The sequence below is a fragment of the Salarias fasciatus genome, chromosome 3, assembly GCF_902148845.1.
Source record: "Salarias fasciatus chromosome 3, fSalaFa1.1, whole genome shotgun sequence".
In the NCBI taxonomy this organism is placed as follows: Eukaryota; Metazoa; Chordata; class Actinopteri; order Blenniiformes; family Blenniidae; genus Salarias; species Salarias fasciatus.
The window spans coordinates 19,302,239-19,374,327 of NC_043747.1; the positions used below are offsets into that span (position 1 = coordinate 19,302,239).

A 72,089-nucleotide genomic window follows, 5' to 3' on the forward strand; every position below is an offset into this window, starting at 1 on the left:
TCCACAGCGCCAATCACCGTTGGAAACGGTTTTTATTGTGTGTGAATAAGGACAGCTGGTGAAAAAAAGACGGACTCTTCCGAAGAGGTAATTATTGTTTTGTTTTGTTTTTTTTTTTAGCCACAGAAACGCAAATAGCTTATTACAAACGGGAGACAAGGTGCCTGCTAATTTGTACCTGACAAGTTTGCCTTCTCCGTCGGTCACTTTCCTTCTCCCAACCGTCCAGGCTTTTTTTCTGGTGGTAGGATCCACTCCAGGACTCTTTCTCGGTCGTTTCTTTGGATTATCCGCCATGCCGCTTCCTCATTCTGCCTGAGCTGAGCCTGTTGCTATGAGATGCTCTGCGCGTCCTCCCCCTCCCTTCTTGTTGTGACGTAAAATGCGTAATTTCCTGCTCGCCAGCGCGGGAATGTCGCCGGTCGACACGCAAAGCAAGAAATATATATATTGAAAAATCCCGCGACATGTTAGAGGAGCTGATCGGCTTAATCTGCATTTTGTCATCTCCACTAGTAGTGGCTTGGCTAAAACAGACGTTCATAGACATTTAAAAGTTACGCACTATAGCTTTAACATGTTCATTTATTATGAAACTGAATGATCAATGAAATAAATGGACAGAATAAGTTATGAACAGAAAATATACACAGATGTATGTTAATGGATGTCTGTGCTTCACGATAAACTCACAATATATTATAAAGTTGTTTTAGAATTAAATCAGTATAAAAAATTAAGAAACAAAGTTTTCAGAGTTCATTAAAGGTGTGTGTTCTTTTTCCATCCACAGAGAAACCCAGGGCGACACTGACATCAGGCAACACAACCATCTCAGTCGGAGGCTCAGTGAGTCTTTCCTGCTCTGTGAGAGACTCTGATGGATGGAAATATGAGTTTTACAGAAGATCATCAACCAGCTGGGAGAAACTAGTTGAAACAAATGTTGGGGACAATGGAGTCGTCCAGGTATCTAAAGGAGGAATTTACTGGTGCAGAGGAGTGAGAGAAACATCAGGTTATCTCTCTGACATGAGTGATGTAGCCACCATTCTGATAACTTGTGAGTTCGGTATTTTTGTTCTCAATAAATTTGTTTTCTTGATCAGCATAGAAATCATGATGAAACTAACGTGTCTTTGTTTCCTCATATCTGGTGGAAACAGTCACCAACAAGTCTGTCATAACACGACAACCCAGCTGGTCTCAGATATTCCAGGGTGAGAAGATCACTCTGACATGTGAGGTCCAGGGAGGAGAGAAGACTGACTGGAGGTATTACTGGAGGAGAAATTCACGATCACTTCCAGAGGATGAAAAGTTGTTACAATTCACTGCTTCTGAGTCCCTCAATAGAAAGTATCTATGTAAGACCAGACACAGAGATGACTCTTATTCTTCAAGCACATGGAGTGAAACCTTCACAGTGTCAGTGTTACGTAAGTGATGTTTGTTAGTTTTTCTTGTGTTTGTTAGATTGATATTCAGACAATGAGATAACAAAATATAACAAAATGTAACTGGTCCGGCTGTCAGGTTCAAAAGTGTTTATCGTGATTATGTAATTAATTTAGGGTTGTCAAATGATAAATTTGTCAGTCATGATTAATCGCAGAACTGGGATTAGGGTGATCAATTGGCTCGAAGAAACAAAATAGGAGAGAAAACCTAAAACAGTTCTTACCCCTGAGCACCACAGGTGGATTTTGAGAATTAGATTCTTCTTTTGAAGCTTGAAAATGTTACAAATATCCTCCTGTGTCTGTCTGTTTTGGACTGTTCAACAATGAAAGAGCAGTGAAAATGAGGCTGCTGGAGAAAACACAACATGTCTCCTCAAGACACAGAGGATGATGGAGAATCCACTCTGGACCTCTTCACATCAGAGTCCAGAGTTGATCTGGATGAAAGACAGTTTTCACTGTGAGGACACATTCAGAAAAAGAGAGCAGCTCTCTGCTCCCACAGTGTGGAGAGACTGGTGAAGCTCAGCAGCTGGATGAACGTGAAGGAGGAAGAGTTATTTATGTCTCAGCAGATTGGAATGTTCTTCAGTCTTCAAATATTAACATTTCAGTGAAATAGTCAATTCTTTCTCTTCATAATATGAATGTTTTGGTGCTGCACTTCAGTTGCTTTCAAATTAATGGCCTTATTTCAGTTAATTTCATTGTTGTTTTTGATCATAATTAGTGCTGTCATGCGGTCAAAAAAATTAATTAATTACAGGATTTGTAATTAATTAATCTAATTAATTGCATTTTAATCTCATATCTGCTTTCGGTCCCCAAGTGAAGAATTCGAATTCAGGGACGTAACAGAATTGTAGTGCATTACTCATCAAATGAATACACCGAGAAGAGAAGATTTTAAATTCACATTTTTGTTGATGATGAATGAAAGCTAAGTCGGGACTTCTTATCCAAAATAAATTCTAAGCCCAATCAGGCCACTCAAAACTTTTGTTGTGTTTCATTAATGAAATTAAGAAGAAGAAAAAGTTTAAGTACATCCTGTCGTGATCGGTGTGCCGTTAGACCCAAACGCAGAGAGACGGAAACAGGATGATGTTTTCACAGGTTTATTCAGTGCAGAAAATGAACGACTGCAGCCTGGCAGCAGTGCCGCAGGTTGACTGGAGGTGAGGTTGTGGCGAGGTCGAGGAGAAATCCCTCACAGAGAATGGCTGAGCAGGGAAGAACTTCTGCAGCAGCGCAGCAGTCTGGTGAGGATAACGATCCAGTACGGACCAGGTGGCTGGGAGAGGTTTAAATAGGCAGGCAGAGTGGCAGTCCCCAGCTGACTGCAATGAGTAATCAGCAGGACCCAGGCAGACTGGGACTGCCCAAAGCCTGCCAGAACAGAATCCTGAAACATCCCAGCAAACCAATTCAGCCTGGTGCACGATTCAAAAATGCAGAACAAATACAGATAAAGAAATTCTGAAATAAAATAAGGCTGAGTCTCAAATAGCCACTGAAGCAAACGAAATTCAAATGAATTCAAAAGCTAACTCAATACAGCAATTCAAAATGAATACTACAAGTATAACATGCCTCTAAATAAGACAATAATTCCATTCACATTGAATTGCCACTCAAGTGTGCTATAAATAATCTTCCATCCATCCATCCATTTTCTACCGCTTATCCGGGGCCGGGTCGCGGGGGCAGCAGTCTCAGCAGGGATGCCCAGACTTCCCTGTCCCCAGACACTTCCTCCAGCTCCTCTGGGAGGATCCCAAGGCGTTCCCAGGCCAGCCGAGAGACATAGTCTCTCCAGCGTGTCCTGGGTCTTCCCCGGGGTCTCCTCCCAGTGGGACATGCCCGGAACACCTCCCCAGGGAGGCGTCCAGGAGGCATCCTAAACAGATGTCCGAGCCACCTCAGCTGGTTCCTCTCGATGTGGAGGAGTAGCGGCTCTACTCCGAGCTCCTCCCTGGTGACTGAGCTCCTCACCCTATCTCTAAGGGAGCGCCCAGCCACCCTACGGAGGAAGCTCATTTCGGCCGCTTGTATCCGGGATCTTGTCCTTTCGGTCATGACCCAAAGCTCATGACCATAGGTGAGGGTGGGAACGTAGATTGACCGGTAAATCGAGAGCTTCGCCTTTCGGCTCAGCTCCTTCTTCACCACGACGGACCGATACAACGACTGCATCACTGCAGCCGCTGCACCGATCCGCCTGTCAATCTCACGCTCCATCCATCCCCCACTCGTGAACAAGACCCCAAGATACTTGAACTCCTCCACTTGGGCTTGGGTCTCTCCACCAACCTGGAGGGGGCAAGCCACCTTCCTCCGGTCGAGGACCATGGCCTCGGATTTGGAGGTGCTGATCCTCATCCCTGCCGCTTCACACTCGGCTGCGAACCCTCCCCCTAGAACTGCCACCTTAACGTGGTGGGGGAGTTTGAGAGCCCGCATGATCCCAGGAGCTATGTTGCCGGGGGGCTTTATGCCCCCCGAGTAGGGTCTCCCATGGCAAACAGGTCCTGGGTGACGGGCCAGACTGAGAGCAGTTCAAAACCCCCTATGATTAGAAAAAGAACAAAGGTCGTTATGTCGCCCGGTATGGCGCAGCCGGGGCCCCACCCTGGAGCCAGGCCTGGGGTTGGGGCTCGTAAGCGAGCGCCTGGTGGCCGGGTCTTTGCCCACGGGGCCCGGCCGGGCTCAGCCCGAAGGGACGACGTGGGCCTGACCTCCGGTGGGCTCACCACCCACCGAGGGAACCGTAGGGGCCGAGTGCAGTGTGGATTGGGTGGCAGCCGACGGCAGGGTGCCCGGCGACCCGATCCCCGGACACAGAGACTGGCTCTAGGGACATGGAATGTCACCTCGTTGGCGGGGAAGGAGCCTGAGCTTGTGAGGGAGGTTGAGAGGTACCGGCTAGATATAGTCGGGCTCACCTCCACACATAGCCTGGGCTCTGGAACCCAACCTCTCGAGAAGGGCTGGACTCTCCACTTTTCTGGCGTTGCCCGCGGTGAGAGGCGGCGGGCTGGTGTGGGTTTGCTTATAGCCCCACAGCTCAGCCGCCATGTGTTGGAGTTCACCCCAGTGAACGAGAGGGTTGCATCCCTGCGCCTTCGGGTCGGGGATAGGTGCCTCACTGTTGTCTCGGCTTACGGGCCGAACAGCAGTGCAGAGTACCCGGCCTTCTTGGAGTCCCTGGGAGGGGTGCTGGACAGTGCTCCGACTGGGGACTCCATTGTTCTACTGGGGGACTTCAACGCCCACGTGGGCAGCGACAGTGAGACCTGGAAGGGGGTGATTGGATCGCACGGCCTCCCCGATCTGAACCCGAGTGGTGTTCTGTTATTGGACTTCTGTGCTAGTCACAGTTTGTCCATAACGAACACCATGTTCGAGCACAGGGGTGTCCATAAGTGCACTTGGCACCAGGACACCCTCGGTCGGAGGTCGATGATCGACTTTATTGTCGTGTCATCTGACCTCCGGCCGCGTGTTTTGGACACTCGGGTGAAGAGAGGGGCAGAGCTGTCGACCGATCACCACCTGGTGGTGAGTTGGATTCGCTGGCGGAGGAGGAAACCGGACAGACTTGGCAGACCCAAACGTGTTGTGAGGGTCTGCTGGGAACGTCTGGCGGAACCCTCTGTCAGCATGGCTTTCAACTCCCACCTCCGGGAGAGCTTCTCTCATGTCCCGAGGGAGGCTGGGGACATTGAGTCCGAGTGGACCATGTTCTCCACCTCCATTGTCGAAGCAGCTGCTCGGAGCTGTGGTCGTAAGGTCTCCGGTGCCTGTCGTGGCGGCAACCCCCGAACCCGGTGGTGGACACCGGAGGTGAGGGCTGCCGTCAAGCTGAAGAAGGAGTCCTGTCGAGCCTTGCTGGCTCATGGGACTCCCGAAGCAGCTGACGGGTACCGGCAGGCCAAGCAAACTGCAGCCCAAGCAGTTGTGGAGGCAAAAACTCGGGTCTGGGAGGAGTTCGGGGAGGCCATGGAGGAGGACTATCGGTCGGCCTCGAAGAAATTCTGGCAAACCGTCCGGCGCCTCAGGAGGGGAAAGCAGGTCTCCGCCAACACTGTTTACAGTGGAGGTGGGGAGCTGCTGACCTCAACTGGGGATATTGTTGGACGGTGGAAGGAATACTTTGAGGACCTCCTCAATCCCGTCGCCACGTCTTCCGTGGAGGAAGCAGAGGCTGAGGTCTCAGAGGTGGACTCGTCCATCACCCAAGCTGAAGTCACTGAGGTGGTTGGCAAGCTCCTCGGTGGCAAGGCACCGGGGGTGGACGAGATTCGGCCTGAGTACCTTAAGTCTCTGGATGTGCAGGGACTGTCTTGGTTGACACGTCTCTGCAACATCGCGTGGCGGTCGGGGACAGTGCCTCTGGACTGGCAGACCGGGGTGGTGGTCCCCCTGTTTAAAAAGGGGGACCGGAGGGTGTGCTCCAACTATAGGGGGATTACACTCCTCAGCCTCCCCGGGAAAGTCTATTCCAGGGTACTGGAGAGGAGGATCCGACCGATAGTCGAACCTCGGATCCAGGAGGAACAATGCGGTTTTCGTCCTGGTCGTGGAACAGTGGACCAGCTCTATACCCTCCATAGGGTGCTCGAGGGTTCGTGGGAGTTTGCCCAACCAGTCCACATGTGTTTTGTGGATTTGGAGAAGGCATTCGACCGTGTCCCTCGTGGTGTCTTGTGGGGGGTGCTCCGGGAATACGGAGTCCGGGGCCCCTTGTTAAGGGCCGTCCGGTCTTTGTATGACCGGAGTAGGAGTCTGGTCCGCATTGCCGGCAGTAAGTCGGACCTGTTCCCGGTGCATGTTGGACTCCGGCAGGGCTGCCCTTTGTCACCGGTTCTGTTCATAATCTTCATGGACAGAATTTCTAGGTGCAGCCAGGGGCCGGAGGGGGTCCGGTTCGGGAACCACAGGATTTCATCTCTGCTTTTTGCAGATGATGTTGTCCTGTTGGCTTCATCGAACCCGGACCTACAGCATAAATAATCTTGACATTATGAATTCTGTTTATACTTAAGTGTTACGGCGATTCTTTCGTCCCAAGGTCCAGTGTCCCAAGTAAACAATGAATCACCTTTTGAGGAGGAGGTCCCAACTCGCAGATTTCAATAACCACTCGCGGAGATATTTCTTAAACTCAAAGTTCCAGATTTATTAAACAGATCCAAAATGATCTCCGTGGTTGACTCAAATCAAAAAATAACAAAACAAATCAAATCTTTCTACGTTGTCTACTGTCTGCGCTTTCTGCGGTTGAAAAACTGTTTCTCTCCTTCCTCCTTCCACATTTCCACACCTCACCAGAACCCCTCACACCTGCACTTTTATCCTGATTGCAGGGAGGAGGACTTGACTGGGAGGAGGAGAGACACAGACTAAATTATCTACAAAATTATCTTCAAAACATCCATCCATCCATCCATCCATTTTCTTCTGCTTATCCGGGGCCGGGTCGCGGGGGCAACAGTCTCAGCAGGGATGCCCAAACTTCCCTGTCCCCAGACACTTCCTCCAGCTCCTCTGAGAGGATCCCAAGGCGTTCCCAGGCCAGCCGAGAGACGTAGTCTCTCCAGCGTGTCCTGAGTCTTCCCCATCCACCATGAATGGTGGATGTTTTAGTTTGAACCAAAACACTTCTCACAAGGCCATTCCTGTCTTGAAAAGTCTTTACAACACGTCCCACAGTCCATGAGTTCCTTGGCACTGTGTTGTCGACAACGATAATGATCTCCAGAAGCCAAATTTCTCTTTACGCTGTTCCACTTGCTTCCCCACAAATGAACCTGTTGGTTGAACCTTTTCCCGCATGTTTCACAAGGAAACGGCTTCTCAGTTGTGTGAGTTCTCATGTGCACCAACAAATGAGTCAGTTGCCTGATAACTTTGCCACATTTTTACAAATCATATTACTGACCTTTGACTTTCTGATATAATTGATGATTTTAAGGACCGTTTTATCCCACGTTTCTTCACAAAGAAGCTTTTCACATTCAGTCTGCTTCTCTGACACAATGTTGTTCACAATGTTTCTGTGAAACATGTTGAGTCTTTTCAACTTTGCATTTATTGTTGATTCTGAGTCAAGGTGTCTTTTCACATGATGGACTTCAGAATCTTGAGAGAGGAACTGCTCAGTCTCTGGTACTTCAGGTTCACGCAAGTCACTTCGATCCTCAACAGAAGGATTTATATGATTCGCAACAGAAGGAACCTTGAAAGTCTCACTTTCAAACTTCAGAATAAATCGTTCTCCATTCTGGCTGGTACCAAGTTCCTCGTAGTCCTCAATATGTGAAAATTCTAGTTATCCTTCCTCCTCTTGGATCTGCGGAGGTCCTGGTTCTTCTTCCCCCTCTTGGATCTGCGGAGGTCCTGGTTCTTCTTCCCCCTCTTGGATCTGCGGAGGTCCTGGTTCTTGAAGTAGATCGCTGTTGAGGGATTTTCTTTTGTATGATGATGTGCAGTCGAAAACCACTCTCAGCTTGTGCTTTCGCTTGTGGTAAACGCCGTGATGTGGGATATACCACACTCGTCCATCTTTTCTTTGAAGCTGCTGAGGGGAAACCTTTTCTGCATAACCTTTTTTCAGAATATCTCTCATAAAGTCCTTGTATTCTTCAGCGTATTCTTGGTCCTTCTTAAACTTCCTGATCAGGTGCAGTGTGCGTTCTTTCACCAATAGTTGTCTGCCATAACCAGGTTTTTATCTCTGAAAGGCAGTGGTAGGTGATAATGTCCATCTTTGAGCGATGCCGAGCTTGAAGCAATCTCCATAAACCGTTTATCCTCAACTAACATCTCATTTTTCTCATCATACATGCTTTCAGAGAAATCCTGGTTGTATTGTCTAATGAGGAGTTCTTTGAGCGCAACAAAGGAGATTTGGTTAGCCGACACTGTGACAGGTCCAGAATCTTCTGCCACACTGCATCCATTGAGTGGTCCAATCACCACCCATCCAAGTAAGGTCTGCATCGCATATGGTCCATTTCCTTGACTGTTAATTATATTTCAAGGTTCCATTGCCTGAGGAACATCAGTGCCAATCAGAAGATCAACGTCGGCTTTAATGTTCCTTAGCTTGATGTTGTTGAGGTAGGGCCAGTTTGTCAGATCAGCTTCTGTAATAATGTTTTCTTTTGATACAGGAATTTTGTCTTGAGTGTAAACTTTGGGTAATTGAAGGTAAACATGTCCCTCTATGTCTCCTACTTCCAGTCCTCGCACCTCGTAGGTCTTTGCAGGCTTCTCCTGTCCCATGGTCCGCAAAAGAATTTCTGTTTTGCGTCCTCTTATATTCAGTCGATTCATGAGTTTCTCTGTGCAGAATGTTGCTGTACTTCCAGGATCCAGGAATACATAAGTTTGAACGTACTTGCTTCCTTTTGCAACTTTGCCTCGGACTGGAACAATTGACAGTGCACAGTCTCTTTCGGCCCCAGTGGATCACCTGCTGAAACCAGAGCGCTGCTAACTGAAGTTTCTTCTTTTGCAGGAGTGGCTTTTGATAGACTTTCCTGCTTCGAGGGTTTTGTATTTTGGATATGAAGGACAGTAGGATGATTTCTTTGACAAATTTGACATATTGATCTTCTTTTGCAGTCTTTGCTTAAATGACCTTTTAGTAAACAACCAAAACAATATCCATGATTTCTCAAGAACTCAACCTTGGTATCTTGTAGCTGTGATTTGAACCATGAGCAGTCAGTAACAGCATGTTTTCCATAACAGAACTCACACGTAGAGATGATAGAACTTGATGTATTTTGAGATTCTGGTTTAGGAACTGTTAATTGCTTGACTGTGTGCTCGGTTGTTGTTTCTGTATTCACTCCCACAGATGTTGCAAAGCTGCTGTTTCTGTTTCTGATTGACTTTGGTTCAAGTTTGTTTTTTGTGATTGACCTTTGGTGTGTTACTTGTTCTTGTATGTCTCCAAACAAAGGATCCAAAAGCATTTTAGCTTGTTTTTCAATGTATTCCACAAGATGTTGAAACTTGACTCTTCTGCCAGTATTCTGCTGTGTTTCATAAGCTGTGGTTTGCCATTTTTCCCAAAGTTTGTATGGTAGTTTGGATGCGATCAGCCTTTGATTTGATGGAATGTCCAGTTCTTCCATATACTGTAAGTCTTGCATTACGTTACAGCATCCTCTCAAGTACATTGCATATGCATGCAGTGTTTTTCCATCTTCAGCTCTTATAGCTGTCCAGTTTAAGGCTTTGTCCAAGTAGGCATCACAAATCGTCATCTCATTACCAAAGTGTTCCTTCAAGAGTCGTTTTGCTTCAACATAACCTCGGTTTTCGTCCATGTGAACACAGCTGTGAACCAAGTCTCTCGGTAAACCAGAGGTGAATTGTTCCAGATAATAAAGTCTGTCTCGATTATTTTTGGTTTTGTCTTCAATTAAGTGTTCAAAAGCATGGGTGAAGGATTGATAAATTAGCGGGTTACCATCAAATGCTGGCATCTGTCTTGCAGGTAAGAGAGAGAGTTTCTGTTGTGAAACAATCAGCTCAGCAATGTCACTTTGTGTTTGCATCACCACATTCAAATCATCATTAGTCAGAGGATTGACTGTTTTATTCGATTCTTCGGTATGGACTTGGATGGTTCTCATTACATTTTGATTTTCAGATGTGTTCTCATCCTCATGCATGTTCCTGTGTATCAGTTGATGCTTGAGGGGACTCAACACTGTGTGGTGGAGTGGAGTTTTGGGGATTGCACCTAATTGAACAAATTCCACATCACATTCCACAGCTCCAGCTTTCTGCTGAGAGTCATGATATTCATTCATGCCATCATTTTGAACCTTGTCATACACATCACTACATTGAAGAACATTTATTTTGGCAGTTGATGCCGCAATCTCTGCTTCCAAGTCTATTTGTTCCAGCTTGGTCTTCAGCTTGGTTTCCTCTAGTTGCAGTTCATGTTTCTTCTTTAAAGCTGCTGCTCTTGCCATCACTGCAGCCTGCTCAGCTCTGGCTCTTTTTAACTCTGAGGAGAGTGAGGAGGATCTGGAGGTTCTTGATCCAGCAGAAGAACGTTTTGATTTGTGTGATACATTTGAAATACTATCCAGTGGTCCAACGTTTAATTGTGCAGTTTCTTTTTTCCACAGTTCAACCTCATTTATGAAATAATTCAGGTTGGTTATTCTGGGTTCAAACCAGTCATTATGGTCCTCTTCCTTTTCTTCTTCTGACAAGAACTCCTGCACAGATTTGTGAGCATTTTCAAATTCACACACAGCCGATTTAAATTTTTCCAAAGCATCATTGACTTCATCATGACTTCCAACATCATTCATCAAAGTCTTTATTTCATTGAGCTTCCTGGTACACGCTCCCAGCCTGCCTCTGCGTGAAGCGATGCATGCCTTTAATTGATCCTCAGCTTAAGCTGCGTTCTCAGCACCCACGGACATTGTCGCCAATTAATCACACAGGATCCAATATTTCCCACTTATTCCATCCAGGAACATCCTTCAGTCATTCATCCTTCTTGATTTTGTCTGACGATGCGGTCAGTTTGCGATCAGTTTGCAGTGCAGCCGTGCCTCCATTCATAAAGTTGATCAGCTGATTTCACTCACGGCCGCCGGCAGCTTCCTTCTTTGATAGACGGTGATTGGCTTGATTTGCTGACTTTCCCGTCTTCCTCGGAGTCTTCAGCGGAGTTTTTCAACTTGTTACGGCGATTCTTTCGTCCCAAGGTCTGGTGTCCCAAACAAACAATGAATCACCTTTTGAGGAGGAGGTCCCGACTCGCAGATTCCAACAAGCACTCGCGGAGATATTTCTTAAACTCAAAGTTCCAGATTTATTAAACAAACCAAAATGATCTCCGTGGTTGACTCAAATCAAAACATAACAAAACAAATCAAATCTTTCTACGTTGTCTACTTTCTGCGCTTTCTGTGGTTGAAAAACTGTTTCTCTCCTTCCTCCTTCCACATTTCCACACGTCACCAGAACCCCTCACACCTGCGCTTTTATCCTGATTGCAGGGAGGAGGGCCTGACTGAGAGGAGGAGAGACACAGACTAAAACCCCTTTCCCACTGGCCAAAAAACCCGTTTAAACCCGCTAAGTCGTGGCAGTGGGAAAAGGTTGGACCCGGGATTTCGACCCGGGTCGTTAACCCTGCAATCGACCCGGTAAATTCCCGGGTCAGCTTTCTACCGGCTTTTAGTGGGAGTAACTTACATGATGACGTCAACGCAGTGCGGCTAAGTTAGCGCGCTAGTTATTGTTTCTGGACACAGTGTGAGATATCCTTCGTCCAGACGACCCAGAAATGGCAAGATAGCGAGACCAAAGAGCTTCCCCTGATCCGTGGGGAAGAGGAGATTCATCTACAGGTAACAGGGACTGTTTTCCGCTGCATTGTTTACATTCGTTTTGCTCCGTCGCGCTGATGATGTCATCAACGTGGGACACCATCAGTGCAGAAAAATGCAGCGATGCGGCTCACCAGCAGGAGGTGAGACGCGGGTCAGCAGGCGGTGGGAAAGGCGTCTAAAAAGGCGATAGTTAGCGGGTCGCAGACACGGGACGACCCGCTAGTTGCAGTGGGAAAGGGGTATTAATTATCTACAAAATTATCTACAAAACAAACAATCCTTAATTTCTTTGACCATAGCTTAAATATATATCAAATACAGAAATGAAATTTACTTTCTTAATTGGCTCCAACAACCCCCAAAATGTTATTTGCCTTCATCCCCGCATGTCTGAGTAATCTCTTTCAGTCTGCTGCTCTCTACAGCAGCCCCTCCCTTCGGGTAGAAAACAGCTCATTTGAAACTCTTCAAACCTAAGTACCTCACAAAAGTTGAACTCCTCCCCACCACTCTTCTCAATAACAGGAAGGAAATGGACCCCAGCTGAGGCCGTTCAAAGTGCCAAATCTACACTTGGATTTAGGGATATCGTAGGTCAGGTCCAGTATGGAAACACTGGCCGAGGGCTCAACCCAGGAGTCCCTCAGTGGCACAAGGCAGCACCAGTGGAAAAAAGGAAGTTAGTGGTTGAAGAAATAAGAAGACAAGAAGAACAGGTTCGGACAGCTAAGGCGGTGTCGATGGCCAAACAAGGTCAATGGACTTCATGGGACAATGTGGAAAAGAGGAAAATTAGTTGGCGTGACATATGGCAAATGGAAGGTCCTCGATTGAGCTTCATAATAAGTGCTACCTATGACCTCCTGCCAACTCCTCAAAATCTGAAGCAATGGTTTGGGGAGGAAGCAAGTTGCAGTCTTTGCCAAGCCCCTGCGTCACTGAAACACATTTTGACAGCATGCTCAACTAGCCTCGCACAGGGACGTTATACTTGGCGCCATAACCAAGTCCTGAGGCAGGTCACGATTATCTTGGAACAGAGGAGGACCACCACAAATGCTCTCCCACAAACATCCAGTGGGAGGATGGAGTTAATGACTTTTGTCACAGCTGGGTCAGACCCAAAACACCACAGCACTTCAAAGGACACAAGCATTTTGCAAATCGCAAGGGATTGGAAGTTAGAAGTGGACCTTGACAAAAGGCTTGTGTTCCCTCCAGAGATCGTGGTCACAACACTCCGACCAGATATGGTGCTGTGGTCAATGTCTACAAGACGGGCATTTGTGATTGAACTAACTGTCCCATGGGAAGATGGTGTGGAAGAAGCGTATGAACGAAAGAAAACAAAATACGCAGAAGTAGCTTCACAAGCAGCACAGAATGGATGAAAAGTCAATGTCTTTCCTGTTGAAGTGGGTTGTAGGGGGTTTGTGTCAAAATCTATGACCTACCTTTTGAAGAAATTTGACATCAAAGGGTCATCTCTCCAACAAGCCATCAAATCCTTGTCTGCTGCTGCAGAAAACAGTAGCAATTGGCTTTGGATAAGAAGGAAAGATAACACCTGGGCTGCTAGATGAAACTGATGTGATAGAAGCGGAGGGGAGTGTACCTGGGATGCCAGGTATCACTGTAGAGCCCTCTGGAGATGTCGTGGGCTCATCAACGAAACATCAAGGAAGGAAGGTGCCCACCTGATGACCCCAGTGACGCATTTACCCATCAGAACATCTAATTCTAGGCCACGACCACGAGTAGTGACTCCACCTTGGGATTGAAAGATCAAGTCCTATTAGCTCTACTCCCACCCCACCCCCGCACAGACAACATGTGCACTCTCCTCTGACCAGCACGCAGCTGATTCGCATTTTCCACTGAGGAGACCCTTTTTATATCTCCGATTACAGAGATATACTTTAACCATCGTCTGAAAGCAACAATCAAGCAAGAGCAAGAGTCTGAAGGGTCTGCGCTTGGTGAGTTTCCAACAGGAAAAGACATTTTCGTGTATCTTTTCGTGTAGAGAAGCTAAAGCTATAGAGCTGAAGCTAACCCTTAGAGAAGCTAACGCATGACGTATTTATTTTGAAGCCCCGACTGGTTGAAGTACGCTGTCAGTCAAAGTCCACAGGGGGAGAGGCGGGACTTCAGGGAACCAGAGCATTTTCTCTTCCGGGTTTCAGAATTAACCTCCGAAAATCTTTTATTTAACACAAAATGACTTTTACTGAGCGCCAAAAATAAACTGTTACCATGTTAATGCCAATAATAGGGTTCGGACATGCGGAAAAAACATGATACAGGCCCTTTAAAGTTAGTTTGTGAAGCCGGAATGTCCCAGGGGCTCCAGAAGGCAACAAACATTTCTCCGAGCTGACGGATATGTTTACACAAACAGCAATACATTGCGGCGCTTACCAGCTGTTGTTTCTCCAGAGAGGAAAAGTGAGCCTGCTCCTGTGTCACGTGCAAGCAGGCTGCTGCACAGGTGTCTCCTCCACACCCAGCCGGCCGGGGACATTAACCAGGTGATTGGTTCCACCTGGTCTTTCTCCTCATTGATGGGGGATGGGAGGCGGAGCAGCTCACCGGTTGTTTTGACAGAATAAGAATTTTATAGTGAGCAGCAGACAAATGTCTTCTACACATCCTGATCGTGATTGCAAAGTTTGGATGAAAACAAATGCTGTGTTTTACTATAAATGTTCAGGGAGGTTCATGAAAAACAACTTTCTATGAGCCACATGTCACGGTTGCTCTGGCAGCTGTCCATGGTGCTGAATCGGGTGACAGTCCAGCAGTTACAAACATTCCAGGACTCAGCAAATCTCTATATTGTAATTTACACAGTGCTTCTCTTGAGACAAATATACACTTTATCTTCATGGCTTCCACTCCGCTTGTGGATGTGATCTACAGTTTTTTTTCTGTCAATAAATAGATAATATCACTGAAGAAACTCAGTGCAGGGGGGAAAGTATCATCAGTTGCAGAAACTTATGGCAGCTTTACCTGTAAATGAAGTTTAAAGGTAAAGTTTCTCGACGTTTCCTGAAGTTTACTGTAATAACAAACATCAATGGAAAATGCAGGCGTCCCATTTCCCTGTTTCCAAGACGATCCTGTTGAAAATATACATTACAGATGCAGACGTGGATGGAGACGTCACATACCTTTCTTTCCTTTTGCTTTACGTTTATTGGGGAATACTTGAGCATAGGTCACTTCATCAACTACTATTTTCTTCCTGCTCTCTAAGTGCTGTCAGAGGAGAATTTTTAGTTACTTTAGTGGAATGTTTAACTTATTGATGACTCTTCACTTTTAGAGTTGAAGACAAAGATTTGTGCTTTCTCCTGCTTCCATTCTTCAAACTGTCTCCTTCCTTGTTTCAGTCTCTATGAGGAGGATTCACAGTTATCAGGAGTTACCAGAGTCTCTGCTTCCATTAAAATAAGTTTCTAAATCAAACATTTTCATTGGAATTCTTCACGCTTTGTCTCCATAAACACAAGCAGGCTATGAAGATAAAATAACCCTTAGACTAATCCCATTGGGGGAAATCCAGTCATCACAGCAGCTCTACATTCAAGAAATATGAAACAAGAAGTAATAAAGATAAGCTTACACAGACTAAGTATTTATCATGTCAAAATTGAAGTAAAAGAGCATTAATTACAATGCAACATCATTGCAGTTTAGACAGTGCTTGTGCTGGAATCAGGCTGATCGTGAGCTGTAACTATTCGTGTATAAAAGACAAAAAAAAAGTTTTAAAAACCTCAAATTGTTCCAAAGTGAAAAAGTGACAAAACAGAAATGATAAAACAATAATAATCAGCAGAACAACAGTTGGAGACAACGTATAAAAAAGGCCTGTGTAGATTTCAAATTAAAATCCTCTGATAATCACAACAAAGTGTTGTGATAATTGATGTGAAACTGTGAAAGAAACGACAGAATCTATCAATCAACCAGACATTTTCACGTCAAATATGTGGAATGAAGCCTCTTCCTCCACACACCGTCCTTCACACAGTGTGTATTCTGTGGATGAGGAGCAGCTCCTTGTTTCAACCACCAGGCTTGATCTGGTTTCAGTCGCTTTTCCTGTTTTAATCAGAACCTGTTGATTCTCGGACTCTGCTGTGGTTTCCAGTCCTGAAGATGAGGCTCCACTGGCATCACTGACACTGATTTATGGCTTTTCCTTCCTCCGTCCTAAAATTCAGTTCAAGTTTGGAATTTTAAACAGTTTTTCACATATATTTTCACAGAGTGGAGAGACTTTCCTTTATTTCTTATTCTGCGTACTCACATCATTCATGAAGATCATCAAGCTGGTGGGATGTGACGTTGATGTAATCCTGAGCTGGTTCACCTGTATTGATATCATATAAATTTCCATCAGTACTGTTTGATCATGTTTCTCTGTTCAGCACTTCCTTTTCACTGAGGTCGCTGCAACAAGCTCAAGACTCAACCTGGACTTTATTTCATAGAAGGTTTGTGTCAGACTGACCGTTTGCAGGGTTTCCAGGGCGTCTGAGGGATTCATAAAGACAAACATCACCTAGAAGAAGTCAAAGAAATGCAGATCAGACACTTCAGCAAGCAGTTAAAGTCAGATCAGATGATATTAGGAGAGTATTAATTCTAAAAGTGAACCATGCAGGAGAGAGGAGTAAAGTTGACTTTCACTCTGGGCCACTGGCTGGTTTGTCGCAGAGCTTTGATTGACATACAAAGACTCAATACGTCTGAAAATGAAGCAAATTATTCAGGAACATGCAGCTTATTGCAATTAAAACCAGAGATGAGCGTCATACCAACCTGCTGCAGCATGACCCTGGAAAACAAATCAATTATATCAAACCATACTTGTGTAGACAGTCATTAATATTGTATAAAATCTGAGTCCATCATCATTTTTCAGGAGGTTATAAAGTTAAAATCAACTCACTCTTTTTGCAATTGTAGCACCACAGCAGGCAGAGGATGAAAATAAGCAAAACTCCACAAACCAGCCCAAAGATCAACCAGACATGGAATGAAGAGCTCTCAGATCTGGACACTGCAACAATGAATATTATGGAAGATTAAAACTCATGGTTGGAAGCGTTTATCAGGATAGTGACCATATTTGGTAACTTCCTGTTCTTTGAACTCATGCAATCTCAGTAAATAGCTCATAAAAAACATTGAAATATGTTCAGTTCAATGATCTCCAACACATTTTATTACATATAAAAGGCACAGAGACATGTTTAATCACACTCACTATGAAGAGATATAGTCTTAGAGTGTAATTAGTCTCAATGTTATCATATTATATACCATATTTTCAGTTTCCATCCATTTGGAAGCTCTTGATTTGTATCCCATCAAGAATTAACATCACATAAAGAATGTACAATTATATTTCAGAACATGTAAAAAGTTAGTCACCTTTCACAGCCATCCAGCTTTGTGCTGATTCTCTTCCATTGTACTGACACTTGTAGAAACCTTCATCTGATTCTGACACTGCAGAGATCTTCATCTCTCCTCGTCTCTCATTTCCAATGAATTTGTTGTTTTTGTAGAAAAACACATCAGAGGAAATATTTCCAGTCTTCATGACACAGAGGAGAGTTACAGACTCTCCCACAGGTACAGGATACACAGGGCTCACCAGGATAACGCCATCAGCTGGAAAACAAAGTTCAGTTCATTCATTAGAAGGTGAGATGATGAGGATGGAAAATACACACTAATAAGTTGGTGTTTTTCATCCATCTGTCCATCTTCTGTAGCGCTCCATCATACTGAATGTTCCAGGCTGCTGGAGTTAAATCTCAGCAGACTCTGGGTGAGGGCAGAGGACACGCTGGACAGTTCAACACTTCATCACAGGACAGAAAATCAAACACATTCACATCACACCAGCTGTGATTTTAATTCAATTTTTCTTTGTTTTTGAAATTACACTTTGAGCTGCAGTTTAGGGATCAAAAGTCCTTTACAAATACAATTCATATCAACAATTTCAAGAAACTCTTTCTGTTTGAAACAGTCCTGATCAGGTAAAAAAAAAAAATGGTTCAAATTTCCATCAAGGAGGGAAAAAGTCAACTCACAGTGTGTGGAGATATTGACGGCGTTGCTGAACTCTGTTCCAGACTCACACCAGTACACAGCTTTTCTTGGAGCCTCATTCTTAATATATGTTGATCCATTGATTGTAGCTGGAGGAAGAAAGCTCAACAGCGAGTCGTCAGTCAGAAACTGGATCAGCCTCCACTGGGAAGAGCTTCCTTCACATGTCAGTGAGAGAGATTCAGAGGTGAAGTGTTGGACTCTGTCAGGATTCACTGTGAGAGACGCTGATGGATGAACACCTGGACAAAACATCAAGGCTCAGTGAAGGATGGCATTTCTATTGTGGCCGCTGGAAGACAACAGTTCAAGTGTTCCAGAAAGACAAACTGACCTGAAGACCAGACAAATGTGGGACGACTGTATTGTGTGTAAATCAGCGGATCCCCTCGTCCAGCTGAACATGCATATCCTGCTGTGTGTGTCTGTCCATGAACTGTGAAGGAATTGTTTGCTGTCCCACTGCTGGTACCAGGTAGAGGCTCATAGGTGTAGGAATCCTGAGAGTTTGGAACAGCTTTGAACCAGTAGAAGCTCCACCCTGCTGACGGAGGCTCAGTGTGACAGATCAGAGTGACTGAAGCTCCAGGAATCAACCATGATGGAGACACAGAGAGCTTTGGTTCTGAAGGAGAGAGGTTATTTTTTCACATCAAAATGTAATAGATGTTGGCCTGGATAACATGATTCATTTCACATTAACGCATTCATTACCTAGAATGTGGTTAAAAACAGAACAAAAACAATTTCTGAACATTTCCTTACAAAATATATTGTTAAACTTCCATTTCTCCGCCTCAATTTCTTTCTGAACATTGCTGAAGTTTGAAGGGATAGACAACAGCAGATAAGAATTCTATAATCATATTTATTCATCCATAAACTACAACAGATGAAGTGTTTTCCACCTCTTTGGGAAGTCTGCTTCTCCCTACATCTTGCTCAGTCAGTCAGAAGCAGAGCGCCCTCATGGCTTCCCCTCAGCCGAGTCAGAATGAGCACCAGAGAGCCCCGAGCTCTTCACCGGTTCCAACTTCACACCTGTCATCAGGGTCCGCCTTATTGCTTAATTATATTGTCCTTCCTCTGGATCTCATTCACTCCTGTTCTTATCAGCTGGCTTCATCAGCAGGTGGGCTCCATCTCCTCTGCCCTCCAGCTGGTTGGTGCCAAATAGTCAGTTTCTTCCTGGTCTCTGCCCTAAATCTCACCCTCATAAGTTCCTTTACTGTAACACCAAACTAAACCTCCAAACAAAAGATCCCCAGGAAAGCATCTCAGTTGACCTGATCTTCATGCTCACAACCCTCTGCACTCATGGCTCTCACATTCAGAGAAGTCTACAGGTCTGCATCCACTGAAAACTAACCATGTGTGGAACTTCATGCTTAAAGCAGAACTATGCAACTTTTTTACCTCAATAAATGTGTTTCAGAGTCCCTGTGGGGGTAAACAAAGATTTGTCACAGTGATTCGCCTGTCCCTTCACTCTCCCCGGGGTCTGTGTTCTGAAAACAGCACTTGCAATTTCAGAGGAGCGGACCCGACAACATCTTGCGAGAACAACCCTGCTTTATGGCCCTCATACGGGATTACAAGGATAAAAGCTGTTGGAGTGCGATATCTGTCATTGTGTTGCAATAGACGATCTTTGCATGATGTGTTGATTGGTTCTAATTTCCGTTTGGCAACTGAAAAATAAAGAGGAGTGGCACCTCCTGTGGTAGAAGTGAGCGCGAGTGAGTTCGCTGCACTGAGCTGAAAGCAGCATGTCTCCGAGTGTGTTTGTTTTCCAAGAAGTTTGAGTGTACGAGGCAGGCATGTCTACGACAGAGGGAGCAACCGGAGGAAGCTCCAGGGCAGCGCGAGGAACTGCCGCTGCAGAAGATTTAACAAAAACGCGTAAAACAAACATGAAACTCTCGATAGCGTTAGCAACGCCACCCTTTGGTGCTCAGAGGTGGCAGAACCAAAAAGACAGAAAAAAAACTTTGTCTAAAGAGCGGGAAAAAAGGAAACGGGAGTGGGACGCCCTCTACACGTAGGGGCGGGGGTGGGGGTGGGGGGTGATGTGGAGGACGTTTACGACAGTGAGCTTTCACAGGAGACCAGTAGGGGGAGCGCTAAAGCAAATCTTGCATAGTTCTCCTTGAACCTGAAATTATATAACAAAGTAATTCAGATGGTTTTCTCTTCCGTTCATCGTCTGTACTGCTTGATCTGTCATGTTTGGAGTCAATCCAGCTGACGCACACACTTTACAGTGTATTAACTTGACCAGAAATGTGTCATATCTCATATGCAGAGGTGATGATCAAACAGAATCATTTTAAATTTTCAAATCCCTTCAAAGACACTTGGTCTGCAGTCAGCTCCAACCAGCTCATGTCAATCTACAGTAAAGTTACACTTTATTATCAAGATTTGAACTAAAACTAAAACTAAACCTCAGAATCTGAGCAGTATCTATTTCTTTGCTTTCCTTTAATATCTTGGATGGTGAAGAAGTGTCAATATGACTTGTCTAAAACACTAAAACCCAGACAAGACAATCCATTAAGACATTTAAATCTCTTTATGATTGAATCATTTAAATATCCATATCATTTTTAATGGGTGGACTGGCAGCCCAACAATGTCTTATTACCCGTTACATTATGTTATATTTTATCAGCTCATTTTCTGAGTATCAATCAAACAAACACAGGAAAAACCAACAAACATCACTTACGTAACACTGACACTGTGAAGACTTCACTCCATGTGGTTGAAGAATAGAAGTCAACTTTGCGTCTGGCCATACATTCATACTCTCCATTGAAGGACTCAGAAGCAGTGAATTGTAACAACTTTTCATCCTCTGTCAGTGATTGTGAATTTCTCCTCCAGGAATACCTCCAGTCAGTCTTCTCTCCTCCCTGGACCTCACATGTCAGAGTGATCTTCTCACCCTGGAATATCTGAGACCAGCTGGGTTGTCGTGTTATGACAGGCTTGTTGGTGACTGTTTCCACCAGATATGAGTAAACAAAGACAAACACACACATTAGTTTCATCAGGATTTCTATGCTGATCAAGAAAACTAATTTATTGAGAACAAAAATACTGAACTCACAAGTTATCCTAATGGTGGCTTCATCACTCATGTCAGAGACATAACCTGATGTTTCTCTCTCTCCTCTGCACCGGTAAATTCCTCCTTTAGATACCTGGACGACTCCATTGTCCCCAACATTTGTTTCAACTAGTTTCTCCCAGCTGGTTGATGATCTTCTGTAAAACTCATATTTCCATCCATCAGAGTCTCTCACAGAGCAGGAAAGACTCACTGAGCCTCCGACTGAGATGGTTGTGTTGCCTGATGTCAGTGTAGCCCTGGGTTTCTCTGTGGATGGAAAAACAACACACACCTTTAATGAACTCTCTGAAAACTTTGTTTTTCCATTCTTATGCTGATGTACTTCTAAAACAGCTGTTTGACTGACGATGATTTATTCAAAAGAGACGTTCACCACACAACAATGATTTTTCTCTTCACTTCAAGAAACCACATTTTGATTTGCTTGACAGATTGTGAAGATGGAAAACTTCAGTTCTTCATGATTGGACATGGCTTGTTTCCTCTCCCAGGGGTGAGTACTGGATTACAAACATTTAAAATTGGTTTCTTTTGCAGATGACAGGAGTATTTTTTGTTCAGGAGGCTGTAGAGGATTTTTTTTTTTTTTTTTTTTTTTTTGTAATTATTGTTCACAGGATCCATTGAGAACATTCACTGCAGAAATGTTTCATTCAAATGGTCTATTTGGATTAACTTGACTCGAAACATATCAAACCTCACACACAAATGTATTGAAACAGGAAAATCTTAAAAAGTATTATCCCTTTAAAGAGAGTTGGTCTTCAGTTAGCTCTGCCAAAAAACAATTCATTACTCATGTAAAGCTTCAGTAAAAATACACTTTAGTATAAACAGAACTCATAATGACAAAGCAGCATGCTCCAAAAACTTCTCACATAAAAAGGAAGTGAATAAAACTAAAACTAAACCTCAGAATCTGAGCAGTATCTATTTGATTCCTTTGCTTTAATATCTTGGATGGTGAAGAAGTTTTGATGCGACTTTTCTAAAACACCAAAACTAAACAAGACAATCTATTAAGACAGTTAAATCTCTGTATGATAGAATCATTTACATATTCATTTCATTCATGGGTGGACTGGCAGCCAAATAATGTCTTAATAGTAGTTACTAATATTTTTTCTTCCTCCTCCCTTCAGAACATGTAAAACAAGAACTGCTACAAACTTAGACGTTTTTTGTTTTTTTCTGGATGTCTTTCTTAGCTTTTCCTTCTTTGAGTAAATTTTTAAATGTATTTTTACATATCTGAAATAAAGCACTAAACCAATCAAAAACTAGTGGTGTCAACTGATTTAAAAGAAAAAAAATATTGCTAATCTGACAGTAATTCATCGCTATTAATCACATACTTTGAGAACTTTTCATCAACACAAAAATTCACTAATTTAATGCTCAATAATGTTTAATTCTGAATCTTTTAACTTAATTCTTAATTCTCAAAATTCACCTGTGCTGCACAGGGGTGGAAAAAATAATGTCCAAATGACAGTTGAATTAAAAATGAAAATCATAAAAAAAAAACACTAATTAGAAAAGAGATTCAGAACAGTTTGAAGTTTTCTCTCAAAATTGTTAACCCTCATCCTAGTTCTGCGATTAATCTTGATAGAAAAATTAATCATGTGATGGCCCTAAATTAATTATGAAATCAGAATCAACACTTTGGAAACTGACAGCCCCACCAGTTACATGAAGTTGTATTTTATTATCTTTGTCTGAATGTCAATCTAAAAAACACAAGAAAAACCAACAAACATCACTTACGTAACACTGACACTGTGAAGGCTTCACTCCATGTGGTTGAAGAAAGGAAGTTAACTCTGGCCATACATTCATACTCTCCATTGAGGGACTCAGAAGCAGTGAATTGGAACAACTTTTCATGCCCTGGAAGTGACTCTGAATTCCTCCTCCAGGAATACCTCCAGTCAGTCTTCTCTCCTCCCTGGACCTCACATGTCAGAGTGATCTTCTCACCCTGGAATATCTGAGACCAGCTGGGTTGTCGTGTTATGACAGGCTTGTTGGTGACTCCTGTAGAAGTAGCTGACACAACAATGACATTTTTAAAGATTCTTCTTTTTCAGTTGTTCATGTAAGAACAACAACGATGAAATAAATATCAATATTAGCAAAAGTGCTAAAAGAGAGGAGAGTGTGAATGAATCACCTGCAGCGCAGCCTCTGCAGAGCAGGACACAAAATACTGAAATAAAGATGAAACATGAAGACATTAGAGCTTCAGTGACTTTGACTGGTTGGTGTGTAACATTAACTTGAATCCCAATAATGAGAAAATCCAACAAGTGAAAGAAACTCAGCTCTTCTCACTGAAACCCGACTGCTGGTCTGTGTGAAGTGAAGAGAAGAAGTGTGTGAAATACTCACAGAAAAACCACAGATGAGAGAATAACCTGCCTCCCATTCTGACATGCAGCCTTTATCACAGGAAGTCTTTGTGTGAAGAAGAAAAGATCAGCATTAGAGACAAAAGAGGAACTGTCAGGAAACAGAAGTGACACTTCAGAGAAATGCTGCATTTTAACCTCCTTAAGTTCTTCTTTTTGCTTGTTTCCATCAGATTTTGATTTCAGATCACACAGTAAATAAACTGAAGTCCATCTGACTGAGGCGTCCTCAGTCCTAAAGCTCGATCAATTATTGGATGTTATTTACACCTGAAGTCTGTTTTGGTGATATAATTTCAATGGATTAAAATGTGGATTAACTTCAGAAAAATGTTCGATCAAGAAACATGAGATTACTGGAAGTGACCCAAAGTTTTTTAAAGAGTGATATTAAATCGACTTTCAAAATCACCATGGAACAAAAAAACTAACATTTGGATGGTTTCCTGTTGTAACTTAAGGAGAACATCAAGTATTTGACGGAGGGCCACATGCTGCCTCGTCAAATAAAGACATGAAATCATATCACTTCACTGCCGTCGACAATCAAGTCAACTAAAACTAGTTCTTCAGTGTTTTAAAACTGAATGCTTTGTGGTGAAGAGATCACCAGAAGCAGTTTGATTCAAGAAGGTTATTGACTTAGATGTTTGCATCATTTAGCAGCAAAAATATTGTTGCAAACCGTAAAGTCTGAAAAAAAAGTTGAATGCCATTTATCAGAATGAAGCTGGAGTTCGCAAACAACCATTCTGGAAAAGAAATAGAAACCATGATGAGGCGAGTGTGATTTCCTCTTTCTTCACCACAAGCACAAAACCAGTGTGAAACAGACATTTTGAAACACTAAATTTTTTTTGTTTTACTTTCACACCTTCTATCAGAAGCTTTATTGTTTTATTTTAACTGAAGTTTATTAGTAGAATCAGTAGTTTTACCACAGTCTCTTTTAAACATGTATCCGGACTTGTTGTTTGATTTATTACTTCCTGTCTCAGAACTGATCCTCCTGCTGAAAACGGACCACGTTTCATTCAAAACACTGTTGTACAATAACATTAATTCTTAAATCCTGGGTAAGAATGAAGCTTTTTCAACATTTGACATGAAAATGTTCAGAAATTTATAGTTTCACCAATAAAGTCATTTCCTAAAATAGTTCCAAAATACTTTTTGTTTAAAGGTTTCCTTTCTCAAAATCAGAAAAGCCAGAAGTTTGTAAGATCTGACACACACAAGGAAAACTAATCAAGATTTAATACAGTATCAATACTGACAATCAAAGTTCTCATCATACTCACTGATCTCAGTTCTGCTCAGCAGATGTTGGAAATCCACTGAACTCTTTCACCAATCTGTGGAAAATATCTACTTCTTAAAGATTTATTGTGAAAACTGAGAGTCTCTATCATGGAGAGTCCCATTAATGTGACTCAGAGGCGTCTGACTCGTCTTCTGAACGTTGAGCTGAGCTTCTGGTTTCATCAATTCTCTCACAGGAAGCCAAAAGAGACACGTTGAAAATGACAGATGAAGTTCCGCCTCCTCTGCCTGCAGCTTTCAGTGATAATATTCAGTCACTTTGCTCACAATCTGAACATTTGTGATCAGTTTTATTCTCTTTGTCGCAATTCTTTTTAAAATCAGCCTTATTGCTACAAACCTGCACATGACATATATATATATATATATATATATATATATATATATATATATATATATATATATATATATATATATATATATATATATATATTGGTGTTATTTTAGGAAATGTCACTGGCCCTCATTTATCAAACAGTGTGTTTCATATGGCCGAATGATCATTTGATAAATGAGAGTCTCTGTGTTTTCTCTGTTTGTTAAATTATTTTGGATGTAATTTCTTTTTTTTTTTTTTTTGCATGGTCTTTTGATTTTGTGTCTTCGAATTAAAGTTTCATAAAAAGAATAAAACTTCAAGATGAGGATCACCATCAGACAGTAATAAAACTAGAAATTCAGATCCATGTGTAAAAAAGACTGATTTATCTTTTTAACTTCAATAAAAGTGAAACAATACAGCTTCTGATGGAAGGTACAGAAGTGAAAAAGACCTGACTGCACCACAATGACTGTTTAAACTTTTTTTTTTTTTTTTTGGTGGTGAAGAAAGAGGAAATCTCACATACCTTAACTCGATGTCTATTTTTACTCCAGAATGATGTTTGTTTGTTTGCAAACTCCAGCTGAATATTGAGAAATTGCATTCAACTTTTTCCAACTTACTTTCAGAAACTAAATGTTTTTTTTCATTAAAACGTTTGAGAGAACTTGGGAAATTAGAGTTTTAAATTTACTGTGACTTTAATAAACTTTGTCATCAGCTGTGTTCATCCTTCAGCTGGAACTCTGAAACGTTTTCATTGATCAGAATGATTGATAGGGATGGCAAACGTTTATTAAAGTGAAGTGATCAAAAATGGTAATGAATTACTTTCCAAAATTTGCACAATAAATTTATACAAACATGTAATTAAATGTCTTTAAATTAGATTATTGATTATATTGATTATAGATTATTGGTTTTCTCCACCTTCAAATTTATTCAGTTGTTGAATATTTAAGGAGTAACTGCAGTTTAAATGGACTCAAATGTGGAAAACTGAGCTGATTTCATGTCCTTATTTGGCAGGTCAGCATGTTGTTTTTTCATGAAGTCAGATTTGAATCTTTTCACACCTTCTCAATGCTGTATCCATTCTGTGCGGATGACAACATCAACTGAAGGAGGTTAAAATGCAGAATTACCATGAAGTGTCTCTTCTGTTTCCTGACAGTTCTTCTTTTGTCTCTAATGCTGATCTTTTCTTCTTCACACAAAGACTTCCTGTGATAAAGGCTGCATGTCAGAATGGGAGGCAGGTTATTCTCTCATCTGTGGTTTTTCTGTGAGTATTTCACACACTTCTTCTCTTCACTTCACACAGACCAGCAGTCGGGTTTCAGTGAGAAGAGCTGAGTTTCTTTCACTTGTTGGATTTTCTCATTATTGGGATTCAAGTTAATGTTACACACCAACCAGTCAAAGTCTCTGAAGCTCTAATGTCTTCATGTTTCATCTTTCAGTATTTTGTGTCCTGCTCTGCAGAGGCTGTGCTGCAAGTGAGTCATTTACACTCTCCTCTCTTTTAGCACTTTTGCGATTATTGATATTTCATTGTTGTTCTTACACGAACGACTAAAAAAGCAGAATCTCCAAAAATGTCATTGTTGTATCAGCTACTTCTACAGGAGTCAGTGTGTTTTGACTGGATGCATGTTGGCTGGTGCTCCTCCTCAGAGTGAAAACTGTCCAGTCCAGGGAGCCTTTCCATGTGGAGTTTGCATGTTGTCCCTGTGCATGTGTGGGTTTTGTATGAGGACACCAGCGCTGCCTGTGAGCTTTGTTTTCTATTTGTTTCCAGGTGCTGTGCTGAAGATTGACCCTGGCTGGTCGACTCTTTTCATTGGAGAGTTTGTTACTCTGACATGTGACGTTGAAGGAGCAGAGGCAGGCTGGGAATACAGTTTCTACAAAGACCAACAACAATACTTTCCTGTTTACCAAACAACTAATTACTACAGATTCCAAATAACATCCTCAAAGGATGGTGGTGAATATGATTGTGTTGGTCGTAACCAGTGGTCATCTCAAACAGAGAAAAGTCAAACTGTCTCTTTTACTGCAGCAGGTGAGTCCTGAACATTTTATCAACATGACCAACAGCAGTAAAACAGAACTTCTTCATTTTATCATCATTCTGACACACAATATAAGCTGTATTGATCCTGTGGTGTCAGTGCACTAAAAATTGATTCCTGACTGATATTTTTCTCTTCCATACCGCATGGCGGTGCAGTGATTATTGCTCTTACCTCACAGCAAGAAGGTTCTGGGTTTAAATACCAACCGGGGTTTAGTGTCTCTGAGTGTGTGTTGGTTCCCTCTGGGTACTGTACTAAATTAATTTAGGGCTGTCAAATGATAAATTTGTCAGTCATGATTAATCGCAGAACTGGGATAAGGGTGATCAATTGGCTCGAAGAAACAAAATAGGAGAGAAAACCTAAAACAGTTCTTACCCCTGAGCAGCACAGGTGAATTTTGAGAATTAGATTCTTCATTTGAAGTTTGAAAATGTTACAAATATCCTCCTGTGTCTGTCTGTTCTGGACTGTTCAACAACGAAAGAGCAGTGAAAATGGGGCTGCTGGAGAAAACACAACATGTCTCCTCAGACACAGAGGATGATGGAGAATCCACTCTGGACCTCTTCACATCAGAATCCAGAGATGATCTGGATGAAAGACAGTTTTCACTGTGAGGACACATTCAGAAAAAGAGAGCAGCTCTCTGCTCCCACAGTGTGGAGAGACTGGTGAAGCTCAGCAGCTGGATGAACGTGAAGGAGGAAGAGTTATTTATGTCTCAGCAGATTGGAATGTTGTTAAATCTTCAAATATTAACATTTAAGTGAAATACAGTACATTTGTCCTCAACATAATATGACTTTATTGGTGCGGCACTTCAGTTGCTGTCAGTTTATTGTGCTTATTTCAGTTAATTTATTTGTTTTGATCATAATAGACAAACAGACTGAACTTCTCTTCAGCATCTCTACTTTTTAATGTTGGTTGGTTCAATTCCCACATTTGTGTGTGTTTTCCAATGTGAAATTGTTCACAATTAAAATTCACTCAAGTTAAAAGATTCCAAATTAAACATTATTGTGCATTAAATTAGTGAAATTTAGTGTTGATGAAAAGTTCTCAAAGTATGTGATTAATAGCGATAAATTACTGTCAGATTAGCAATATTTTTTTCTTTTAAATCAGTTGACACCACTAGTTTTTGGTTTGGTTTAGTGCTTTCTTTCAGATGTGTAAAAATACATTTAAAAAATTACTCAAAGAATGAAAGCTAAAAAAAGACATCCAGAAAAAAACAAAAAAAACATCTAAGTTTGCAGCAGTTCTTGTTTTACATGTTCTGAAGGGAGGAGGAAGAAAAAAAAATGCTTGTAACTACTATCAAGACATTATTTGGCTGCCAGTCCACCCATGAAGATGAAATAAATGTATGAATTATTCTATCATACAGAGATTTAACTGTCTTAATAGATTGTCTTGTTTAGTTTTGGAGTTTTAGAAAAGTCGTATCAAAACTTCTTCACCATCCAAGATAAGCAAAGGAATCAAGGTTTAGTTTTAGTTTTATTTCGAATGTTTATAATAAAGTGTAACTTTACTGTAGATTAACACGAGCTGGAGTTGACTGCAGACCAAGTGTCTTTAAACGGATTTTAAAATTTAAAATGATCGTGTTTGATCATATTTGCCTCTGCATGACATGTCGAAGATCAAATTCATGCATTGGAAGTGTGTGTGCGTCAGCTGGATTGACTCCAAACATGACAGATCAAGCAGTACAGACGATGAACGGAAGAGAAAACCATCTGAATTACTTTGTTACATAATTTCAGGTTAAAGGAGAACTAAGCAAGATTTGCTGTAGAGCTCCCCCTACTGGTCTCCTGTGAAAGCTCACTGTCGTAAACGTCCTCCGCATCACCCCCCCACCCCCACCCCCGCCTCTACGTGTAGAGAGTGTCCCACTCCCGTTTCCTTGTTTTTCCCGCTCTTTAGACAAAGTTTTTTTTCTGTCTTCCTGGTTCTGCCATCTGTGAGCGGGTCATACCAACGACCTTAAAAATGGTACCTACTGCCTGCTGGCCAGGTGCTCGGCATATATAGAATGGGGTAGGGAGTCGAACACACAGAGCTACCAGAGGTCTAACCCCCCCACTGTAGCTTCCACTACTACTCACAGTAGCTGTGTGGCCTGGGGTTACGACTCGGAGACAGGCGCTGCCCTTCGCACTTCGCACGGGAGACTTTGACTTTGACATCTGTGAGCACCTAAGGGTGGCGTTGCTAGCGCTAGCGAGAGTTTCATGTTTGTTTTACGCGCTTTTGTTAAATCTTCTGCAGCGGCAGTTCCTCGCGCTGCCCGGGAACTTCCTGCGGTTGCTCCCATTGGAAAACAAACACACTCGGAGACATGCTGCTTTCAGCTCAGTGCAGCGAACTCACTCGCGCTCACTTCTACCAGAGGAGGTGCCACTCCTCTTTATTTTTCAGTTACCAAACGGAAATTAGAACCAGTCAACACATCATGCAAAGATCGTCTATTGCAACACAATGACAGATATCGCACTCCAACAGCTTTTATCCTTGTAATCCTGTATGAGTGCCGTAAAGCAGGGTTGTTCTCGCAAGATGTTGTCGGGTCCGCTCCTCTGAAATTGCAAGTGCTGTTTTCAGAACACAGACCCCGGGGAGAGTGAAGGGACAGGCGAATCACTGTGACAAATCTTTGTTTACCCCCACAGGGACTCTGAAACACATTTATTGAGGTAAAAAAGTTGCATAGTTCTGCTTTAAGCATGAAGTTCCACACATGGTTAGTTTTCAGTGGATGCAGACCTGTAGACTTCTCTGAATGTGAGAGCCATGAGTGCAGAGGGTTGTGAGCATGAAGATCAGGTCAACTGAGATGCTTTCCTGGGGATCTTTTGTTTGGAGGTTTAGTTTGGTGTTACAGTAAAGGAACCTATGAGGGTGAGATTTAGGGCAGAGACCAGGAAGAAACGGACTATTTGGCACCAACCAGCTGGAGGGCAGAGGAGACGGAGCCCACCTGCTGATGAAGCCAGCTGATAAGAACAGGAGTGAATGAGATCCAGAGGAAGGACAATATAATTAAGCAATAAGGCGGACCCTGATGACAGGTGTGAAGTTGGAACCGGTGAAGAGCTCGGGGCTCTCTGGTGCTCGATGTGACTCGGCTGAGGGGAAGCCATGAGGGCGCTCTGCTTCTGACTGACTGAGGAAGATGTAGGGAGAAGCAGACTTCCCAAAGAGGTGGAAAACACTTCATCTGTTGAAGTTTATGGATGAATAAATATGATTATAGAATTCTTATCTGCTGTTGTCTATCCCTTCAAACTTCAGCAATGTTCAGAAAGAAATTGAGGCGGAGAAATGGAAGTTTAACAATATATTTTGTTAGGAAATGTTCAGAAATTGTTTTTGTTCTGTGTTTAACCACATTCTAGGTAATGAATGTGTTAATGTGAAATGAATCATGTAATCCAGGCCAACATGTATTACATTTTGATTTGAGACAATAACCTCTCTCCTACAGGACCAAAGCTCTCTGTGTCTCCATCATGGTTGATTCCTGGAGCTTCAGTCACTCTGATCTGTCACACTGAGCCTCCGTCAGCAGGGTGGAGCTTCTACTGGTTCAAAGCTGTTCCAAACTCTCAGGATTCCTACACCTATGAGCCTCTACCTGGTACCAGCAGTGGGACAGCAAACAATTCCTTCACAGTTCATGGACAGACACACACAGCAGGATATGCATGTTCAGCTGGACGAGGGGATCCGCTGATTTACACACAATACAGTCGTCCCACATTTGTCTGGTCTTCAGGTCAGTTTGTCTTTCTGGAACACTTGAACTGTTGTCTTCCAGCAGCCACAATAGAAATGCCATCCTTCACTGAGCCTTGATGTTTTGTCCAGGTGTTCATCCATCAGCGTCTCTCACAGTGAATCCTGACAGAGTCCAACACTTCACCTCTGAATCTCTCTCACTGACATGTGAAGGAAGCTCTTCCCAGTGGAGGCTGATCCAGTTTCTGACTGACGACTCGCTGTTGAGCTTTCTTCCTCCAGCGACAATCAATGGATCAACATATATTAAGAATGAGGCTCCAAGAAAAGCTGTGTACTGGTGTGAGTCTGGAACAGAGTTCAGCAATGCAGTCAATATCTCCACACACTGTGAGTTGTCTTTTTCTCTGCTCGTTGGGAGTTTTGAGGCTGTTTTCTATTTTATTTTTTATTATTATTTGCATGAAAACAGTTTTGTTTATTTATGTATTTATTTATTTTTATTGTTGTAGTTGTGTTGCACTTTTGATCCCTAAACTGCAGCTCAAAGTGTAATTTTAAAGAAAAGGTGAATGAAAATCAAAGCTGGTGTGATGTAAATGTGTCTGATATTCTGTCCTGTGATGAAGTGTTGAACTGTCCAGCGTGTCCTCTGCCCTCACCCAGAGTCTGCTGAGATTTAACTCCAGCAGCCTGGAACATTCAGTATGATGGAGCGCTACAGAAGATGGACAGATGGATGAAAAACACCAACTTATTAGTGTGTATTTTCCATCCTCATCATCTCACCTTCTAATGAATGAACTGAACTTTGTTTTCCAGCTGATGGCGTTATCCTGGTGAGCCCTGTGTATCCTGTACCTGTGGGAGAGTCTGTAACTCTCCTCTGTGTCATGAAGACTGGAAATATTTCCTCTGATGTGTTTTTCTACAAAAACAACAAATTCATTGGAAATGAGAGACGAGGAGAGATGAAGATCTCTGCAGTGTCAGAATCAGATGAAGGTTTCTACAAGTGTCAGTACAATGGAAGAGAATCAGCACAAAGCTGGATGGCTGTGAAAGGTGACTAACTTTTTACATGTTCTGAAATATAATTGTACATTCTTTATGTGATGTTAATTCTTGATGGGATACAAATCAAGAGCTTCCAAATGGATGGAAACTGAAAATATGGTATATAATATGATAACATTGAGACTAATTACACTCTAAGACTATATCTCTTCATAGTGAGTGTGATTAAACATGTCTCTGTGCCTTTTATATGTAATAAAATGTGTTGGAGATCATTGAACTGAACATATTTCAATGTTTTTTATGAGCTATTTACTGAGATTGCATGAGTTCAAAGAACAGGAAGTTACCAAATATGGTCACTATCCTGATAAACACTTCCAACCATGAGTTTTAATCTTCCATAATATTCATTGTTGCAGTGTCCAGATCTGAGAGCTCTTCATTCCATGTCTGGTTGATCTTTGGGCTGGTTTGTGGAGTTTTGCTTATTTTCATCCTCTGCCTGCTGTGGTGCTACAAATGCAAAAAGAGTGAGTTGATTTAAAATTTATAACCGCCAGCAAAATGATGATGGACTTAATTTTATACAATATAAATAACATTCTGCACAGTATGGTTTGATATAATTGATTTGTTTTCCAGGGTCATGCTGCAGCAGGTTGGTATGACACTCATCTCTGGTTTTAATTGCAATAAGCTGCATGTTCCTGAATAATTTGCTTCATTTTCAGACGTATTGAGTCTTTGTATGTCAATCAAAGCTCTGCGATAAACCAGCCAGTGACCCAGAGTGAAAGTCAACTTTACTCCTCTCTCCTGCTCGGTTCACTTTGAGAATTAATACTCTCCTAATATCATCTGGTCTGACTTTAACTGCTTGCTGAAGTGTCTGATCTGCATTTCTTTGACTTCTTCTAGGTGATGTTTCTCTTTATGAATCCCTCAGACGCCCTGGAAACCCTGCAAACGGTCAGTCTGACACAAACCTTCTATGAAATAAAGTCCAGGTTGAGTCTTGAGCTCGTTGCAGCGACCTCAGTGAAGAGGAAGTGCTGAACAGAGAAACATGATGAAATAGTACTGATGGAAATTTATGTGATATCAATACAGGTGAACCAGCTCAGGATTACATCAATGTCACATCCCACCAGCTTGATGATCTTCATGAATGATGTGAGTACACAGAATAAGAAATAAAGGAAAGTCTCTCCATTCTGTGAAAATATATATAAAAATCTTTTCAAAATTCTAAACTTGAACTGAATTTTAGGATGGAGGAAGGAAAAGCCATAAATCAGTGTCAGTGATGCCAGTGGAGCCTCATCTTCAGGACTGGAAACCACAGCAGAGTCCGAGAATCAACAGGTTCTGATTAAAACATGAAAAGCGACTGAAACCAGATCAAGCCTGGTGGTTGAAACAAGGAGCTGCTCCTCATGCACAGAATACACACTGTGTGTAGGACGGTGTGTGGAGGAAGAGGCTTCATTCCACCTGCTCAGTGAAAATGTCTGATTGATGGATTGAATCATTTTTTTCACAGTTTCACATCAATTGTCACATCAGTCAAAGTTTGTTGTGATTATTAGAGGATTGTAATTTGAAATCTGCACAGGCCTTCTTTATACGTAGTCTCCAACTGTTGTTCTGCTAATTATTCTTGTTTTATGATTTCTGTTTTGTCACTTTTTCACTTTGCAACTTTTTCAGTTTTTTTCAACATATTTTTTGTCTTTTATATACTTGAATAGATACGGCTCACGATCAGCGTGATTCCAGCACAAGCACTGTCTAAATTGCAATGAGGTTGCACTGTAAATAATGTTCTTTGAATTAAATTTTGGCATATTAAATATTTAATCTGTGTGAGCTTCTTCTTGAGAATTTTTCTTGTTTCATATTTCTTGAATGTGGAGCTGCTGTGATGACTGGATTTCCCCCATTGGGATTATTTTAAGTGTTATTTTGTCTTCATAGGCTGGTTGTGTTCATAGAGACAAAATGTAAAGAATTCCAACAAAAATGTTTGATTTAGAAACTTATTTTAATGGAAGCAGAGACTCTGGTAACTCCTGATAACTGTGAATCGTCCTCATAGAGACTGAAACAAGGAAAGAGACAGTTTGAAGAATGGAAGCAGCAGAAAGCACAAATCTTTGTCTTCAACTCTAAAAGTGAAGAGTCATCAATAAGTTAAACATTCCACTAAAGTAACTAAAAATTCTCTTCTGACAGCACTTAGAGAGCAGAGAAAATAGTAGTTGATGAAGTGACCTATGCTCAATAAATGTTCCCCAATAAATGTAAAGCTAAAGGAAAGAAAGGTACGAGACGTCTGCATCCACGTCTGCATCTGTAATGTATATTTTCAACAGGATTGTCTTGAAAACAGGGAAATGGGACGCCTGCATTTTCCATTGATGTTTATTATTACAGTAAACTTCAGGAAATGTCGAGAAACTTTATGGAACAGTTGTTTTTAAGATAATGGTGAGAATCCTTGTAAACATTTGTTTGTCGGGAGGACAGCTCCAGCAGCCACTGAAGAAACAGTTTATTCAGAAGTCAAAGCAGAAACCACTCACGGTAACTGAGCAACAGTCAAATGTCATGTTTACCAAGATGTTAACGTTGACATGAAATGAGCTGTTTGGAACCACATCTACACAAACCCTCTGCTTCTTTTTCTTTCCTTTCAGTTGAATGAGGAGACTTCATCTCCACCACCAACAGATAACTGCATCCAGATTTATGAAGAGTCTCCACAATGTCGATACTGAAGAAGGTGGAAAAGAGGGACACACTCTGATATATCCTTCTCTGATCTGATCAATTTTTCTTTTTCATTGTTTTTAGGTTTTTGTGTCTATTTATGTACAACAATTTGTTTCTGATATGGTTGTTTTTAAAGTTTTGTAAATAAACTTGAGCTGAGTTTTGACCAGAAGATAAAAAATTAATTAAAAGTAAATGTATTTTAAAAGTCAATCACTGAGAATGAAGCTCACACATTAACTCAGAGCTGACTCTGTGGTCAGTTTTAGTTGAATGCTTGGTAATACTGTAACAGAATTTCTAAATGTTTGATAATTTTGCTGGAAATTTTCATTTGTTATAAACTGATTTCAAGAAGGTTTGACTTTACAGGAAAAGCTGTTGTAAGTTTCTGCATCTGATAGAGCTGAAACATGAAAGTGCTTTTTCCCCCTGCATTGAGTTTCTTCTGTGATTTTATCTATTTATTGACAGAAAAAACTGTCAATCACATCCATAAACGGAGTGGAAACCATGAAGATAAAGTGTAAATTTGTCTCTAGAGAAGCACTGTGTAAATTACAATACAGAGATTTCTCTTCCGCCAGGATTAAATTTCATCGTATGCACAGAGCCACCCGCACCACACACTCCACCAGATGTGTTCCCTGCCAGTCCCTGAGCAGCAGCTCGTGTGAACAAGTCACGAGAACAAGAACACAGAGACCACGACTCTGCTGAGTCCTGGAATGTTTGTAACTGCTGGACTGTCACCCGATTCAGCACCATGGACAGCTGCCAGAGCAACCGTGACATGTGGCTCATAGAAAGTTGTTTTTCATTAACCTGCCTGAACATTTATAGTGAAACACAGCATTTGTTTTCATCTAAACTTTGCAATCATGATCAGGATTTGTAGAAGACATTTGTATGCTGCTCACGATAAAATGATTATTCTGTCAAAACAACCTGTGAGCTGCTCCGCCTCCCATCCCCCGTCAATGAGGAGAAAGAGCAGGTGGAACCAACCTGGTTAATGTCCCCGGCCGGCTGGGTGTGGAGGAGACACCTGTGCAGCAGCCTGCTTGCACCAATGACGTATTGGCTTGCACCATAGATATCTTATATAACACTAGATACCTCGTCTCCGCTGCTGGCCAATGAAGTCGGACGTCTGCAGAGGTCGGCCATCTTTGTACGGGAATCTGGGTCGCTCATAACATTGTGTTGATGAGACATGAACTGCTTAACAAGCTATAACTTGCTCAAATTTTTAGCGATTTTCAAACGGTTTGGTTTGTAATAAACATCAAATCTCTGTTAATGACAAGACATATGTTTGATGAGTATGGCATGCCTTAAATATATATAATAAATATATATCATATCCTGAATATTCATAATATTCTTCATATTAGGCTCCATGTTGAAATCCTTACACTGAGATATATTTATAGCACTTACGAATAATTTAGACAAGCCATACATGTCCATATTTTTAGTTTTGTGTGAAAATATTTTAAGACATGGCAGGGCTGTATTGGAGGCTGAAGATGAACAATTTACCCACCTGAAACTTCAGAAATACTTAAATCTCATGAACCTCATTATATTGAATGTATTATATTATTTTTCATTAATATATAACATTAAACAGTAGCCTTCCACATTATTAAATCTATTGTGAATGTATAATGTCCCCCCATTGATTATTTAAACATGAAATAGTGCACCAGAAAACACATTGTTTTAAAAAAAATATTTAATTAGGCATTGTAAAAATGTATAAAAGGAGCTCAGAAAGTCTCAAGTCAAATAATGGAATTACAGTCACAATATAATTAGGTAAACGAATAAAAGGCAACTGAGTCAATCTCTTCATCAATCAATTTTTATATAACTCAGAGTCACAACAGCAATTGCCTTATAGTGCTTTAAGATGTTCCATTAAAAAAATTCAGTGAAATAAGAGTATAAACGTCTGCACAGATCACCAACCTTACATTGCGTTCTACAGAAACTCTGACAGCTTTCCCGTACAAAGATGGCCGACCTCTGCGGACGTCGTGGACTCTGCCGTGAGGCATCTAGTGTTCTATAAGATATCTATGGCTTGCACGTGACGAAGTCCGCAGCTCAACAGTAAAAGTGTTCCCCTCTGGGTGACTGCTGTGCAAAACTCTTCAGGACTGTGGACGGACAGCTGGTAAGCGCCTCGATGTGTCGCTGTTTGTGTAAACATCTCCGTCAGCTGGAGAAATGTTTGTTGTCTTCAGGAGCGCCTGGGACATTCCGGCTTCAAAAGTGAACTTTACGGTTAATGTTATTTCTGTCAAAGTCCAGTTAAAAATTTACTAAAAAGGAACTTTCAGAGCACGTGCTGTGTGAAAAGCATTGGATTCATAGCTGCATTTGTTAATTAAATACATGAAATATTTAAAATCTGGCCTTGTTGAGAATAAGTGGTTCTTCATTATCAAATCATAATTAGTTCTCATATTACTTTTACCACAACCTTTATGAAACATTTAAAAAAAAAAAAAACTCATCGTAGGAGTTACTGGGCTGTATTTTGTGTTTTCCTTGTAAAGGTTTTTCACCGAAAGAAACCTGGTGCAATCTGATAAAGAACCCTGAAGAAACTTAAGGATCCAAAGAACGGCTAAATAAAGTAATGAAACAAAAAGAAATTCCAGAGAAATAAAGTAACCTAAAGAACTGGAAAACTAGAAAACTAAAGAATATTATAGAATTCTAAAGGAGCTTGAAAGGCTTCAGAAATCTACCATAACCTGCAACTGAAACCTGATGTGACGACAACAAAAAGACTAAACAAAACTTGGACTGGTTCTTTGAGTGAAATGGTGTTCCCTTGGTGTTTTTTCAAGCGACACAAACAGCTGAATGAACGCTCAGCACTGGCAGTGGACATGGGCGTTGTTAGAAGCTTCCAGACAGGATGCATGCTGGGATAAAAGTCTGCGGTTGTTCTCAGAACTTGCAGGATGTCACTGGTGACAGGTGTATCATCAGCCTGTTGTGCTGCCTCCATAAATTCAGCTCCATGTCTGCAGTGTCAACACTGGGCATCAATGTACCGTACTCCTGCTTTATCTCCATCCATAGCCTGTGTGTCAAAAGTGGCAAATTGTCAGGGAGAAGGTCCTGAGCTTTGAGACATGGTAGTGCAAGGCAGACTCTGTCTCACTTCTGTGGTCAGGTGATTGATGAACAGCAAGAAAATGTTTCTTTTCCAGTACTCTTGTTGGTTTTCTGCAGGTGTGTTCGACCTTTGAGCTTATTTTTGGCGATGCGAGGCAATGATGGAGCGACATCAAAAAGCACAGCCAACGAGCATGCTTTGTTGGATATGGAGTCATCACTTTTTCTTTCAAGTGCTGTCACGAGATCTGTGGCCCTTTGAGCAGCCATAGGCCGACACTGCAAACAAGCAGTGTCCACTGCTGCAGTTTAAACTGCAGTTTAAACAGTTGACAAGCGGGAATCGAGGATCACAGCTTCTTTCAGTGTTCTCATATAAGCTGAAGATACAAGTGCTGAGCTGTCGGTACTGAGTGTGTCAGTCTGATTCAGTCATCCAGTCCTATTCAAAATTTAGTTTTTATTCAGGATTTTGTCAGAAGAAAAAAATGACCCAAATAAAACTGTACAACTGTGTGGCTATATCATTGTCCAGTCATGCAGAGGTCATTCAGGTTCCAATTATGTTTGCATTCACTTTGTCTTCATCTAATTTCTAATTCAAGTCCACACTGAACATATTCTTATAAAAGCACCTTTCATACAATGTGCTTCACAACCCAAAAAAGAAATAAATGTTAAAATTTCATACAGCAGTTCAACATAAGATGTGAAAACTTTAAAGGTGAATGAAAACAAATTGCATAGAAGAACAAAGAGAATATGCAGAAATGCATCACGATCACTCACAAGTAAAAAAAACAACAAAAAACACAATAATACAATAAGTAAACTAACACCTATCAAATGTGAACATTTTCTGTCTTAGTATTCAGGTTTTGTGACAAATCTGTCTCCTCAGTAAACCTGCAATAAAACCCAACTCTGATGCTTTTTGGAATTAAAGGATCAAGCAACAAACGAAACAAATCCCTTCTACAGTCTACAGATAAGTTCATATTCCATGTAAATTTCTATTGCTTTCCAATTTAACACTGTACAGTCAAAAGACATATCTAAAGGCTGGTTATCTTTATTCTGTATAATTGCATTTGCAGCTGATTTCCCACAAATTACAGCCTGATTATTTGTTTATATGCAGCAGTGTTGTTTTTGGCAGCCTGCTTTGATTTCGTTTTAGTCTTAGTCTTTTGGACGAAATGCTCATTAGTTTTAGTCTAGTTTTAGTCATTTCAACACTTCTTAGTTTTAGTCTAGTTTTAGTCATTAAAAAAAGGCTGAAACAATAGTACATGAGAAAAAAGACAGACAAAGGAAATTCTAAACCAAACAAACATAATAAAATATACTTAAATGGCACAAAACCATCATAACACATTGATTCCTTGTGAATTAAATAATAACTGGACTAGTTTGATACTTTACAACCTCAATGCAGTGCTTATATGAGCTCTGCAGACAGAATGAGAGGACTAATAGGAGTTTTGCTGATACTTTCAGGCTATTTTTATAATGTCCGTACTGATATAAAGGCTGAGATCTTTTATTAAAACTGGTCTGTCATGTTTCTATGTTCCTGATTTGAACTGGTAAGAGTAACTGCCTGTTATTACTTTTGGAGGAGAGATAACACCAATATTAAGATGGTTATGAGGAAAATACTACCATTAAAACAACTGAAATAAACTAAATTAATTCCTTGGGTAAACTTGATGGTATGAAACACTTGGAAGTCTTCAAAACTGAAATGACAAATATAACTTGAGTTTAATAAACTTTGTAAGTATTCCCTGAATTTTCTTTATACTAATTTTAAACAAGAGTGAAAATACATTTCTTCAAAATAAGACAACACCTGGATTATTTTTAAAAAAGAAAAGAACAAGAAAAAGTAAAGATTTATTAGGTACTTGGGGAAAAATCTTCACTAATTAGTGGTGGGCTCCTATTGCAGTTTCACAGTAAGAACAAACAGTCAACAGTTGGATCAGATCCTCCGTCTCCCACTGCGAGGCATTCTGTTTTATTTTCTGCTGGATTCTGATTAAAGTACATCCATAAATCGCTGCATCTTTTCCTCCCGCCGAGCCCGGGCGAAAGTTGCTGCCACGCTCTCTAGTGCGCAGGCGCATGCAGTGCAGGCATGCAGGAAGCAGCTCGAGAATTGCTGATATTTTCAGAGTAAAGCAGCCGATCTGCGTGAACTGGCTGGAGGAATCGCATTTGTTTTCATTTATTTTGAAAGTCAAAATACCAACATTTTCGTCTCGTCTCGTCTCGTTAACGAAAACAACAGATACGTCTCGTCACATTTCCGTCTTTTAAAGAGATATTTTTAGCTCGTCACGTCTCGTTTTAGTCACGGAAAAAAGGGGCGTTGACGAAATATTTTCGTCGTCGTTAACGAAAACAACACTGATATGCAGGACAAACGTTTTCCAAAAGTTGTAACATTTGTTGAGAAAACAAAACCTTTTTCCGGTCATCGTCCACGATTCTCTTTTTTGGTCTCCATTTTTATGGACCTGAAAGAAAACCACAAGAAAAGTGGAATTAAAGCTGGAAATGTTGATGGATTGAGAACTCAAATTTAAAGGTGCGTTAAGGAGTTTGTCAACCTTAAAAATACTTATTTTCCACCATAAATATGTTACAAATATTCAATGATGTGTACAATGTGCCCTGACATATTCATTACTAGCACCTTTAACAGCGCTAAATTGTCACTTGAAAGTTGCAGTGCTGGTCCGGCACCAGAATTTTTTGGGGGAGAATTTGAGATGATGTGACGTAATGCGCAATCCCGCTGGCCTGATTTCCTTAGGTTTCGTTTTGTCCGCCATTACTCCGCCAGATGCTTAGTGAGCAACAACTGAGCAGTATGAGGATGGATCTTCCAGAAAGTAAGAAAGGACCGGCTTCTTGCACTGCCACACCTCCAGCACAGACCCCACAAGGCAAAAGAAACTTAAATTTTACTCGAGTGCTACCAAAAGAGCGAGGAAGGATTTCCCCTCTTCCGTGCATGTACATGGACGCAAGCCGCAGGCACAAGTGTTTCACTAAGCTGCAGTTACGTCCAAGGCCTGCAGGGGTCGTTGTTTGGCATAAAACATGCAAACTCCTTAATGCACCTTTAATATTTATTTGCTTTGCTGTGCTCGAGGTACCTAAAAAAAATTAGTAGAAGGGAAAAAACTGCAACTTCATAAAACTTTGTCTACTCACCATTGTGAATGTTTATAGTGTTGTTCTCTGAATGTGTGTGTGGTTTCATGACATAAACAGTTGCGCCTACTAGTGGTCAGGCATGATAACTTTTTCTGCTGCTTCCATGTAAACAGACATCGTTTGAATAAGGTTGCCATGTTTGCCTTAAAATGTTCCATTTTCACTTTAAATGTCGTGTAATCGCTTCCTGAATGTGAACTCAGTAGTGATTTATCATTTTGAAAGAACATAGTACATCACATGGAATGATTTGTGCTTCAGAATAAACTCTGAATTGGGGCTGGGAACCGTTTAATGGTATCTCAGAGGTACCGACCGAAAAACTTCGGTATATAGCTACTGGGACCGAACAAGAGACGTGCGTACGGGTATCAGTTTCGGTTCTTAAAGTGGCTGCACGGTCAATAAACGTGCGGAAACGATCGTTCAGTTCTTCTCTTTTACTGAAAAAAACGGTGCATCGCATCATCGAACATATTTCCATGTCTTGCCGGCTCACACTCTTTTTCTAACAACATGCAGAGAGAGCCTGCAGCGGCTGCAGCGCCCTTCTTCCTCTGTGGTGTCTGTGTAAAATAAGGTTGAACATGCAAACAGCACACCTAGTGGCACGAAGTGTAAATGCAGTCATGGCATCATCTGTGCGCCGTGAAGGCAGGTACCGGAAAAAGTACCGTTCAGGAACCGATACTGTACGTGAGGTATCGAAAAAGTACTTGTACACGAAAAATATCTAACGGTACCTTGCCCTACTCTGAACACAGAGCAGACTAAAAAATAGAGGAATACATTTTTAAAATCAGCTGTAGAGATTTTATTTTTGCCAGCTGTGTATTAACTGAAACATATAGAGCACCTCCTCTTCCAGAGCCTTGAACAGACTCGTAGACGGCACCATCACCTGGAAACCAGAGGAAACGACATCGAGATGATAAATCACTTAATCCTTTAGAAACAGAAAATCAATGAGTGTGATGAAAGACGTCAGTGTTGGAAAATATCCGTACTGACCATGAAGAAGAGTGGAATAAAGTTGAGTTTCATTCTGGTTTGCTGGTTGCTGTGCACCAGAGCCTCTACCCAGAACCTGAATGTACCTGAAGCATGAAAACATTTAATAAGAAGCATTAAACTTATGTTCCTGATGCTAAAATGAGGGATTAAACCAACCTGTCGAAATTAGGACCTGTAGAAAAAAAGAGGGTAGTTTTCAGTTCCTGTATGAGCTCAGAGTTTGTTATTTTTACTGAGGAGAGTCTCACCCTGAAACTTTCTGCAGCAAAACAGCAGCAGCAGCAAAATGACGACGATCAGTAAAACTCCACAAACCAGTCCCATGAAAAACGGGCCAACAAAGCCGGAGCTGGAACCTGCGTTACCATGACAACACAAGCATCACATCAAACAGACGTATTGAAAGCTCACCTCTCACTAAACATCAGGAACCTTCCTCAGGTGGCTGGAACCTCCTGAGTTGAGTGATATTAGTGTGTTTGTGTGATTTTTGTGACTCACACACTGAAGCAGCAGGACATGTTTAGATCTTTACTGAGTCTTTCAACTTCAAATTGTGCAGCCATGTTTCAGGACATGTGGTCAACAGGAGGGATATAGTCTCCCAGCATTATGACAGTGTCCAGTTTGATAATGGATGATAAAATCATTCAAATCTGTTGAGAAGACTCCAGCTGCAACTGGAGGTCAAACAAGAAAGAGTTTGGGTAACATACCTGGTTTGTCTGTAAAAGTGTCATTGCTGCAGGTTTGGTTTATGGACGAGGATTCCTCAGTGAACTGATCTGAGATCGTGCAGGTGAATCTGATCTCTCCGTCCTGAGGTCGAATGACGTGCTGCAGCTTGGAGCCAGATTTTTTTTGACTCCCCACAGTCCAGCTGTAGGAGACGTCATGAACAGATGTACTGCACTCCAGGAAGACTGTGCAGGATTGATTCAATGCATCACGAGTCACATTGATTGACAGGAGAGGCTTCTTTATGGGCTCTAATGTGGGAACAGAAAGAGAAAAGAGGGGCAGAGCAGCTTCAACATCACTGCTATGAACAAGATCTGCAGGTTCACAGTTAACACTGATCCTCCTTTTTTCACTGTAGATAATCTGGAAATACCACTTGGAAACAGATGTAAAGTGTTTATTCTTCGATGTTTTTCTGAATTGAACTCTTGTATGAAAATCACCATGATGTTGTTTTTAATCATAAATCCCTTTACACCAAGTTAAAATGACAGAAAAACGGTCCAGAAAAAATTATCACTGAACATTGATGGGGAACCTCATGTTGATTTTACTTCTTCAAGAAATTATTAAAAACAACAAATAATAACCAGGTCTCTTACCATGAACTCGTAGAGTGAACGTGATTGTTGGTCTTTGCATGTCATTCACCTCTGAGACAAAATGGTAATCCCCTGAGTCTTGAGGAGTCAGATTTCTGACTGTTAAACTAAAGTTCTGAGGGTTTATTTGTATTCTGTCCTCAAACTGATGGTTTTCTTTCACTGGCCCATTGTATGATGCAATTCTGACGCCTCCATATTTCCACTCTGCCAGTGTGACTCCTTCAGTCGACAGTAAACCTGATTTAAACTCCACAGTTTCTCCAACATTTTTATGGATGACAGATTCCTCTCTGGAGGCCTCCACATCTGAAAAACAGAAGCAGATTCAGTTTAAAACTCACATTTTTTGTTTGTTTGTAAGCTCACCTCTCACTAAACATCAGGAACCTTCCTCAGGTGGCTGGAACCTCCTGAGTTGAGTGATATTAGTGTGTTTGTGTGATTTTGTGTGACACACACTGAAGGAGGAGTGTGGACTATTTCACCATCTGTCAACATACAATGTTTAAATTGAAAAAATACATAGTTCTTGTAAATTTGATCTATATAGCATCTTTCACAGATAAAGAACCACAAATTGCTTTAGAGTGGACACAACAACACACAAATAACAAGGTCCAGTGTTCACCCCTTTATGTGTGTGTGTGTGTGTGTGTGTGTGTGTGTGGGGGGGGGGGGGGGGGGGGGGGGGCTGGAGACATGTTTAGATCTTTACTGAGTCTTTCAACTTCAAATTGTGCAGCCATGTTTCAGGACATGTGGTCAACAGGAGGAATACAGTTTCCTAGTATTATGACATCGTCCAGTTTGATAACAGGTGATAAAATCATTCAAATCTGTTGAGAAGATTCCAGCTGCAGCTGGAGGTCAAACAAGAAAAAGAGTTTGGGTAACATACCTGGTTTGTCTGTAAAAGTGTCATTGCTGCACGTTTGACTGATGGACGAGGATTCCTCAGTGAACTGATCTGAGATCGTGCAGGTGAATCTGATCTCTCCGTCCTGAGGTCGAATGACGTGCTGCAGCTTGGAGCCAGATTTTTTTTGACTCCCCACAGTCCAGCTGTAGGAGACGTCATGAACAGATGTACTGCACTCCAGGAAGACTGTGCATGATCGATCCAATGCATCACGAGTCACATTGATTATTGACAGGAGAGGCTTCTTTATGGACTCTAATGTATGAACAGAAAGAGAAAAGAGGGACAGAGCAGCTTTAACATCACTGCTATGAACAAGATCTGCAGGTTTACAGTAAACTCTGACCCTCCTTTTGTCACTGTAGATAATCTGGAAATACCACTTGGAAACAGATGTAAAGTGTTTATTCTTCAATGTTTTTCTGAATTGAACTGTTGTATGAAAATCACCATGATGTTGTTTTTAATCATAATTCCCTTTACACCAAGTTAAAGCTCGTGTCCGGAGTTTCCGTTCGTTTCCAACATATGTATCATTTTTCAACAGAGCTTAAATGTGTCAGTCTGGTTCGATACTACAATATAATATTAGCATAAAGCAATATAAAAATGTATTTATGAGCCCCGCCTTCATCTCGTAGACCCCCTTGTTATCCGAAAAAGCGCCGGTCAGCGTCAACCAATCGATGTCGAGCTTCCGCATTCGCGTGTTGTCAATCAAAGTGTGGAGCAGCCAGAGAGCACGCGCACTCGCCCAGGCAGAGGAGAGTTAGCTCCGCAGCAGCCGCCGCGCTTACCTCAGATATATCCACTGTCTGCTGAACATCCACCGTAAGCAGCTAAACATGTAGGATGCTGTAGGACTCGGAGGCTCTCATTTTCACCCGACGGATAACAGCGTGCACAATTAAAGGGGCGTGGCTTGGTCGCTCATGAAAGCAGAGGGAGGGCGGAACCTGAGACATTGGATTAAAAAAAACCTCTCTCTTTCAAAACTCCAGACACACGCTTTAAAATGACAGAAAAATGGTCCAGAAAGAAACAACGATCACTGAACATTGATGAGAAACCTCATGTTGATTTTACTTCTTCAAGAAATTATTAAAAACAACAAATAATAACCAGGTCTCTTACCATGAACTCGTAGAGTGAATGTGATTGTTGGTCTTTGCATGTCATTCACCTCTGAGACAAAATGGTAATCCCCTGAGTCTTGAGGAGTCAGATTTCTGACTGTTAAACTAAAGTTCTGAGGGTTTATTTGTATTCTGTCCTCAAACTGATGGTTTTCTTTCACTGGCCCATTGTATGATGCAATTCTGACGCCTCCATATTTCCACTCTGCCAGTGTGACTCCTTCAGTCGAAAGTAAACCTGATTTAAACTCCATATTTTCGCCAACATTTTTATGGATGACAGATTCTTCTTTGGAGGCCTCCACATCTGAAAAACAGAAGCAGATTCAGTTTAAAACTCACATTTTTTGTTTTATCAGACGACCGCCACAGTTTATGTACTGAGAGAAAGAAGAGCCGCACATCCTTCTTCTAAACTGCTTTAGTTACAGGAATTAATCTCTTTCAACTCCAGGAAACGCTGAACAGACCACCAGCCCATCACAGAGCAAACACAGAGTCACACTAACAGGCAATTTACTGTCACATTTATGTTTTTGGACTGCTGGAGGACCCAGAAACATGTAAACAGCACACAAAGGCCTCCTCAGTCCAACTCAGACTCACTCAGCTCTGCTGTGGCTCCAGAAACAAGAAGCAGGAAAAGGCGACAGAAGCAGCAGGTTGAAGTTGTGCAGTTTAAACAGAAGGCATGCAGAAGGCAGCAGAGAGCTCTGAGAAAGGGAGGATGACCTTTAACCTCTGCTTTACTGAGGCTGATAACTTCTATTAAGTAGAGACTCTCTGAAGGTCACTGTTTTATTACTTTGAATTGTCTCCCTCATGAAGGATTCTTTGATAAAGGGAATATAGTTGTATTATTGTCGTGTTGCTGCAGCATTGCCAGGTTCATGGGATCTGTGGGGTCGAAAGTCTCAATATAGTTCTTTTCTCAACAGTTTTTACTTTTTGACTGATCATTTTATTGTATTTCCTCTTTTAATCTTTTAGAAGTATTTTTGGAATATTAAAATTCACTTGCTGTCACGCTCTGATATGTTTAAAAACTTCCTCCAACAGCATGTTGGTGCAAAAAATGGCAAAAATAAGGAACTAAAAAACAGCTGAGATCGACAAACGTCATGCAAACAGCAGCGGCTGTGTCTGATGGCAGGTATCTAACATTTATTTCAGACTATAGTTTTATTCACATTGTAATGTTAATGTCACACTGAGACCAATCCCATGTTGTTTTCTGGAGGACTAAATCAATTCAGGAATTATGGCCCCTTAAGATAAGTGAGAACAGGCACCAATAAGTCTTCACATGTCTTCACTCAGACCACTTGGCGAGGTGGTCTGGCAGCATTTGCTCACATTTTGGCCGTGAGAACAATTTGCGTCTTGAATCCACTGAGGGACAGCGGCGTAGCTGGAAAATACGTCATACACACTGGAGCTGGCGGTAAATTTCCTCAGTGAGGCGCTTCATCATTCTTCAATTTCAGCCAGTATTCTGTGTGTTAAATTACAGAGTGTTCATAAACCAGACAGCGATGGACTGTATGAATTAACACCACTGGTTGGTTTCATTTTCTGTCATTTATTTTGATAATCAGTGATTGGTGGAGTCTCTCCTAAATCCCACCTTCCTGGAGCAAATTTTCTGGCCCTTCCAGATGTTTATCTGCTCTTTTATTGTAAATTATTTTTAGAAATTGAAAGGCAATTATTGATAGTTTCATATCACTTCTTGTTGGAGCTTAAATTTTCAGTTTCAGAGTCTCTGTCTCTTGTTTTGCCTCCCTCCTCCACCCTCCTCCACCTCATCCTGCATGCTTCCTGCATCCACTCCTTGGCACATTTATTCATCCTCTACACTCTCCTCCCTATTTGCATGTTTCAACTGAAAATACATCTTTTATCCGTTTTTTGTTGATGAAAAGTTTCACGTTTACACAGCAACGTTTTAAAATGATGATGTTGCCAAACGTTGCTGCTGTTGTTCATTTAGGAGAAACACTTACTCTGCTTGTGGTGCACATGAACAGTTGCTGCATTTCAGAAAAGTTGTTTTCCTCTGTTTACAAGGAGCTGGAGTCAGACTGTTCTGAAAAAGTTCCACCCTGGGAGCCATTTTCAAAAAGCGGCTTTTTCTTTTATGTTGTGAACCTTTTTGTTGTTGGACACTTGGTGGCAGTAGTTGGGCACATGTTTCAAATATCAGAGGGCAGAGGTCACAGGAAGAGGAGGTCAAACAGTTTTCATCAGACCAGAAAACCAGACAACCAGGAACAGAAACCAACTTTCTAGAGGAAAACCTGGTCTGTCCATCATTAGCTTCACATCGATTAAACCATCAACTCAACCACAAGAAGACTGACTGGAGACTCAGCTGATTGGCTGTGTGTGGGTTCACTCCACACCAGCTGGGCAGTGATGAAGGTAAACATTTCCATCCATCCCAGCTCTTCTCATTGATCTTCTTTTCTTTAAGGGTTCATTCCACAACGGGGAGAAAGACCTTCTTGAGCCGCAAACCTCCAAGACTGCTGCTGTCCAGCTGGTCAGTAAGTTACCCCAGAACACCACAACACACACACACACACACACACACACACCACCAGTCTGCATATAACCAGATACAATGGCCCTCATTTATCAAATGGTAGTACGACCGTATATGGGCGTACGCCCGTCGTACGTCCACATGAAAGACGGGTTGGTTATTTATCAATTTGGTCGTGATCGTTCGGAAAGATGAAATCTCACGACAGGTCGGACATCGTGTACACAAGTTTCAGTCAGTGCAGACTTGCGGTGCAGTGCAGAAGAACCTGGCGGAGCGCGAAAATAACTATATCTCAAACACGCCATAAAGCACAAGCAGCAAACATTCATTACAGATTAAAAAATAAATAAATAAATAAAATGATGCCCTTACGGAATATCTAATAAAATTCTTCCTCTTGGGATTAATAAAGGATTTTTAACTTTCAATAAGTCCGCTGGTTCATTCTGCCACGGAGAGGAGCAGTTTTAACAGTGCGCAAAGACGCAGACGCTGCTGCTGCGGAGCTGCTTCAGACGCTCAGATCCAGCGGGGGAAACGCTGCTGTTCCTGTTCATTCCCGAAAAGGTGTGTGACTTTATTTAGGTAGTTTTACACAACATTGCACTTGCGACAGAGTTACTTGATGCGCTTGCGCCACAAGAGGATGCGGGAACGAGCCTCGACTGGGTCTGGACGGAGGAGACAGGACCTGAAGAACCGCTACTGAAATGTAAATAAACTCTAAAGTACAGAAAATTATTTATTTAATCAGTGATGTGATGCCAGCAGCCTAGAAAATAACATATGGACTAAAGGGAGATTAAATACAGACAGAGGACGTTTAGTCAAACATTTTATGAAAACTTCTATGAATTGTCTTTAATTGAAGCAGCACCAGCAGCTGGGGGCACGCGTCGCCCTCGGTGGCCTGAGTCCCGGGTCCTGTTCGGTCCTGTGCTGTGTCCCGTTCGGTCCGAGGTGTGTTTCGGTGGGACCGTCCCCGCTGTGTGAAGGAGACCGGGCCGCGGTGCCGCGCTGTCTGACTCTGAGACATCATAAAACAAAACAATAAAACTATGAGCTGTACAACATGAGTCGGCTTCATTATTTGTAATATCAGGGTTAAATTAACGGATCTATAATCTGCTCAGACCTCAGCCGGTGCCCGTTCATCCAGGTGATGCTGCTCACCGCTGCCGTGAACAGCGTCCTCCAGACTGCGTTTTTCTTTTCTCCTTTAATTTCAGTTTTTTATTCTTCCAAAGAGCTCCTCCTGATTTCTCTCCACCTCAGACCTGAGAGGATCCATTTCCAGCTCCCAAAAGTTTCTTTTTTCGCCAAAATCGCTCCTTTTCCGTGTTTGACCTCACTGGGCGCGGCTTAGGAACTGTGAATATTTCAGGGCGTAACATGTTACTGACGATCAAATTCAGCCGCCGCATTTATCAACACCCGATCACTCAAACGCTGAGATCGGCGAGGTACGGAAGTTTCTGTAATGCCGTGCGAGCCCCGTCGTACGATGAGCTCACCGCTCAGATATACACCCGTTTGAAAGATGGTTTGATAAATGAGGGCCAATATCTTTCAAATTAAATTAGATCCCAGCAGTTCAGTTGTTCACTGCAGCATATTTTTCTTCTCACAGCCAAAGAAAAAACCACAAACTTCACTGACTGACTCAGGTTTATGTGGCTTTTGGGGTTTACATTTTACTATAAGTAGTCAATAATTAAAATAACAGCTGACTGTTGGAAATTAATTACTTTGAGTAGTTTCTTAACACCTTAAATTATAATTTTAATGACATTATTATTTACTAATTAAATGCAGACCACTAGTAGTGGATTATTAAATTGATTGATTTTTTTAAAGTGCAACACCAAAGTAATTTATACTAAGTTCAAATTATTAATTGGGATAAATTGTCATTTTTCAGTAAATGTTTGCATGCAGTAGATCACTTGAGGATTGGTAACTTTGTAAGTAATTCAATTCATCAGAATGATTGATTAAACAAGTTGTTACTGATCAATCAACAATGTTGCAAGCAATCACTTTCCAAAAAATGTAGAAATTACAGAAAATCATCTGTGTGAATTTGGAATTATGAATTAAATATTTAAAAAATGTGTGTTATGAAGACGTGGTAACAGTTACTGCAGTCAGCAACACTCAAAAACACAATGAAACGTTGCAGTCTTTGAGTTCTGTTAATACACAAGCATAAGATATATTCACAATAAACCTAAATGTTGTTCATGTTGTTCATTTTTTTTTCCATTTTTAAATGTTTCATATTGATTTTGCAATTTTGATACATTCAGTGAGTTTATTTTAATCATACACACATCCTGCCTGACAAAATATCACAGTAACACAGCTCATAAATCCACAGATCTAAGAGAACAGAGCATGCTCTTACCATGAGGGAAGCAGACCCCCAGAAGCCCCAAAACACTGAATGTGAAGAAGCAGCTCAGACCAGGAAGCCGACCAGCAGCCATCGCTGATCACTGAGGTCTGTTTCCTCTTCTTCTCCTGACAGCTCGAGTTCTGAAAAACTCAAGCAGGAAGAAAAAAAAAAGCGTGTGGAGAGTGGGGGAGGTTTCAAACCATCAGCGTCGGAGAAGAGGAAGAGGTGGTGTGAGTGAGCATGAGATAAAACTTAACACTTCACAAGGAGGGAGAGCTTTACTGATACTGAGAAAATGGGTTTTACATGTTCAAAGTGTCACATGACAACTTAGACTGAGGATGTTTCATATGTTCATGTCAAAGGAGGAATCTGAAGTCTTGTTATGTTAAACTGTCCAGTAGACAGTAGAATGAGTTCTGATTAAAGTGTAGAGTGTATGGATTGTGTGAAACAGTAAAAAGTTCCAGAAATTTCTGCAAAGCGAGCACATTTGATGAACAGCTCTTCAGCTGTGAGAAGTTGGTGAAAATGCAGGACTGCTGCACTGAAGCATTCTGCCTCTGCTGAGCAGCTCACAGTGCAGCTACATGGTGAGACTCTACTCACATGCATCACAAGCAGAACCGAATAAGCACTGGAAGGTGTGCACGTGTTGACAGAAGGAAGTGGGGATCTCCAGATTGAGATAAGGGTCACTCCACACATGTCAGAAGCGTTTGAGGCTGCAGCAGAGGATGTGGTCACCGCCCGTTCTGCTCTGACTCAACTCTCTATCTGCTTTTAAGTGGTCAACAGCCAGCACATTTGAAAGTTTCAGAGTGACAAAAACATGAGCCTGAACGATATGGCAAAAAATATTGTCACTATTTTTCCCATATTAATTGAAATTGATATTTATCACGGGGAACCGTTCTGGGGCCAAAGGGTTTTGTCAAAGGGGAACCTTCAATCTGAGGTGAAAGAGGCAAAGAGGCGGTTGAGCATTCAGATTCTGTAGCTTAATTCATGAGGTGGAATAAGAAGTTCCAGCATACAGTTGCAATACTCCAATTGAATATCTTAACAAAAATGTTCAATATAATTGTTAAGGCCTGTTTCTTTTGCTCTCTTCATAGAATAGAACAATTATTTTGTTTAATTATTCAAACAAAACAATTAACTAAGTAAATAAGAGCAATGCTAAATCTAAAGAATATGTAACATTTGCCAATAAGCAGTTGGTCAACCTTATTAGCATCTTTGGTTTGGTTTTGGATCATCGGCCCGTGGAGATCTCTTCACATTACCTTACGTTCTGATTCTGCGAGCTTGGACCTCCAGCACATCAGTTTCCTCCTGGGAGAAGTTTGGTGCCTGGAGCCGCTGCTGTCTTGGTCCATGATGGTGGCGAGGTGAAACCAGCTCTGCACCTCGCCACAGCTCTTTTTCAGGCATTCAGCACCTGTAGCTGTCTTTTCATTCCCTGAGTGTTACCATCAAGTCAACGCTCATTGCACACAACTTCCAGTTAGTTCAGTCAGATTTCTCCTCCAGCGTGTTCCTCTTGTTTCTGAAGCTCTAATGCTGTTCTGCAGAATTGAGCAAAACACCAAAAACTAAATATTCGCTCCCCAAAACTGGAACCATCTGTCAACTGTTTAACAATAAAAAAAATGATGTTGGGAATTTACTGATACAACGCCAGATGTATGTTTTTGCTTGTTTGGTTGGAGTCGAGCTGCCTTTCACCCCACTTTCCCTCATCCTATCCGAAGTCACTACGTCAGCTGGCGGAGCCTCCTGAGCGCACCTGGACCTTATTAGACAGAGCACGGTGAGCCCAGATGAGGAAGGAACACGGGTGGCTCAACAGCGCGAGCAGCGTGAGCCAAAATAGCCTGGAGAGTTCTGTACTTACCTCAAAGCGATTGTGCAGGCGATCTCCCCAACACGGTCAAAAAAGACACCTGAAGAACAGCCGGTAAGCGCCACCATGTCTGTTCACTGTTTACTGTGGGAGAAGTGCGGCTCTGTGATGCGTTCAGGAGTGCTGGGAGCGCTGGCGATTCAGCGTCCAGGCATGCTGGGACATTTTGAGATTGCTTCAGTGAAGATTGGACACTGGAGTTGCTGCGGATTGTGTTTATTTTGTAAAATGAATGGATTGTTTATTTCATAAAAAAAGAGAAATAATTATTTACTAAAACGGTAAAACGATGTTTATATTTTATTTGCTAAAAGCCCTCCGAATTGATTGAGAAGGAATAAAGATTAAGACGTAATATAGATTTTGCAGTATTAAAAAAGTGGAAATAGAAAACTTTGATTTATTTCGTTTAAAATGCTAAAAAGTGTTTGGTAAAATATTGTTAATTAATGTAAGGGTTTGAAATGTACTTGTTAAAATGCATTAAAGTTAAAACAAGAATGATAACATTTTGTGTTAAAAATATAAATTTTGTGTCTGTATTCAAGTACTGATATTGTATTCCCTTTGTTTTCTTTTGAGGTTTTTCCACCTAACGCCAAACACCTAACGGCTAACCCTGCCGTTAAAACTAACGCTGCAACTGCAATAAAAGAAACTAAAAAGGCAACGAGTGGAGTCCTGCGTGCTTCAGTTGGGGGACATCCTTTCAAGTGGGGATTCTGCACAAACCTACACGCACTTGACATTGCTTCTTTTATTTCATTAGTATGATAAAGTTGGTTTTGTGCAGAAGATTGCTCTCTCTGCTCCAGTCCTCTCACAGTTTGATGTCCATGTCTTTTCAGCCATACTAAAGAAACAAGTTTGTCATTTGGTCTTTTTTTTTGTGGATTTTGTTTTAGATTCCAGTGTGACCTTTGCACAAATACACTCCAATGAGAGTCGAGTGAAAAGGAGTCAGAGGTCAGTAACGTCTACTTCCGCTTTCAGCTGTATCAATATGTTGAACAGGATTGTTGTGAAATGATACATGTGTGTTTACTGCAATATTTATTACAGTAAACGATCGCTATGATTGACAACAAAGAATGTCTCTGTCATCATTTTGGATGATAGACTGTATATTCTATATTTTCCTGAACCTTTTATAGGATATTAATTGAAACATTCAGCTTCCATCCCGTAGAACTCTGAGTTATCCTCAATTGTGGCCTCATCCAAACCTACAACTTGTCTGTTGGATCCAGTCCCAAGTAGATTGTTGAAAGTCATTTTCCCCCTGATTAGTTCATCAATATTAGATCAGATCAACATATATTTAGTAGCAGGTTATGTCCCACAGGCCTTTAAGGTTGCTGTTATAAAACCAAGCCCACCCTTGATCCAGGTGTTCTGACAAGCTACAGGCCAATATCTAACCTTCCCTTTATTTCTAAAATCCTAGAGAAAGTTGTTGCAAATCAGCTTTGTGACCATTTATATAACAATGACCTCTTTCGGTGTTTTCAGTCAGGTTTTAGAGCTCCTCACAGCACAGAGACAGCTCTGGCAAAAGTTACTAATGATCTTCTCACAGCCTCAGATAAAGGACTGGTCTCTGTTCTGGTCCTGTTAGATCTCAGTGCTGCATTTGATACTGTTGATCATGACATCCTGCTACAGAGAGAATATATCAATGGGATTAAAGGGACTTCAGCTCAGAAAAAGCTAAACATGGAGTTCCACAAGGTTCTGTCTTCGGACCTATACTCTTCACATTAAACATGCTCCCTGTAGAGAATATCATTATGAAACACTCCATTAACGTCATTATTATGCAGATGATACACATATCTACTTATCTATCAGCCAGATGACACTGATCAAAACAGAAGCTTGTCTTAAAGACATAAAAACCTTGTTGAATGTAAAATACTTTTATTGTATTGCATGTGCTCATCACTTCACCCAGGCCAGGTATATGTTGCCAATGATAACTGTGAGATTAAAAAACTGCTTTAAAGTAAAACCTTCTTGGAATCAATTGACAGCAGATGAAATATATTTATTTCTAAAATATACTTATTCGGTAACCTTTAGGGAACTATATTATCATACAGTATATGCACCATTCATGTAAAATCTACAGAGTTATTTCTCGGTTAAAGTGTGAGCTTCAATCTCAGTGCTTGATACTTAAAGCTAGGGTTGGCGATCTTGGAAAACTAGCGTTAGCATGTAGCATCTCCCCAAGGCTCCGCCTAACTAGCTCCGCCCAGCTCCCACCCCATTGGAGGAGCTCCCGTTGGCAGCGGAGACGCGGAGACGTTCGCGGCGCGCGGCACTTCCGCGTCCAGTGCGTTCCTGGCGTAACCTGTCCTCAGCGGTTCGTTTCTTCGTTTTTCTTTATTTGCACTACGCCAAGTTATGGCGCACTGAACGGTGAGTAAACCCCCAAACATTATTCTCCGCCTTTCTGCAACGACGCTCCGTCCTTCTGCGCGCGCACTGAACCAGGGTCAGTGCACGCGTACATGCACGCGCAGGGGGCAGGTCGAACGGCGAAGGGATTTGATTGGTTTAAAAAAAGGTGTCCCCTCAAGACTATTGGTTGCTGTTTGTCCCGTTTTACTCCTGCTGTAGATAGCGGATATTTTCCAAACTACTTTAAAAACATGCTATGAATTGCTTCCCATCGGGTCATAAAGATCATTTTAAACAGTATTTAAAAAAATGTATCTCATTCAAATCGCCAACCCCAGCTTTAACGGCTCTGCTTGACTTTTAAAATACCGTATTGGCCCGAATATAAGACGACTCCGATTATAACACGACCCCTATTTTTCAAAGATCATTTTGTGAAAAAAAAAAAATGTTGAAGACAATAAGGTCACTCATAAAACAACTTTTTTTATTAGAGAAGTATTATAAACTCACAAACTCACAACTGAGATAACATTTCACGAGATATAAAATGAAAAAAATATTACTACAGCATTGAATGAATAAAAAATATATTCTCTTTCTCAAAATAAGCAACAAATAAGAAGCCTCAAGGGGTCAAAACTGCATAAATGATGTAAATAACTTTCCAGTTCCTTCAGCTGAATCAGGCTGTGGTGGTGGACATTCCGTCTTTCCGTTTTTCAGTGACGTAATCACTCACCCTTCTATCAGTCTCTCTGAAGCGTCGCTCCTGGGACCACAGAAAGCTTTTCTCATAGCGTTAGTATTCTGTAAGGCGTTTTTTTCTGTGCTCCCTAATAAGAACGAGGCTCTGCTCCACCAGATCTCCTGGCGGCTTGGCAGTTGTTTGATGACTCTGCTGCGTTGATCACCATCAGTTTAAAGTTGGTATCATATCGCCTCTGTTGTTTGCTCAGTTGTCCAGCGTTCGAGCCCCTTTGTTCGAGCTGATCCGCCATTTTTCATCAGGGCATTTGATCTCATTTCATCACTCCACTCGCTCTCTGGTCAGTGATACTTTGGCTCCATCTAGCGGCGCGGATGCGTATTGACCATCTACCGTAAGTCCGTGATTATAACACGACCCCACTTTTTAGGATGCAATTTCTGGAAAAAAAACATCGTCTCATATTCGGGCCAATACGGTACTTTTGTTTTACATTTTATCCTCCAGTCACAACTCAACTGTATTTATAGCGCTTTAAAAAAAAACCCCACAGCTGAAACAAAGTACTGCATATAAATAGATGTAAAAACAGTTGAAAGAATAATTGATCACATCAGAGAAGTACAGATCAGAGTGTGTCCCTCTTTTCCACCTTCCTCAGTGGAGACATTGTGGAGTCTCCATAAATCTGGATACAGTTATCAGTTGGTGGTGGTGATGAAGTCTCCTCATTGAACATTTTTATTGGACATTTATAGTAATATTTGTGTATTCTGTGTGGTCTTCTCCAACATATTCTTGACGTTAATTTGAATTCAGTTGAGTTCAGCTTCATTTATATAGTGCCAAACACAACACAGTCATTTCGAGGCACTTATGGAAAACCCAACAGTCCCACATGAGCCAGCAGAAGTGACTGTGGAAAGGAAAAATACTCCCTTTTAAAGGAAATTTATATTTACAGGCACACCTCTCACAGTCTTAGGGGTGTTTCGGAGCTAATATTTGTCCTCGCCTCCAGATGCCTCAGCACTGTCACTGCCTACTGCTCTCCACATTGTACTGTCTGCGGGGTTCACTCGCTTGCTGTTTAGGCGGCGTAATGATGAGGCCCTAACCTCAGTCGCCCCCTGGTGGTTGGCTGATTGTTGGATTTAAAAAGTGCTTGATTTGACACGCAACAGAGCCCGTTTTTTCAATTTAAAAATCGCGACGATCATCTAAATTTAATCGCAGCAGCCAAAATCGTGATCATGATCAAAATTCGATTAATTGTGCAGCCCTACAAGGGGGTACCCAAAAACTCCCGGAATTTGATTGTAACTTTTTATTTCTGACATTTCAAAATAAAACACCACTGTCGCCTTCAAAATAATCTCCATCCGCATTAATGCAGCGCTCCAGCTGTGTCTCCCACTTCACGAATGCGTCGTCAGACCCGCGCGTAATTGTGCCATTTTTTGCCGGCTGGGATTTTTCTGTCACCTCCTCCACATCTGCAAACCGCTGTCCCTTCAGCTCCTTCTTCAACTTGGGGAACAAGAAAAAGTCACTCGAGGCTTCATCTGGCGAATAAGGCGGATGGGAGAGGAGATTCATCTCATTCTTCTCCAGAAACTGCGTGACGCTCAGCGCCGTGTCCGCTGGCGCTCTGTGGTGGTGGATCAACCGGGCTCCACTCCGCCACTACGCTCTGCTTCCTCCTCACATCCTCACGGAGCGTCTGAGGACTTCCATGTAGTAGTCCTGGTTTACAGTGTGACCTGGAGGGACAAACTCGCTGTGGACGATACCCTGGACAGCGGAAAAGCAGCTCAGCATTGTTTTCATGGCTGAGCGGACCTGACGCGTGGACATCTGGCCCTTTTTAGACCACCCGAACCACTCATGGACCTGAGTCTTTCCAAGAGCATCATCCTTGTAGGCTTGCTGCAACAAGGTGAGTGTTTCTGCTGCTGTTTTTTTCCCAGCAAAAAGCAGAATTTAATGTTTACGCGCTGCTCTGGCTTCCCAGGCAATGTCGCCATTTTGGAAAAAAATCGCAGACCTCCTCTGCACTCTGTTGCTATAATTAGCGCCTGACAGGCGTCAGTGTCACTCTCGGAGCTCAGATTTCTCACAGATGTGCACGAGGCTTACCTGCAGCACATCTGATGGCCAGAAGTCGGAACTCATTATTATTGTTTTCTGACCAAATTCCGGGAATTTTTGGGTACCCCCTCGTATATATACATACACATACAGAGAGAGAGAGAGAGAGAGAGAGAGAGAGAGAGAGAGAGAGAGAGAGAGAGAGAGAGAGAGAGAGAGAGAGAGAGAGAGAGAGAGAGAGAGAGAGAGAGAGAGAGAGAGAGAGAGAGAGAGAGAGAGAGAGAGAGAGAGAGAGAGGAGAGAGAGAGAGAGAGAGAGAGAGAGAGAGAGAGAGAGAGAGAGAGAGAGAGAGAGAGAGAGAGAGAGAGAGATCTTTGCTTTCTTCTACATGAAATCTTCAGAAGATGTGGTCTTCACATCAATAAATGTTGCTCTCTTCTGGTTTGTTCTTCTTCACTGTGAGAATGAATGAAAACTCAGTCATTGAAAATTTATATTTATACCACTGACTGATAATGTAAAGTGTGTGTGTGTGTGCTTTACAACAATCAATACTCACCATTCTTGACTTTTTGAAGCTCTATTGAAGAATATGTCACATTATCAGATTCACCTGAAATACAGTTTTACTGTTTAAGTTTAGAGACGATCATTAAATCACTGACTTTACTCACTGCTTCATGTGAAAATGTGTGAAAAACATTTTTTCCCCCTCTACCTCTGTCAGTGGAATCAGCCTCTGGGATTGTCTCATAGGGATTTTCATTCAACAAATATTCACCATTCTTGACCTCTAATGAAGAATATGTCGCATTATCAGATTCACCTGAAACACAGTTTTATATGTTGAGATTACTGACTGTTCCAAACTCTGACATTTAATTGATGATGTATGAGACACAGTGATTGCTTCATAGTGTTGAAAATCACTGAGTGGACATCAACATTGTTGGAAAATAGTTTGTATTAAAGCTGACCTGGGATCAGAGAAGCATATGTGTTGCACTGATCTTCCAGCTGGTTGCTGCTGTGGTCTGGAGTTTGGCTCTGCTGTGAACTTTGAGACCTGTTAACCCTCAAAATATTTAATACAGCAGGTTCAACAAAAAACAGCAATTTTAGTTTGTTGTAAAGGAAGAAAAAAAAATCATACCAACCTGTTGAAGCATGAATCTGTGAAAAAGACATTTGGGAATATTATTTTTCAGTCCAAAATGTTTTATCTCGACTTTGAAGCAAAATCCTGACTCAGAATATATCTGTAGTGTTCGATTTGAGAAGAAAAAAAAAATAAGTGAAACCTCGGAAATAGAACTCTTACCTTTTGTCTTTTTGGAATGACACGACAGCAGCAGCAGAAAAATAAGGAGAAGAAGTCCACAAATCAACCCAATAGTCCACATCGGAAAGCTTTTTTCCCTGCATGTAACTGTAGAGATCAATGGGTTTTGAAAAAACAAGTACGTTATCACTAGTACCAATAATTACTACAGTTGTACTACCAGTATTCACAACAATGATGATAATAATAACAACGAGCAGATGACTTACACTGAACAGCCATCCAGCTTTGTGCTGATTCTCTTCCATTGTACTGACACTTGTAGAAACCTTCATCTGATTCCGACACTGCAGAGATCTTCATCTCTCCTCGTGTCTCATTTCCAATGAGTTTATTTTTGTAGAAAAACACATCAGAGGAAATATTTCCAGTCTTCATGACACAGAGGAGAGTTACAGACTCTCCCACAGGTACAGGATACACAGGGCTCACCAGGATAACGCCATCAGCTGGAAAACAGAGTTCAGTTCATTCATTAGAAGGTGAGATGATGAGGATGGAAAATACACACTAATATATGAGGGGCCGCCGTACAAGACATAATTCATTGTGGCCCTCTCACACACATAAATTCACCTCTAAAATAAATGTGATGTCTTTTTACAAACACATTCTCCTTTCACATACGGTACATATATTGTCACACACACACATATATTCTCATTTTACATATGTGTGCAAGAGTGACAATATATATTCTATGTTCTCATTCATATATTTTCACAAACTTTTTCAAAAGAAAATGATTATTTTTATTGTTAACATTGTTATTATTATCTATTACTATTGGTATTTAAGGCTATTCCTTCCTTACCATTGTTTGTAAGCAATCAATGTCTCAATGTAATGTAATTATCACATCTCCATATTCTATCTCTTGAGTCACTCGGTTACTAAAATGTCTGGTGTATATTTGGATTTGCTTAACTGTTTTGAGTCCATTGTAACGATTTTGAGACCGTGGTAACTGTTTGAATTCAGGCTAACCACTTTTGAGTTGATTGTAATTATTTGAGTCGATTGTAAAAATTTTTAAGTCGGTTGTTGCTGAATGTTCAGGAAACGACATAAAAAATTATGTGATGATTTTGCCAGAGAACAGGGGTAGGAGTACAACAAGTATCTTCTTCCCACTCCTTTTCAGGTATCATTCAGGAAGTTTTGATTATAAATGTGTCAATTTTGTGTTAAACTGTATTGATATGGCCTGAAATAAACAAGAAACAAACAAACTCTTATACATTCTCCTTGCACATACATTCAGTCTGTTATCATATACATATATTTTCATTTTCTCGCAAACATTCACTTTAGCCTTTCACATGCATACATTCTCCTGAATAAAAAGGCATACATGTATCTATACAAAGAAAATATATGGATGTAAGAGAAGTATGTATGTATGTAAGATAAGAATATTTGTGTGTGTGAGCGAGTATAGTGGAAAAGTATGGACTCTTATTAACTTATTGTTGGACATTGGCACGAAAGTATCGCTGTAACAGAAGTTGATCATTTATTGTGCTGTGATTGGCTGAGAAGGTCAAGTGGGCGGGTCCCGTTCAGGTCATAGTCAATATGTAAGGTGTCGTGTAGTCTGAGCGCTGCTGCAATACATTGGGGTATTACATTTTTTATCATCCCCAGAAATGGCCAGATTCTTCTCCCCGTGGCTTGAGCAGCAGGTGACAGGTTCATCTGCTCCAAACTGGACTCACAGCATGGTGGAAAGTAAGAAACTCTTCAGACCTGCCAGCTTCCGAGTGGCTTCAGCAGGACAAGCAGCTAATGCTAACATGCTAACACTACACAAGGCCCAACTGGAGGATGAGGGCAGAGTTTTTTTAACTACTGTGTCATCATGCAAAAAAGTTTAACAGAGAAAAAGACAACTCACAGTGTGTGGAGATATTGACTGCATTGCTGAACTCTGTTCCAGACTCACACCAGTACACAGCTTTTCTTGGAGCCTCATTCTTAATATATGTTGATCCATTGATTGTAGCTGGAGGAAGAAAGCTCAACAGTGAGTCGTCAGTCAGAAACTGGATCAGCCTCCACTGGGAAGAGCTTCCTTCACATGTCAGTGAGAGAGATTCAGAGGTGAAGTGTTGGACTCTGTCAGGATTCACTGTGAGAGACGCTGATGGATGAACACCTGGACAAAACATCAAGGCTCAGTGAAGGATGGCATTTCTATTGTGGCTGCTGGAAGACAACAGTTCAAGTGTTCCAGAAAGACAAACTGACCTGAAGACCAGACAAATGTGGGACGACTGTGTTGTGTGTAAATCAGCGGATCCCCTCGTCCAGCTGAACATGCATATCCTGCTGTGTGTGTCTGTCCATGAACTGTGAAGGAATTGTTTGCTGTCCCACTGCTGGTACCAGGTAGAGGCTCATAGGTGTAGGAATCCTGAGAGTTGGAACAGCTTTGAACCAGTAGAAGCTCCACCCTGCTGACGGAGGCTCAGTGTGACAGATCAGAGTGACTGAAGCTCCAGGAATCAACCATGATGGAGACACAGAGAGCTTTGGTCCTGAAGGAGAGAGGTTATTTTATGAAATCAAAATGAAAAACATGTTGGATTGGATTATATGATTCATTCATACCTTCAGTTGTTCCCACCATATACTGACAGTAAAAAAATAACTGAAGAGGACAGGAATTGTTTGCACTTTAAAAGTATAATTTGGTTTTATTTGAGTTATTTAGGCTATTTTTCAGCATATTCTAATGTATTTATTTTCTTATTTTTATTCAACTGTAGAGCACTGCAGATATTATGTTGAAGGTTAAAATGTTTGTAATCAATCGGTTAATAATAAATGGGTCACTTTTTCTCATGTCTACTGTTGCTGACTGTTGTTCTCTGTGTAACATCACTTGATCAAACCTTTTCCAACATTCCACATTAAAAAATAAGTAATAAAGTATGTATGATTCGCGCTGATATCGTATCGGACCAATATCAGTATCGGCCAAAACTCAAGGTTGCAATATCGGTATTGTATCGGAAGTGAAAAAGTTGTATCGGGACATCCGTAAATCTAACAAACACAAGAAAACCCAACAAACATCACTTACTTAACACTGACACTGTGAAGGCTTCACTGAATGTGGTTGAAGAATAAGGGTCATCTCTGCTTGTGGCCATACATACATACTCTCCATTGAGGGACTCAGAAGCAGTGAAGTGTAACAACTTTTCACTCTTCTGGTGAAGATATTCTGAATTTCTCCACCAGGAATACCACCAGTCAGTCTTCTCTCCTCCCTGGACCTCACATGTCAGAGTGATCTTCTCACCCTGGAATATCTGAGACCAGCTGGGTTGTCGTGTTATGACAGGCTTGTTGGTGACTGTTTCCACCAGATATGAGGAAACAAAGACAAACACATTGTTTGATCAGTATTTCTATTCTGATGAAGAAAACACATTTATTAATGATAAAATAATGAACTCACAAGTTATCAGAATGGTGGCTCCATCACTCATGTCAGAGAGATAACCTGATGTTTCTCTCACTCCTCTGCACCGGTAAATTCCTCCTTTAAATACCTGGATGACTCCATTGTCCCCAACATTTGTTTCAACTAGTTTCTTCCATTTGGTTGATGATGTTCTTCTGTAAAACTCATATTTCCATCCATCAGAGTCTCTCACAAAGCAGGAAAGACTCACTGAGCCTCCGACTGAGATGGTTGTGGTGCCTGATGTCAGTGTAGCCCTGGGTTTCTCTGTGGATGGAAAAACAAAACACACCTTTAACTCTCTGAAAACTTTGTGTTTCTTCATTTTTATGTCGATTTATTTCTAAACCAACTTTGCAAGGGGGCAAAAAGGCAGTTTGCACAAGAACTGAACAGCTGTTTCACTGAAGTCCAGGATTCACGTCACAGTGACTCCATTCCATCAGTGACTCGGGGTGGGACGAGATACAAATTCCACGAGACGAGATGTCTCGCGAGATTGAGTCCACGAGATCAAAACGAGACAAGCCCGGGGGGGGGGGGGGGGGGGGGGGGGGGGGTGCTGAGCTGTGCGGAGCAGTGCGGAACTCACACAGAACATGGAGCGTCAGGGCACCCCTTGTACGGCCACCGCCCCCCCCCCCCCCCCCAGGCCCGCCTACTTCGCCTATTCCCATTCAAACCGTGGTGCACAGACGACGCCATGACTGCATTTGCACTTCATGCCACTCGGTGTGCTGTTTACATGTTCAACCTTATTTTACACAGACACCACAGAGGAAGAATGGCCCCGCAGCCGCTGCAGGCTCTCTCAGCATGTAAGAATAAGAGTGTGAGCCGGCAAGACGTGGTAAAATGTTCATTGATGCGATGCACCGTTTTTTCAATAAAAGAGAAGAACTGAACGATTGTTTCCGTACATTTTATTTACGTCGTAGCAATTGAACTGTATCACAAGTAGTTTGTGTACTCAAAAGACCAAGATTCCTTGCGGATAGAACATACGCAGAACAGTATTCCATGTCCCTTTCGACGGGGTCCCATATGAATACGAGGGCGTACCCAAAAGTTCCCGGAATTTGACTGTAACTTTTTATTTCTGACATTTCAAAATAAAACATCACCATCGCCTTTATATAATCTCCATCCGCATTAATGCAGCACTCCAGTCATGTCTCCCACTTCAAGAATGTGTCGTGACACCCGTGCATAATTGTGCCATTCAGGGCTGGCTGCGATTTTTCTGTCACCTCCTCCACATCTGCAAACCGCTGTCCCTTCAGCTCCTTCTTCAACTTGGGGAACAAGAAAAAGTCACTCGAGGCTACATCTGGCGAATAAGACAGATGGGAGAGGAGATTCATCTTATTCTTCACCAGAAACTGCATGCCGCGCAGCGCCGTGTCCGCTGGCGCTCTGTGGTGGTGGATCAACCGGGCTCCACTCCGCCACTACGCTCTGCTTCCTCCTCACATCCTCACGGAGCCGTCTGAGGACTTTGATGTAGTAGTCCTGATTTACAGTTTGACCTGGAGGGACAAACTCGCTGTGGACGATACCCTGGACAGCAGAAAAGCAGCTCAGCATTGTTTTCATGGCTGAGCGCACCTGACGCGCCGACATCTTCCCCTTTTTAAACCACCCGAACCACTCATGGAACTGAGTCTTTCCAAGAGCATCATCCTTGTAGGCTTGCTGCAACAAGGTGAGTGTTTCTGCTGCTGTTTTTTTCCCAGCAAAAAGCAGAATTTAATGTTTATGCGCTGCCAGTGGCGGATTTAACAAATATGGGGCCCAAGGCAAAGGCAGGAATGGGCCCTCTCAAATGAGAAGACAACACACACTCACTAGTTGCTCTTCTTCACACGTCGACAGCTGACCCTCACAAACAGGTGTTGACGTCGCCGTTACACTTGCTGGTTGTTGTGGATATTGTATTTTATTTTGATTTTATTTGTATTTTATTTTATTTTGATTCATACTAAGTTTGAACATGATAAACACCATGAACAGTAAAGCCTCAGTTGCAACATCTGTCTCATTAAAAACATCTGCACATAGGCGTCAGTTCAGGCAGGGCCGGCGCGGGCTTCTCAGGCACCCTGGGCAATCCCGACACGAACGCCCCGTGGTAGTGTCGTGGAGCGGGGGGGGGGGGTTGTTTAAGAGGCCGCCGACTGTCACCGAAAGTTGTCGAGCGGGGGGGGGGGGGGGGGGGGGGGGGGGGGCGCGTCGGCAATAGTTGTCAAGGGGCGCGAGCGAGCAAACCTAGCAGTGCGCTGCTCAAGCGGCCGTCACAGAGGCGCACCCTGGGCGGTGCGCCTCACAGCCTCATCAAGCGCCCCTCTATGGCTCGGCGCCCTGGGCAAGTGCCCCGGATGCCCAGCGTAATCGCCGGCCCTGAGTTTAGGTGGGGATGGGGGTGGAGGGGGTGTTGGGGGCGGGGGTTGGGGACTCACACAAATCCTTCACATGTAGCCATTGTAACCCTGGTTATTTTCAGTTGTAATTAACATTCCGACGCTCCTGAACGCACCATCCGCTGATTGCAGAGATGCACAGACGTTCACTAGGATTAAAAAAATAAAAACAACGTGCAGCTGCTCTAAATGTGCTCTGTTCCATTGGAACAGTTACTTGGGACCGAGTTGGTCGGGTCGAGTTGGTCGGGGGCCGACTTGGCTTGGGGCCGGCGAGGTCAGGGACAACTTGGATTGGGGTCGTTGTGGGTTGCTGCTGCTCGCCGCTGCCGCGGTGAAGTATGTCTCACTTTGGGGCATTTTGAGAGCAGCTTTCTGCTTTCCTCCTTTTTCCTCCTTTTTTCAGCACCGCTGGGGGAGCTTCTTTTCATTGTATTTTTCTTTTCTGTTCTTTTCTCTTCTCTGCTCTTCTCTTGTCTTCACGTTGTTTGTTTTCGTATGTTTTGCTGCTGTCTTCCTGGATCCTCTCTGCACATGCGCAGTAAGATGGACTGATCCAATGTCGTGGAGACTGAAGGGGGGGCCCCGAGACACACATAATACAATAAGCATTCTGCTGGCATTTTAGGGATAGGATTTCATTCAAAACATAATTCATGTGTACAAATAAGTAATAAATGTATTAACCATAAGTGTATGAGGAGTTTTATGGGGAACTTGGGGCCCTAGGCAACTGCCTAGTTTCGCCTAATGGTAAGTCCGCCCCTGCGCGCTGCTCTGGCTTTCCAGTCAATTTCGCCATTTTGGAAAAAAATCACAGACCGCCGCTGCACTCTGTTACTATAAATAGCGCCTGACAGACGTCAGTGTAACTCTGGGAGCTCAGCTTTTTCACAGATATGCACGAGGCTTACCTGCAGCACATCTGACGGCCAGAAGTCGAAACTCATTATTATTAGTATTTTATGACCTAACTCAGGTTTCTTTTGGGTACGCCCTCGTATGAGCATATTCGGGGTTTTGCACGTGTTTATATGGCTGTGCGCCATGTAATGTATTATTCCGTCAATATTCCAGTTAATAAAGAGTTATTGCCTGCATATAAACGTACTCAATTTCGCGGCATTCGATCTCGCCCCATCCCTATCAGTGACTGTAAACTCCGCCCCCTGCAGATGTGTCACTCCAAACCTTTGTTTCCAGATTAACTGATCACCTTCTCTGCATGGTTTGAGGTCAAGAACACAATGCAGGCAAGGCTACTGGGCTGGACAACATCCCTTCATGTGTTGTGAAAAACTGCTGAGCAGCTGAAGGATGTTTTCTGACATCTTCAACATCTGGCTCCAGCAGGCTGTGGTGCCAACCTGCCTCAAAACTGCCACCATCATTCCTGTCCTGAAGAAAACAAATCCGACCAGCCTCTCTGATTTCCAGCCTGTAGTTCTATAGTGATGAAATGTTTTGAACTCCTGGTCCAGCAGCACATTAAAAACTGCCTGCCTGCTGACCTGGACCCATTACACTTCACTGACGGAGCAAACAGACCCACAGGAGATGCAGTTTCCACCATGCTGCACCTCCCGCTGTCTCATCTTGAGCAGAACGCCTCCACCAGGCTCCTGTTCATAGACTTCAGCAGCGCCTTCATCCCACAGCAGCGAGTGGAAAAGCTTCAGCTGCTAAAGGTGGACAGCAGCATCTGGAAGTGGCTCTACAAGGTGTTGACTCATCGAGCGCAGACGGTCAGTGCTGCAGCCGCACTTCAAAGCCCGTCTCAGTGAGCACAGGCTCCCTGCAGTGCTGAGCTCTCTGCTCTTCAGCCTGCTCACCTTTGACTGCACTGCCAGATTCTGCAGCAGCCACATCCTGATGTTTTCTGAAGACACGGTGGTGGTGGGCTTCATTAAGGACAGCAGTGAGTCTGCATCCAGAGAAGAAGTGAAACAGCTGGAACTGCTGCAGTTCCCAGAACCCATAACAACACACTGATGATGAGCTGCCTTCAACCTCTAAGCCCTCAGCAGTCCTCAGAAAGGCTCTTCTCCCTCCACAGACTCAGGAGAACAGGCCTCCCCTCCTTCAGGGGCCCCGGTGAAAGCCTCCTGAGCGATGGCTTCACCACCTGCTGCTGCAGCCTGAAGGACAGGAAGCAGCTGAACAGACTGGTCAAGACAGCCAGTCAATCGTTGGTTTCCCCTCCCCTGCCTGATGGAGCTCCACCAGCAGTGCTGCAGCAGTAGAGCCACCTCCACCATCATGGAGCCGCTCCACCCCTCCCACCACATCTTCTCTCTGTCACCATCAGGGAGGAGACGCAGCAGGATGAGCTGAAAAACTATCAGGAAGCTGAGGAGCTCCTTTCCCCAGACTGTTAGACTGATCAATGGACTGACACACACACACACACACACACACACACACACACACACACACACACACACACACACACACACACACACACACACACACACGACAGTCAGTCACGTGTCAAGTCTTTATAAATTTTGAGACTGAACTGTTTTAATCTGATTTTTTTGCTGCTTATTAGTTTATGATGTCTATATTTTGTGATGAGATACTATTTTTGAAAGTTTCTATTTCACTGCAGTCACTGATTGAGAGACAAAATTTTGTTCTCTTCTGAATGCTAATTTACAGTGAAAATGATGTTATGGCCATCTTGACAGAAAGATGAAGGAAAAAAACAAACAATACAAAATTTTTTGAAGAGGTGCTGAAGAAGAAAAAACTTTCTGTGATGTTTACATTCAAGACCAGAACTAAAACCATATAAACATTTGTGAAAGAGTTTTAACACCTAAAACAATCACACATTCTTTCAGTAAACAGTCTTATTGGTTTATGCAACAGAAAAAACACCAGTTAAGAACCAAGTTTGACAGTACTGAGACAACAGGATCAATACAGCTTATATTGTGTGTCAGAATGATGAAAACAAGAAGAAGAGAGAGCTCTGTTTAACTGCTGTTGGTCATGTTGATAAAATGTTCAGGACTCACCTGCTGCAGTAAAAGAGACAGTGTTACTCTTCTGTGTTTCAGATGAACCCTTGTGACGACCAACACAATCATATTCACCACTATTGTATGTGGATGTTGTTCGAAATCTGTAGTCATTAGATGTGGGGTAACCAGGAGAGTATTGTTGTTGATCCTTGTAGAAACTGTATTCCCAGCCTGCCTCTGCTCCTTCAATGTCACATGTCAGAGTAACAAACTCTCCAATGAAAAGAGTCGACCAGCCAGGGTCAATCTTCAGCACAGCACCAGGAAACAAATAGAAAACAAAGCTCACAGGCAGCGCTGGAGTCCTCATACAAAACCCACACATGCACAGGGACAACATGCAAACTCCACATGGAAAGGCTCCCTGGACTGGACAGTTTTCACTCTGAGGTGGAGCACCAGCCAACATGCATCCAGTCAAAACACACTGACTCCTGTAGAAGTAGCTGATACAACAATGACATTTTTAAAGATTCTTCTTTTTCAGTTCTTCATGTAAGAACAACAACAATGAAATAACTATCAATAACTGAAATAAAAGGCTATCATAAAAAAGAGAGGAGAGAGTGAATGAATCACCTGCAGCACAGCCTCTGCAGAGCAGGACACAAAACACTGAAATAAAGATGAAACATGAAGACATTAGAGCTTCAGTGACTTTGACTGGTTGGTGTGTAACATTAACTTGAATCCAATAATGAGAAAATCCAACAAGTGAAAGAAACTCAGCTCTTCTCACTGAAACCCGACTGCTGGTCTGTGTGAAGTGAAGAGAAGAAGTGTGTGAAATACTCACAGAAAAACCACAGATGAGAGAATAACCTGCCTCCCATTCTGACATGCAGCCTTTATCACAGGAAGTCTTTGTTTGAAGAAGAAAAGATCAGCATTAGAGACAAAAGAAGAACTGTCAGGAAACAGAAGAGACACTTCATAGAAATGTTGCAATTTACCCTCCTTCAGTGGTTTTTGTCATCCTCACAGGATGGACGCAGCGTTGAAAAGGTGTGAAAAGATTTTAATCTGACTTCATGAAAACAACAGTATTCTGTTCTGCCAAATAAGGACATGAAATCACCTCAGTTTTCCACATTTGAGTCCATTTAAACTGCAGTTACTCCTTAAATATTCAACAACTGAATGAATTTGAAGGTGGAGAAAACCAAATGCAGTTTGATTCAATAATCTAATTTAAAAATATTTAGTTACATGTTTGTATAAATTAGTTGTGCAAATTTTGGAAAGTAATTCATTACAATTTTTGATCACTTCACTTTAATAAACATTTGCCATCCCTATCAATCATTCTGATCAATGAGAACGATTCAGAGTTCCAGTTGAAGGATGAACACAGCTGATGGCAAAGTTTATAAAAGTTACAGTAAATTTAAAACTCTGACTTCCCAAGTTCTCTCATAAACATTTTCATGATAAAACCATTTAGTTTTTATCTGAAAGTAAGTTGGAAAAGTTGAATGCCATTTCTCAGAATTAAGCTGGAGTTTGCAAACAAACAAACACAGTTCTGGGGTGAAAATAGACATCATGTTAATGTGTGTGTGAGATTTCCTATTTCTTGAAAAAAAAATGTTTTGGACAGTCATTGCATGCAGTCAAGTTTTTTTTTTTTTTTTTTTTTTTTTTTTTTAACATTTGTACCTTCTATTAGAAGCTCTATTTTTCGTTTATTGAAGTTATAAAGTTGAATCAGTCTTTTTTACACATGGATCTGAATTTCTAGTTTTATCACTGACTGTCTGATGGTGATCCTCATCTTGAATTTTTTTATTGTTTTTAGAAAACTTCAATAAGACACAAAGCCAAACAATCAGATAAAGTAGAAAAAGGAAATTGGGTAACGCTTCCTTTTACAGTACGGTAATTACCATGTATTAACGTGGTAATTGCAAGGAAAGTACCATGTAATAAGGAGAAGTTACTGTAAAATTACCATGTAATTACAGGGTAACTATGTAGCTAATTACCTAGTACGTTTAGAGTAATCACCAAGCCAATTCCAGGCAAATACCAAGTAACTACCTGGTAGTAAGTATTAATTACTGGGTAATTATAATGTATATAGCAACTATGTCGGTAATTACCAAGTACTTACTAAGTAATTGCTAAGTAATTACCATGTAATCATTGGGAAATGTAGACTTTTTACTAGGTATTACTTGGTACTGCTAGGTGTGTACGCTATGCCTTTCCCTAGTAGTCAGGTGTTTTTTACTACTTACCTGGTAACTTCCCAGTAACTACAACTTTTACCTGGTAATTACGGTTGAACTGTAGACTACTGCAAAAGGAAGTGAGGCCTGTTTCCACGCTATTACCTGGTAACTACTTATTCGTTACCCAGGAACTGCAAAAATACCTACCTCGAAATTACATAGTTATTAAAGTGGATTTGTACTGTAAAAGGAAGTGAGGTCTGTTTCCATGTTATTACATGGTAATTACTCATTTATTACCCAGTAAATAGAAAATATTTACCTGGAAATTACATAGTTATTAAAGTGAATTTGTACTGTAAAAGGAAGTGAGGTCTGTTTCCATGTTATTACATGGTAATTACTCATTTATTACCCAGTAAATAGAAAAATATTTACCTGGAAATTACATAGTTATTAAAGTGGATTTGTACTGTAAAAGGAAGTGAGGTCTGTTTCCATGTTATTACCTGGTAATTACTCAGTATTTATCCCATTACTAGGAAACTTTCACATTACCCCACAAACTTGCACCAAAAATGCAGCAAACCCCATCAGTGTCTGTGATACAGTCTCTGAACAGCACACTGTATCTGTCAGGAGATCAGAGTTTCCATCAAAACCACCATCACCAGCCGTCAGATTACATGAAGATGAACACATTATTATTACACTTCCTCACTCCAAACACCTCACTGTGACAGATATGCAAAAACAAGAGAGCTGCCAAAGATAAACATTTTAATCAAATGGAGTTCAACTTCTTATAAAACAATTTAAAAAAACAGTGCACATTTTTAGCAGTCAGGCACCTTTTTTTTTTTTTTTTAAGAAACAGAACAGATTTCTTTTGCAAAAAACAAAATACAAAAAACATTGACTCACTATAAATCAACATTAATAAGCAAACTGCTCCAGTCTTGTGAATTCACATCATGTGTTTTCTGCAGACCCGTCTGGTCTACAGGAACCCTTGATCTCCATCATCTGGAATACCAAGGGCCGCCATCGCCAGGTGTTGTCACGTCGTCCACGTCCAGACTTGTACCTCCCTCGGCGTGATGGAAACGAGGACAGCACAACTGTTCCTTCTTAATGCTCAGGGTTTATTCACTTTAACACCCAAACCCCAAACGTGAGAGCTGAAAACATACAAATATACATATTAATAAACAGAAACTTACACAATAAACAAATATACACATTGCACAAAACACAAATATCTTTAAACCTTCAAATATACACATGAAACCGACATTACAACCGAAATATCCACCCAAGCCTGGACATAAGACCACAGCCACCCAGCACCAGCTGCAGAGCTCCACACTACCACCACTAGAATGATCAATGAAACACCAAGAAAAACGGAAATATACACACCTCACTGCCCACTTCACATCGGAGGACTTCTTCCCAGTTCAGGAAAGAAATGAAGGCCAGAAGATCCAGAGAATGAACCTCAAAAAGAATGCCATTCCAGCGGCTGCAGGAGGAGGACAGGTCGAGGTAACGTGATGCTAATAATATTCATTTTTTTCTTTACTAATGTCTAGAGTTGGCTAGAATGTTATAAACTTGTTCCTACTCCTTTTGAGCAACAGTGTACAGAATTTTTTACTGTTTATGTACAACTCTTGTCATTGACAGATATACTGGTATCATCCTCTGTTGTTGCTCAAATGAACTAAACAGTAAACATCCTAGCCTCTAGACATTAGTAAAGAAAAAAATGAATAGCGTTAGCGTCTTGTTACCTCGACCTGTCCTCCTCCTGCAGCCGCTGGATGGCATTCTTTTTGAGGTTCATTCTCTGGATCTTCTGGCCTTCATTTCATTCCTGAACTGGGAAGAAGTCCTCAGATGTGAAGTGGGCACTCCACACCCGATAATCCAAACGTTGTAAAGTTGGAACTTTGATGCTGGGTCCGTGTTGAGCG

General features: G+C 41.8%; 1 protein-coding gene and 4 long non-coding RNA genes across 5 annotated transcripts; 2 read left to right on the plus strand and 3 right to left on the minus strand.

Annotated features, from left to right (window-relative positions):
* Positions 1 to 15,102: 15,102 nt before the first annotated feature.
* LOC115386057 (uncharacterized) lies at positions 15,103 to 18,866 on the minus strand. The gene is made up of 9 exons (XR_003931256.1): positions 18,324 to 18,866; positions 17,971 to 18,231; positions 17,300 to 17,542; positions 16,815 to 16,925; positions 16,685 to 16,700; positions 16,520 to 16,611; positions 16,374 to 16,424; positions 16,170 to 16,232; positions 15,103 to 16,072 (listed from the first exon to the last, which is right to left on the minus strand). It is a non-coding gene; the product is annotated as an uncharacterized LOC115386057 (long non-coding RNA).
* Positions 18,867 to 30,776: 11,910 nt separating this feature from the next.
* On the plus strand, positions 30,777 to 32,811 carry LOC115386059 (uncharacterized). Its single transcript, XR_003931259.1, has 6 exons — positions 30,777 to 31,061; positions 31,154 to 31,414; positions 31,847 to 32,089; positions 32,464 to 32,574; positions 32,687 to 32,702; positions 32,776 to 32,811. It is a non-coding gene; the product is annotated as an uncharacterized LOC115386059 (long non-coding RNA).
* Positions 32,812 to 32,840: 29 nt separating this feature from the next.
* LOC115386069 (uncharacterized) lies at positions 32,841 to 33,526 on the plus strand. Its single transcript, XR_003931268.1, has 3 exons — positions 32,841 to 33,013; positions 33,155 to 33,217; positions 33,343 to 33,526. It is a non-coding gene; the product is annotated as an uncharacterized LOC115386069 (long non-coding RNA).
* An 8,414-nt stretch (positions 33,527 to 41,940) lies between these two features.
* LOC115386235 (SLAM family member 5-like) lies at positions 41,941 to 50,670 on the minus strand. Its single transcript, XM_030088466.1, has 6 exons — positions 50,565 to 50,670; positions 43,549 to 43,857; positions 42,922 to 43,194; positions 42,203 to 42,288; positions 42,048 to 42,092; positions 41,941 to 41,961 (listed from the first exon to the last, which is right to left on the minus strand). The coding sequence occupies exons 1-6, from the start codon at positions 50,644 to 50,646 to the stop codon at positions 41,941 to 41,943; spliced, it is 816 nt and encodes a 271-aa protein (XP_029944326.1). The 5' UTR covers positions 50,647 to 50,670.
* A 7,321-nt stretch (positions 50,671 to 57,991) lies between these two features.
* Positions 57,992 to 58,717, minus strand: LOC115386071 (uncharacterized). Its single transcript, XR_003931270.1, has 4 exons — positions 58,648 to 58,717; positions 58,389 to 58,496; positions 58,230 to 58,283; positions 57,992 to 58,126 (listed from the first exon to the last, which is right to left on the minus strand). It is a non-coding gene; the product is annotated as an uncharacterized LOC115386071 (long non-coding RNA).
* Between the last annotated feature and the right edge of the window lie 13,372 nt (positions 58,718 to 72,089).

What these genes read in the sequence shown, in the direction of transcription:
- LOC115386235 (XM_030088466.1), bottom strand. Translation starts at nt 50,646, where the DNA reads ATGGCTGCTGGTCGGCTTCCTGGTCTGAGCTGCTTCTTCACATTCAGT. An exon ending in TTATTCCACTCTTCTTCATG is followed by an intron (nt 42,093 to 42,202) that starts GTCAGTACGGAT and finishes TCTGGTTTCCAG; the next exon opens with GTGATGGTGCCGTCTACGAG. An exon ending in TCAAGGCTCTGGAAGAGGAG is followed by an intron (nt 41,962 to 42,047) that starts GTGCTCTATATG and finishes TCTATTTTTTAG; the next exon opens with TCTGCTCTGTGTTCAGAGTA.